Here is a 72089-nt window from a genome sequence, read left to right as displayed (position 1 = left end):
GTACATATTTCATTATGAATTTACATATTTTTTACATATTTCAGACATTTTTATTACATATTTATGTACATATTTTAGGGGTTGATATTACATAAAAATCCGGGCTTTAGTAATAGCATAGTTGAATAATTTTAACTAACATTTTTCTCTACTGAGAACATACTGTACACTGTATTATATATTTTAATAATAATCCTTAACCCTTTTTTTTACTTCCTTTACTTGTGGGCTTATATTCTGGTACCACCCTGCTGGAATTTTCTGTTTCTCAAAGTACTAGGAATAGTTAAAAATGTTCCTCGGGGACAATAAGACAACTGAAATATTGAAAAATGCTAAATTTTTTTAAAGTCAGAAATACAAACTACGAAATTTTGAATATAACATGTTATTTTTAATCAATTTTAGTCTCCTCATTTCAAAATTTGTAGGATGTAAATATTACAAACCATGACATAAAAAGAAAGTGTCGAAGGACATATAAAATATCGGGGCTTGGTAGTGCGCGAGGCGAGGGGGGGGGGGGAGGGCGGTAAACCAAAATATCTAGCCATGGGGTTGACCTACATCTTTGATATATACTGTAGTCAGTAGTCCTCTCTATCAAGGGGTTTGGGGTGGTTGAATTCCGCCTGAAATACCTTCTAAATAATAATAATGATAAAAATAAAGCATAATACACGAAGAATTAGGTTTCATTGTTTTGATTGAATTCGTAAAATTTAAATCGCAGTGTTCTCAATTTCTTGCCTACAGACTGAACGGGATTGTTTTCTAACTACATTGCACTGTCTTTTTTTTTTTTAAAAAAATCTTAAACCAATTCAGTCATTATATTAGATTATAGCTAGGAAAGTCCATCAGCTGTCGTGCAAAGTAAGGGGAAACTTTTTTTATTTTTTAATTCGAGCAAGTCTTATCACACGTTTCAAGTTTTTTACGAATGGATATCCGGATCCCGAAACTTAGGTACCGAGATTGGGGGGGGGGGGGGAATTGTCATTATCCCTATTTCCCAAAATGATTTACCGATTTTCTAAATCCCGAAAATAGTCGTATATGAAGTGCTTAATTCTGGAATTTCTTGGGAATGTGCCCTTTTCATTTCAGAAATTCAGAAATAATTACTGCAGAGAGAAATTGTGTGACGAATCGAGAATTTAATGTATTATATACATGTATTAAGACCCTTTCAAACCCCTCCAGAATATTTTCCTGGGCACGCCCCTGCTCTATATCCATTTAAAATTAAAACTATTTTTATGGGGGCATCACTTGAAAATAGATGTCACCATTCAACCATTTATGACGTTCCCTGTTCGACCACGTCACGAAAAGATCTCTATCGTAAATTCTTTTCGATTTATGAGGCTGATACCAAGTTACAGATATCCTGTATATAGATATAATGTACATTTTTACATTATGCTAACTTACATTCTCAACTGGCCCCCTTGTTTCCCTCTGCGGACCCTTTCCAAAAAATAAAACCCTGTCTACGCCGCGCCGCTGTTATTGTTGATATTTTTGTGAAATTGTTGCTATTCGCCGATTTTTATGAATCTTTAAATATAACCTATATTATTTTTAATTTTTATTTATTTGTTTCCTCATTTCAAAATTTGTTTTCTCTGCTTCCTCTTTTCAAAATTTGTAGAATGTAAACATCATAAACATGGCTTAAGAGGAAAACACCGAAGGACGCACATAAAATGTCGGTGCTTAGTTGTGCGGGGGATAGGGGAGAGGGGCGCCAAACCACAATCCTACATAGGGCGCCAAAATATCTATCTACAGGGATGTCACCAAGCAGCCAAAACTCATGAACCTAAAAACAGATCGGTCTAATTAAACGTTATCAATGTACTTATATATGTAATTAATAGGCAGAAAGTATCGAGTAATGATCTCATACCATTACAAACTCGAGACCGAAAACGAGACAGGCATTTACAACTCAATGCGAGACCGAGACTCGTTTCAATATTTTCACTTGGATTAAGGTGAACCTGTAGGCCTGCTGGTTTTCTTCTAATATATATATATATATTTGATTTATTATGTAGCAGGCAAGGCCCTTCGAGGGCTGTCGCGCCATGGGTTATTATTTATTATTTTATTATGTAGCAGGCGCTTTTCTGTCACTTTTGGTTAATCACGACGATAAGAATGAATGATGATATGATGAAATTAATGAAGGGACACTTACAAAAAATCCTCAGGTCAGGATTCGAACCCAGAACCGCTGTCGAGGACGTTTTTGTGTCGATCTTGATGTAACTCCTCACACACATTTAAAAAACAACAGTTCCTTGAATGTCTCCTTTCAGAAGCGGTCACGCGAAAACATATAATCATTTATTTAAAATACACATTTTAAAATCTCCAAATTGTAACTGTGGTAATTTAAGGGGTGAAGTTCATCATATTATTTTGGAATGTCCAATTCACTCAGAAAAACGAAAGACTTTATACAAAACATTATCAAAGATTAATGTTCCTTTTCCCATCAATTTGACTTCAGTGTTGTATGCACCAGATATTAGAATTGCATATATTATACTTGCTTTTTTGAGACAAGCTGATATAAAATTGAAATTTATTTTTGTTAATGAATGAGTGAATGTAGTTATATAAAAAATATATTTAAGAGCATATTTGAACTTTGTGTGTAAAATTTATATGTATATACTGGAAACCTTCTGTTTCATTCATAGAAACTTGAACATGTTTTCAAAATATCAAGGTATTCATGACCATAACACTACAGGCCAAAATAAAATAATTACATTTCAATTCAGTTCGCACAACAAAAACACAAAATTCCATAGGATACCAAGGTTTAAAGATGTATAATAATGTACCACAAGAAATAAGAAGCTATAATATGAAGAAATTTAAAAAAGCAATAAGTAAAATATTGATCTCAAACTTATTTTATGATGTAAGAGAGTTTCTATTGTTTAAATTTTGATGGAAATTTGAATCATGGATTTTAATATGTAAAGAAAGGATATATTTTATTCAGAGGCGTGGCGTGCATGTAGCCGCTGTTACCGCAGGTAACACCAAAATATAAAGAATTGAAGAACCTGTCTTAAAATATTACTACGTACATAAACTGGTAATATTGTCGTAAAGTAAACATTGCAGACTGACATTTTTTCTGACACCGGCAAAAGCGAAGAGGAGGACTGATCCGGTACCCTCCACAGGCAACATGAGGAAAGGGCCCTGAGCCCACCCAAGGAAGACTTCGCGTTGAGGCAAAGACTGACCGCGGGAGGAGGAGCCGGGTTTTTGGCATGCCTGTTTAGCCGGCGCAGTTGCCGGTGATCCTTACCGGATACAGATCAGTGTTGCCATATTCAATTGACAGAAAAGAGTTAAGGCGAAGAGGGACAATTACGCACCAGGCATGCATTTATTCCAATATCGTCGGAATGAGCAATGCTACTAAAAAGATCTCCGGCAGAAATGAAGAGTATGAATTTCTCCCCATGTGGCAAGTGGAAGCGGTTTCCTAAGTTGATTATTAAGCCTTATACGATTTTTGAAAAATATGATGAATTAGTATTTACCGAATCCCATGTATTCCTTATGGGACATCAACTTCAACTTCAAGTTACGGCTCATCAAATGGGAGTTTCGACTTTTCCTACTGCTATGACATAGTTCTACGTGTCCTTTTTCCGTCCATGTACTTTTCTACGTCATCGGATGTTTGATATTCCCGAGAGAACGAATAAAATAATGGTCCCATAAGCCTAGTGCATTTCTCCTTGCCTCCTACGACCATCCTGGCAGTGTTGCCAAACCTGATGTGCATAATAGAGCTAAATTTCACCATTAATATAGCTAAAGAGGACTTTCAAGGAGCTAGATTAACGAAGGCTGCATAAAGTGCCTACTAGGGTAATTTTAGTTGTCAGAGGGGAAGGGGTGCTGCTATTACCGTTAGCTTTAAAGTGATGGCAATTTATTCTTAGTTTTCACCGCCTAGATTTGGCGGGATCACCCATCTCAATAATCCAATGATGTTAATATAAAATCGAAAATAAAGGGTTCCCGGATAACAAAATTGTCATCTTCATCTTAGCCACAGCGCTATATACAGGGTGATTTCGAACTCCCATTACAAACTTAGGGGGGTGAATCTAGAAGGAAAAACAAGCCGAAAGTGCCATGTGGCAAAATTACGAAAACGGCACCGTGTGGCTGCCAGAGCCGTGAGAAAATCGGTTCACACCTCTTTCAAAGAGCAATAACGTCTGAACCACGAAAGATACGAAGATCGGCTCTGGCGGAAGTGGAGGAAGTCGTATCCAAACAATATCAGGGCGTTGAAATTGCGGCGCTTTTCGTAATGCGCAAGGGGAATCCCCAAAGGAAATGGGGAATCCCCACTGCATGTGAGCGGAAACTCGCGCAAAATGGAGAAAGACGACGAGGGAACATGCTGTCACAGGACGGTCGAAAAGTGACACATGGAGGGAGTCCCCAGAGGAGCGCATGAAGTGCGACAAATGGAACATGCTTGGACAGTGACTGTCGCGCATCCCAGATGGTACGCAAAACGGAGTGATGGATGTACACGTGCATGCTACGTGGAACGCAACGTGCAATTACAATTGCGATATGAACCACTACGTGCCCCCTCCCACCGGGAATTCGTTAAACCCGGGACCTCGGGAGTACAAGGTCAGCCGGAAGTCGGCTCTCTGAGGAGCAGCACCAAATATCCACGTGCCCCACGAATGCAGGGACTCCTCCCTAAAAGGCACAGCCACAAAAAAAAGGTAAGAAATTGGCACGTACGTATGAAGGGTTTCACATTGGAATGTACAGTATCACTTTGGCGGAAGGAAAACAGAGAGTAGCACAAACAGATAAAAATCAGTAACACATTTATTGACCCTTTGTCCTGAAAAATAGGCAACTTGTGCTAAATCTTGAATCATTGCTGCTTGATGTTTCTGTTCATTACCGATGGTATGAAGTAACGACGATGAACTCGGAATGCAGCACGTAAGCACTGCGAAGGACAGTATGAAAACATCCTTTGGTGTGTGCAGAACGGAAACTCACAACAGGGGCTCAATATGACGACCACCAACATCGATGCACACATTGTACCTTCGAAGAATGTTCTCATACAGACGATTGAAGACCAGTGGATTCTCTCGAATGAAGTCCGCTGCTGCCACAATCCTAGCAACCAGGTCATGCTCAGACTCGATGGGGGTTTCATAAATGAGACTCTTCATGCGCGCCCATAGAAAAAAGTCCAGGGGCGTTAAGTCGGGAGATCGTGGGGGCCACGGCACGGGCCCGGCACGCCCTATCCATTGCCTGTCATATCTGTGGATCAGATGGTTCCGTACGTCCCGTGCAAAGTGGGGTGGCGCCCCATCATGCTGGAACCACATGTTTTGCCTAATGGCCAATGGCACATTTTCCAACATCTCGGGCAATGTCTCTTGGAGAAAAATCAGATAAGTACGACCTGTGAGATTGGTGGGAAGTACGTATGGGCCAATTAAACGACCGGCCAGTATTCCTGCCCTGACGTTGATGCCCATTCGCTGCTGGAACCCACGAGCTTTCGTTGCGAATGGGTTCTCTTCATCCCACACATGGCTGTTGCGGGAATTAAAAACACCCTCTCTGGTGAATTTCGCCTCATCCGTGAAGAGCACCAACTGTGGAAACTGAGGCGTATTCACGCAACGACGCACAAACCATGTGCAGAAGCGAACACGTGGTTCAAAATCTGTGGGACCCATGGCGTGCACCTTCTGGGGGTGATATGGGTGCAGTTGTTGATCATGAAGGACATTCCACACTACAGACTGAGATACACCAACATCCCGCGCTACGATTCGGGTACTCGTACCAGGGTCTTCGTGCACAGCATGAAGAATTGCCTCCTCAACCGCAGGCGTGCGCCTCGTCCTTGGCGCACCTGTGTCCACTCTACTCACAACAAATGTTCCAGATTCACGAAGACGACGGTTCACTTTTTCGAATATGGTGTGTGATGGCGTCACACGTTCCGGGAAACGTTCCTGGTACATCGCACGGGCAGCCCTTCCATTGCATCTCGCTTCCCCGTAAATGAGCATCATGTCTGCATACTCCTCGAAACTGTATTGCACCATCGTGGGAGTTTTCACGTCCACACACACCCACAACGTCGTAATGTTCCCAGAAGATACGTCGTGTGTACGTACTCAACCAATGTGTCACGTCCAGCGCTCTCTCCATACAGTCTTGCAATACCCAGAGGGCGCAAGGGTCAACTTCGACCAGGGATAGCAAGTGACTCCTAGTATGACGTCAGCGCACACCTTCATGCATCACAGAGGCTACGAACGGGAAGGAACGTCAGTAAGTACGGGTTGGTCGCTCCCGTTCCATGTCCTTCACGTGAGAACGTTAATGACTAACGTCGGACTCGCATGGGATACCTCTACACGCTCTGCAGTAATGTAGTACAGAACAATACGAACGTGTCCCAGCATTCGTGAGGCACGTGTATACGTATTTGGTGCTGCTCCTCAGAGAGCCGACTTCCGGCTGACCTTGTACTCCCGAGGTCCCGGGTTCAACGAATTCCCGGTGGGAGGGGGCACGTAGTGGTTCATATCGCAATTGTAATTGCACGTTGCGTTCCACGTAGCATGCACGTGTACATCCATCACTCCGTTTTGCGTACCATCTGGGATGCGCGACAGTCACTGTCCAAGCATGTTCCATTTGTCGCACTTCATGCGCTCCTCTGGGGACTCCCTCCATGTGTCACTTTTCGACCGTCCTGTGACAGCATGTTCCCTCGTCGTCTTTCTCCATTTTGCGCGAGTTTCCGCTCACATGCAGTGGGGATTCCCCATTTCCTTTGGGGATTCCCCTTGCGCATTACGAAAAGCGCCGCAATTTCAACGCCCTGATATTGTTTGGATACGACTTCCTCCACTTCCGCCAGAGCCGATCTTCGTATCTTTCGTGGTTCAGACGTTATTGCTCTTTGAAAGAGGTGTGAACCGATTTTCTCACGGCTCTGGCAGCCACACGGTGCCGTTTTCGTAATTTTGCCACATGGCACTTTCGCCTTGTTTTTCCTTCTAGATTCACCCCCCTAAGTTTGTAATGGGAGTTCGAAATCACCCTGTATAAAAATACATGGGGAGGAAAGAAGAGGTGGGTGACGCAGCCTATAGCTGTACGAATATCACGTCACGTGCAAAATGTACACTCATGGCAAAAGTTGGTATTTTTGGGCCGGAGCCAGTGGTGGCATCATAGTGGGGCAGAGGGCGGGTGCGACAGTTCACAGACAAACGAGTGCACGAAAGAGCCAGATCTGGCTTCAAAAGAGCGAAGTTGGCAACAGTGATCAGCAGCTGCTCCAGCGAGAAAGACCAAGGGGAAATTGTCCCTCCTCGCCTTAAGTCGCCTAATCGGGTCTATCTTACTCTGAAGGTGTCCAGTCACACTGGGGAACGATGGCGCAGTGGTAGCGTCGCCGCCTTGTAATAAAGGGATCCCGAGTTCGATACCCGGTGGAGGCTCACAGTGGGTCGGATCCCACTTTAAACTGTCCCGATTAGCATTACTGTGCATGAAGTGAACTTAAATCGCCAAGTGATATTTTGTATTTACTCTAAATATCAGCGATTACAAAAGTCCTGTTTGTCCTTCTTCGACATCATGGGCGAGAAGGAAAGGAGAGGGATGGGTATGGTCAAGGGGTCCGCTGTCCTTCTAAAAATGTCAACCTAAAATTCCATATTTCACACATATAATATTATTTCGGTTACAGGAATTGTGATAATTGTTGAAAGGGCTGATTGAGATTGACATACGTTGTCGCAGGAATGCGATAATTTCGGATTGAAGCATTGTTTTTGAGGTGGTAGAACTGTTTTTGGGTGAAAACATTACTTACAAGCATAATTTCCCGATTGTTATCTTAGCACGCTCTGAAGTGTCAGGTGTCGCAGGTTCGAATCCTCAGCAAGAAATGGTTATTTCAATGTTTGTTGTTATTATTTTACTTACATAATTATAAAAATTAATAATTACATACACAAAGAAATAATAATTTTATTTCAATAATTCACCATGCATTCTCATCGTCACGATTATCCTATAAAGCGAAAGCCTTAAAGGTAGCAAGGGACGTAAAATATACGAAATAGTAGTGGTGTCAAAAATGAGATTTCAGTGGATTTAGCGAAACATGGGAGTGGGAGTAGTTAGGAAACAGATGAAGACTACATACGTCTTATTTGAAACGAAAAGTTTCGCGATTTGGGCAAATCTGGTTTCAAAAGAACTAAGATGGCAACTGTAGTAGAACTGGACTTCTTGCAGGTTCCGAAGGAAATATTGTGTGAAGCGCCGATGCTGAGAGTAAAGGCCTGCACAAGACCTGGAGCAGAACCGTTCGCGAGACATCGCTCCTGAAATGCCATGCAACCTGCGCAACACCCTCGCTTGAGCAGCCACCTGCACAGATCGTTCCTGGCAGGCATTGTAGACCCGCCGGGTACCCGCAGTCTTACGATACCTAGTAGGTCTCAGTTCGTTCTTTCCATCAACTGCAGACCCCTCCCTCTGCATGACGTAGTTGCTTCGAGTAGAAACTGCACCTGGCCCACACCGTTCTGCAGTGTTGCCAACTGCAATAGATTTTCACTACTTAAAAAAGGGAACTCGAAGCTTCGTAAGCCACATCACCAATGAAATGAGATTTACGAATGTTGCTACCCCCCCCCCACACACACACACACATTGAAATAGGTTTTTCGTGGCACAGGATCCATAAGTATATGTCGTAAACAACCTATATACGTATATATAGTGATATAGGACAGGACTGAAACATGTCACGTTCGACGCTGAGGTCGCGAGTCGAACAACACACTGTTCTACTGCGAACACCAGGGCCGTAGCCAGCCAGGGCCATTGCCGTTACCCTCGTTTGGGGGGTAGGGCCAAGTACTTGGATAAACGTGCCAACAAGAACAATCACAATAATAGTAATAAAGTAGCATGAAAGGCATTATAATCCTCATAAATCACGCAAAAAGGGGGTAGAAGTCGGTTCTCACGCGCATTTGTGTTGAAACAGAGGATTAGAAATATTTTTTTTCAACACGTCAATTTCACATTAGCTAATAATGGAAAACAAGCACACAAACTGTTTTTGAAAGAAAGAAAGTGCATGATAAATGCATTCCGAATGTACAGACATATGGCATGTAAAATTTCCATCTACAATATTTTCTTTTCACATGGAGCGACGTATTACATAATCAATTGATCCAACTCGTAACAAACCAACATTAATAGCAAATAATATCACGGGCCGCCATAGCATTCTCTGTTTTAAAACTTTTCTCACTTAGATCGTTCGGCGCTCAGGGCCGACTCCCGCTACCCCTTTGCTGCGGCATTGAACTTGATGAGACTCGATAATATTTTATAATATATTTCTACTTTCATAAAATTTGAAATCAAGGGGTTGCAATTACCCCTCCATTCCCCCTCTGCAGGTGCCCTTGGCCGTCTGGAAGGAAAATGCAAGAAAAATATGAAAATTAATTCCATCTTGAGTACCCTTTAGCCCTGCTACTCTTAAATTCTGCTAGTCTGTTTTTTCTTGTACTTTAATGTTTGACCCCCACCCTGACCCTTCCGCTAGACTTAATTTCCGTCCAAGCTTGTGAGCAATGCACCCTACCCCCTCTGGTTGCGCCACTGCGTGCCTGGTTAAAGCACCATGCAATGAAAAGCAGTTAGTTTTCAGTGAGGAGATTTTTGTTTGCTCGATCATTCATTTAAATAAATGAAGCTGTAATACTGCGTGCATTTCCTGGCAATAAGATAAAAACTGCTTACGCTGAACTGAAATCGCTAAGTATATAAATTCTCCTTGGAGGAGAGAGCTCCTCCTAGGACCTCGTAGGATTTACGAGCTACGTAAGTAGGCAACACTGGCTGAAGCTGTCCACGTGGTGATGAAACACCTGGAGCGACACGCTGCCGGAGGGCTGTTTCCTTCCAGCAGGTTTTGCAGGCGCCCGGGTCTTGTTGAATGCCCAGTTACCTTGTAAGCGCAGAGCGCCTGGAAGACGAAGAACCCGGGTAAAGACGCAAGTCGACTCGTTGCCGTGGGCAGGCTAGCAGGTATACCTGTCCTCACGGGCAAGCGGGCAGTGGGTAGGTAAAATGCAGACTATGCTGGCCTCTACTTGCCATATCACCAAGTTATTTTACGAAGTGCACTATATTTGGCGGAACAAAAATCGTTATTAGGATGCTTGTCAAAGTTTCCAACCGCAATAAATTTACGAACTTTCTTTGTCATCATCATGAATATATTTATTGGACTTACAGCAATGCATATGGCTGTTTATGCCCATTATATATTTTATTTACATAAGATACAATTTACATAAAATCTACAAACAAATTTCAAATACACTTCTATCTATATCATCCTTAGAAATATACATTACCATGTTATATCATTTTGTCTAAAGAAATGCAAGTAAAATATATATTCAATTCGCATGCAAAGAAAGAAGCCAAATTTATGGGAACTGATTACTGGTGCAAAGAGTTAATCATAAAGGTGAAGCAATAAGTACAAAAGAAAGAGCATTGGGTTTATTTTTACGATCGAAATGAATTCCTAAATATTTGCATGTAGATACCACTGGGATGTCAGAAATATGATTAATATTATTAGGAAATACATTTTGGTTACGAGAATTAAAAATCATAATTTGAGTTTTATTAAGGTTGAAAGATAAACCTACTTCATAAAACCATGCTTGAAGTTTATGTATTAAACGTGTCACGTATATTAATCCCTGTGTTGTTTGTGGAGTAATTCTGTAAAAACAGAAATCATCTGCATACTGAATAAGTTCAAAATCCTCCAATTGTTCATTGTGTAGAGACTGTGTATATATATTAAATAGTATTAAACGTGTCATGTCTATTAATCCCTGTGTTGTTTGTGGAGTAATTCTGTAAAAACAGAAATCATCTGCATACTGAATAAGTTCAAAATCCTCCAATTGTTCATTGTGTAGAGACTGTGTATATATATTAAATAGTATAGGACTGAGTGGAGCTCCTTGTGGAATTCCTGTAGTTGTGAATCTAGGCCCCTGGATAGAATTTTGAAACCAGACAAAAAATTTTCGATCAGCATATAAATTCCAAATTAATCTGGGAATCATAGGAGATATATCTATTCTTTCCAGTAATTGACAAAGTTGCATCAGTGGTACAGCATCATAGGCTTTTTCCACATCGATAAATAAACTATAACAATAGGAATTCATAACAATGTTATTTTGAATTACAGCGTTGAGAATTGCAATGGCATCTTGACTACTATGTTGTAATCTGAAACCAGAAACCAGAATCTTTGGGAAAGAATCGTTGTTTTTCTAAAGTCCACATAAGACGTTTTTGTAGCGTGCGTTCGAATAATTTTTCCAATACTGAAATTAGAACTATTGGTCTGTAGGAACGGGCATTTGATGGTGGTTTATTCGACTTTAATATAGGAATTACTACATGTGTTTTCCATTCTGAAGGTATACTACCCCCGGTATATGTTTTATTGTATATAGCGACTAAAATATCAAATCCCCTTTTAGGTAAGCTCTTTATAGCTTGGTATGGAATTCCATCCATTCCTGGTGCTGAATTTTTAACTCTATGTAGTATATTATGTAATTCTATGACAGTCACAGCTGGAAACTCTCTTGTAAAAATTTGTTGTGGAACCAGAGGAGGTTGATATTCTATATTTACTGAAGGAGGCGCAATCATGGAGAGAAATTCATTTTGCCAGGTTACATCAATTGTCTGTTTCCTGGTTAGTTTCGGGTGTCTTAAAGAATTAAATTTTTTCCAGACGAGTTTTATAGGTTCAGCATTTCCTAGAGAGTTACAATAATTTATCCAGGCTATTTTTTGGCTTTTTTGAAAGCTTTTTTAGCAAGAGCCTGACTTCTCTTCCAGGCAATCTTGTGCGTAATTGTGGGTCTGCTAGCAAATGTTTTCTCATCACGTTTACGATTCTGTTTAGCAGTCTCGCATTCTGGTGTCCACCAATATAATTGTGGGAATCTATGTGTATCTTGCCCTTTTGAACGTATACCTACAATATCCAGAGTTTTTGTAATTAGTTGTATAAATTGAGAATACGAGATATCAGTATTAGATCGTAAATTTTCTGATAATATCAAGGAGTCAATTGTTGTGGAATACAGTGACCAATCAATAAGGTTAGTTTTCCAGCGTCTAAGGAGAGGTGCATTTCGCGGGATCTGTACATTATACATAAATCTTCCTTGAACATGTATGGGTAAGTGATCACTTCCACGCATATCCTCATCCACTAACCAGGTAAGTTGGGGGAAAATTTCTTCAGACACTATGGTTAGATCTATCACAGAAGGATTATTTCCGGATCGAGGAATATGTGTTATCGAACCATCATTAAGTATGATAAAATTATTATGTTCTATCCAGTCCACTAAAATGTGGCCTAAATGATCTGATCGTGAACCGCCCCACATTGGATGATGCCCGTTAAAATCTCCTACACAAATATAAGGGCCTGGAATATTGTCCAGAATACCTTGAAAATCTTGTAGTTGTATTTTTTGAGATAACGAATTCGAAGGTATGTAAACATTAATAATACTGAAATAAAATTTTTGTATTTTTATGCGCATTGCTATGATTTCTACATGATATCTGTTTACTATATTAATTTTTGGGTATAAAAAAAGAGTTTGGTGGGCCACACTCTCATGAATGTGTATGCTCACACCTCTTTCATTGTGTTGAAATGGCGGACCTATAGTATTATAATATTTTAGATTGTAATTCTCGTATTGCTTTCCTTTAGTCTCTTGTAAACAGAGAATTAAAGGATGGGATTCCTCAATTAGTTTATTTAATTCGATTTTACGTGCGGAAAAACTATTTATATTCCACTGAATTAAAAATTCCATTCCGTACAATATACTATTATTTTTTTCCCCTTTGATTCCTGGATTTATGAAATTAAGTTTTGTAAAACAGTCAAGAGATTCCCTGTTAGCTCATGAATATGTTTAAGTAGTGGTTGTTGTCTTCTAAGTTCTGATATATTTATTAGTGCCGACCACAGCTCTGGCAAAGTTTGCATTAACGATTTATACAGTGCCTGAAGATTTTCCGCCGGAGGATTTGAAATGATCTGTCTATTTGATGATCTATGCTCATGTGGATGTTGCTCAATGTGATTGGATCCAGACTGGGGTTGCGCATTTCGTCCAATTGGGGGTGATGGCGTATTCTCCTCGTCTTCGGATAAACTGTCAAGTGATGAAGATTCATAAAATAGCTCTTTAGGTGGTTTTGGAGTTTCTCGTGTCCGCATATTACTTCTACGTGAGTGCAGCCCATCTTTGCTTCTGTTTTCGCATTGAGGGTTGCGAGGATGTAACTATTTTAGGAGTTATTGACTCTATAGTTGTCACAGATATTAATGGACGTGCCATTGTACTTTGGATGACCTCAGCGTGAGAGGGGAGCGGTGGAAATTGTTTAGCAGTTAATGGAGGTGCCAAAATGTCTCTTCTGGTTAGAGGTGGTTTATATGTCCCCAATATTTTTGCCTTAGCTTCAAAATAAGATAAGTTTTCCTCCGCCATCCGCGTCTGTATTTGCTATTCTATTTGTCGTTGAGGGCAATCTGGGGATGTAGCTCTATGATTACCTCGACATATGACACAAATAGGAACTTCTGTGCAGGAATCTCCATGTTTTTCTTTTCCACAGTTGATGCAGATTGCTTTTGAACGGCAGTTCTTACTTTGGTGCGCATAACGGAAACAGTTTTGACATTGTAAGACAGATCTCGTTCTAGGCCGGACCTCGAAAATTTCGCTGTTTACTAGTATTCTTTCTGGTAAGACATTACCCTGAAAGGTTAGGCATATTAATTTTGTGTCTCTCAGATTGAAAGAACCCGTAATATTCCATACTTTCTTCTGCATACGCCTCGCACTGATGACTGGGATCGCCGATTGCACTCCATCCATAATGTCTTGTACACTGATATCTATGCCAACTCCGAAAATAAGACCGTCTCGCTGTACAAGAGCTTGAGGAATTCTAGCTCGAACCTGTAAATCCTTATGATACATTTCGTTTTGTGTGAAAGCATTTGCAGCTTTTGCATTTGGAAAAGTCACACGGACTCTATTTTTACCACACTGTTCGATCAATTCTATGTCTAGTCCTGCCTTTCGAAATTTATTCCCTAAACTGCCACCGGACAGTTTTCCTATATTTTTTCCTGTTCCCTCTAACAGTACTATATATGGACCTGATTGTGCATTGTCATATGTGTACTGTCGTGATGGAGAATTTTCATTCTCGTTCGATCGGATGATTTTATCTGGTTGGGCAGATGATTCTGAATCCGCCGATCTCTTTTGTGCACTATGTTTTTCTTCCACCCCTTTCATGGTAGCATCCTCGTCATTCACTCTTGATATGTTAGTCTGTAGAAAGACGGGAGTTTCACTACCGCTTAATGCTAATAGGGTATCAGCAGCACATAGGGTTGCTTCTTCCCCCATTACATTGATTAATAGCGTTCAGGTGAGTCAGTTTATCGTTACCACTACTATACTCTTATTTACACAAATACACACACTAAGTTAACAAATCCAAATTAATTTTCACTTCGAATACCTCACAAGAGGTATTTTATAGTCAAACACGTAATAACTACGAAATAAAAACCGGATAACACAATCACGATCCGAAAAACCTCGTAGCCGAACACAAGCTCAACGCCATTTTCAACACTCTCCATAGGCTATATCAGAACTTGAATAAACAAATGGTTTTACGTGAAACCTCACATGGCAACTTCCACCTTTGTTACTTGAATTGCGATGTTGGATTGTTATTGTCAACAAAAGTTGTTGGTCATTGTTATTTTTTTATGAAATCGACTTCTTTATATGTATATAGCTTTGGAGGGGAGGAATGTTCACTCAGTGGCGTAGATGCTACTTCATTTCGGGAGGTAATTGAAAGCGGGGTATACGAATTAGGCTACTATATATTGTATAATAATAATAACATAACCCGTGGCTCTACAGCCCTAGAAGAGCCTTGGCCGATCTCCCGACTGCCAGTCTCCCCCCCACAATCCTACCTAGAGGTGTGGAGATCTTCAACCGGTAATGGGGCAGGCCCGTAGCCAGGGGGGGGGCTCAGCCCCCTGGAACTGCCATCAGCCCCCCTTTACATTAGGTAAACTATTTTGCATAATTTGTTTGCAGTGAAGAGTGAAAATGTAGACAACTCACAACTTTAAGGATAAATCCACAGAATATGAACAGTATCTATTGCATTCGCTCATTTTGTTTATGAGCAGAAGTAGCTGCAAGTATTTAGAATATTCTCTAGACTACAGAAAGTTCTGTCATAGGGGAGATTCTTTATCTGTACCTTCACTGTCCCTGTAGCAACTTCCCGTTTAGACAGAAATCTATGACCTTGATGTCATCGTGCAAGTTCCCTCCGCATCTGCGTCAAAGGTCAACAACAGCTCCCAAGTTTTGGGAAAGAAGGGGAGTTTAATTGCTTCGGCCGGGGGTGGAATATACTGTAGGCATTGTGCGTTTTGTGTGTGTGATATACATATCTGTATCATCTAAAATAGTATGGGGTGTGTAAGGGATAATTTCAGTATCAGTCTAACACTTCAAGAGATGTTTTAAAAGATGTAGAAAATGTAGAATTTGTGTAGTATCAGTGGCGTATGCTGGTTTTAACTAGTGGGTAATCTCACACACTTGATTCATCCACCCACTCCTGAAGTCTCCCTGCAAATTTACCTCAACATTCATACAGGATTTACGAATGTATGTGTGAAAAATGTTACCTTATTGTTGCGACCACTGTCGAATAATTGTTGTGATTGCACTTGCAGTTAATCTACGTTTAGAATTTCAAACAATAAAACAAGATAATATAATAACTCTATAAGAAAAAACCTGTAACAAAGAATATGAAAGGAATTCGGTAGTGAAATAAAAACCTGGCTCAGGCGGTAACGCGTCTGACTACCATGCTAAAAAGGTCGCGGGTTCGATCCCCGGCCGGTTCAAATACGGGAACTTTTCTAACGGTGGAAGCGGCCCCGGCGCCCACCCAGCGTCGAATAACATGGGTACCTGGGGAAAACCCTGGGGGGTAAAGGCGGTCAGGGGCGTGATGCTGATCACATCACCCCCACTCACGACCGGATCAAGAAAGTGTGGGGCGTTACCCCCACACCCCCTATACGCCTTCATGGCGTGGTGCTATGCACAGGGGAACACTTTACCTTTTTTTTACCAATATTAATTGAAGTGTAAAATTCAAGTTACCCCAGTACCCAGTTACTCGTGCATTCCTGATTTTTGTTTTTATACACGGAAGTTTGAGTTCAAGACCTGTGGTACAAGAGATTCTACTGGCCTACCTACATTAACTATTTGCAATTTCTCCGGAAAAGATCCCGTTCCAAATATTTTCGCACGAAAACATTATATTATATCCATTGCCTTTAGCTTTAAACACAACACTAGCACGAATACTAAACCACTAACAGCTAAACAAATATTAAATTCTCGAATCGCTACAACACGCATTCAATTCCCTGCGCCAATCTTCTATTGTGGTTCCTTACTGCTTGACACAGACTTCATATTCCCTGCGATGCGCGAGGTTCTATAAGTTGGAATCATTGCGTTTTTTGTTTATATATTTTACATTCAAACATCTTTTATCATTATGATCATTATTAATCTAGAGAGGGGGGGAGAAGCAACTTATATTACCTAATATGTGTGTACGTATATATATAATTTATTTCTGATAGCTTTCCCTTTTAAAAATTATTCATTCTGGTTTTGAAGGCTACAAGGAAAGTAATCACGCATTTTAAAATACAAAAATGAATAAAAGTAAGCATATAAATAGTTTAATTACTTCATTAATCGATTTATTAAATTGTTATTTGACGTCGCTTTTCTGCCACTTTTGGCTAATCACTACGAGTGATGATATGACATTGATGAAAGAACACCCATGCCCCGACCGGTATTCGAACCCTGGAGCTCTGGCGTCGAAGGGAGCTGTGCTAACACTCCGCAACGGAGGTCGGTGTAATTTCTTGAATTTCTAGTTAAAATTTTAATTTATTTAATTACCGTCATCTTCAATATTACAGCTTTTTTTTCCTATGACAATATCTGTTGAAATAGCAGAGATCAGGAAGACAGAAGCAAATGTAAAATGAGAATTAACATAGAATTGGTTCGCAAATGTTGTTCACATTTCCCTGTTTCTCGCGCACTTTCAGATGTATTTTCTCTACTTTCCTTTTCAGTACGTAATTTGCGAACCCAAAATTCTGTTTCCTGAGAAATTTCCCTGTCGTAAACAACACAGCTCCTACGATACAAAGGCCACCGGGTAAGAATGGCAGAAGAGGGTGCCAGCCGAGGGAACGGCAAAGGCTCTGGGGTGGAGAGTGCGACCGATGGATTCTCTCCAGAAGGAGCTTACCCTTGCCATGGAATAACCGCGCCTGAGAAGCAGTGTTTCCTTCCCCTCCCGTCAAGGGATTTAAAGGGAGCCGGTGGAATCTCACCCTGACGTCACCAGATTCCACCAGCTGGAGAAAGTGGCTGAAAGCCTCTCGGACATTCAGCGGCAAACGTTTGAAAAACATTCGCGCGCTGGAAGTAAAGAAATATGCGAATCAAAGATTGATTGGGAAGAATATTGCAAAGAAATAAAAAACAACTTTTTTAAAAAATTATAGTCGGGTCATCTCCGATTACCTAGGTGACCCAGAGTATACGCCGCTGTGTAGTATATGATATTTATAAATGAATGAGCGCCCCCCACACACATAATTACCTTCATTTAATATTTTTTTAAAAATGGACTTGGTATACAAAGCCCCCCTGGAGATCAATTCTAGATACGGGCCTGTAATGGGGTGACGTGGGGTGACGTGGGGTCAGCACGTCGAACCCTAAGCCGTTATAGAAGATCTCCGAGACCGGGTTACGCTACTCACTCGTAGCTTCTCAATTTCCTCACGATGTTGGGTTGCCACCGGTCCTATACACAGGCCGAGGGACTCGAACCCATGCCGTGCCGCAGTCGGAGTCCAAAGCACAGCGCCTTTTTAGACTGCACGGCCACGGAGGAGGACCGTATATACTATACTACCAGTCAGTAAATTTCAATTTTCTTTGAGTGGAATAAAAACATCCATTTTCTGGGGATAAAATGTTTTGTGTGTGGGGGGGGCGGGGGGCTCCCCGGCATTCTCCCGTTAATTCGCACACTGGTTACGTTGTATATAGGCCTACATACAGGGGCGGATCCAGGATTCAGTTTTGTGGGCGCACCAATTTCCAAAAGTGTACACATAAATACTAATGAAGATTACAGTACTACTTTAAATTAAAGTTTACCATGGTGAAACAAGTCTTTTATACTTTAATATTTCTTTAAGTACCAATTCCAGTCATCTGTGCATGCGGCCAAGTTATTAAGAACAAATATATTTAAAAATTACATTGTAAAAAAACACAATATATTAAAAATAGCGTATTCCTCGCGAACACAGAAAAGTATAATCCACGGGAGTAATCCAAGGATATTGTACTTTTTCTCCTCGAGTACTTCCAAGAATATCCACACTCACCTAAACTTTGTTCCTCTTTTTCATCACTTGAAGTACTGCTACATCTATTCTCTTCATTGTTTTCACTCACTGTAGCTACATTTGCACAAATTGAACTTTCAGTCTTATTTAGACAAAACTATATTTGTGTTATTTTATTCACTGGAACTACTTTTCACTTCCTGCTTTTCACCTAACACTTCTGTGTCTTCTTCCGAATTGGGTTTTACATTCATAAAGAAATGTAAAATACTAATTTGCTTAGATCTTTTTTGTGACATTCTTCTCAGCAGTTAGCAATTGCAAATACGGGCAACGACTGTCAACAAGCAACAGTTTAAAATGTTCCGCACCACAGCCCTGCTGACCTTGCTTTGCTTCAACACTCGACAATTCACCAGCTGGACGAAACAGACAGGTAGTACAAAAAAACTGACTTCTCACTCACAAAAATGAACGTCAGTTAGTAGTGTTGCCCACGAGACGAGACTTTGGTCTGTCTCGTCTCGTGAAGTCTCGTCGAAATGCTGTCTCGTCTCGAAAATATTCGTTTGTCTTATGACACATGGTCAATCTCGTCTCGTCTCGAATTTTTAAAAGCCTGTCCCGTCTCGTCCCTTGGGCAACACTATCAGTTAGGAAAGATTTTCAAATACGTGCAAAGAAATGTAACACATAATGCACAGGAGTACTCGTACTTACGTAAGACATTGTCTTAAAAAGCTGTCAAGAACTTTTCTTCTACATTTAGCTGTTTCTTAAAAATAAATAAACAACGTAGACCGTTGCATTGTTTGAGAACATTGTTGAATAAGTGGAGAAACTTTACAAACTATTTATGAAAGAAACATAGTCGATGTTAGAGAGGCACCAACTTTCAACAATGCACAGGGGGCACCAACTTCAAATGATGTTCGGCACTCAGCATTTTTAACGATATACGGGGTGCACCACTTTTCAAAAGTGTACACATAATTAATAAGATTTTTTAAATTAATTTTGTAAATTACATAGGCCTATTACGAGTATAATTTGCTCGAGCATTGGGGGGAGGGGGCACGTGCCCTCCTCTGGATCCGCCACTGTCTACATATATGTAACCTATGGCTAGGTTATGGAGAAAGCGAGAAGACTTCTAAGAAATGTGGTTCCTAGCACCAGAAACACCATCATCTTCTTCACAATCATCAATTTTATTCACAATTTGCAATCAATTTTACTTCTGTATTGTAGTTTCTACGCTTCAGGCTTCGCAGATATGTGTGTGTGTCCCGGGTTCAAATCTCGGCCTGAGCATGGATGTTCTTTCATCATCAATCATGCTAATCTTCACGATTAGCCCAAAGTGGCAGATATGGAAAGTAAAATAAATCAATCAGTATGTGCGTGTGTGTTTTCTATTTTTTCCTCCAGCTTTTTACCACTTCCTCTTCAATTTTTTTTCTATCTCTGTCTCATTTCCTTTATTCTTTCCTTCTTAGTACTGTGTTTTTGAAACAAAAGCAATAAAGTGTCCTAAACCTACTATAACGGCTGGGGATACGTCGGGCTGACCCCCAGACTATTCCAATACTGGTTGAAGATCTCCACGCTTAGAGGTGAAGAAGGAAAGCGTGGGAGGGAGACCGGCAGTCGGTAGGTATGCCTAGGCCCTTCATTGGCTGTTGCGCGACGGATTATTATTATTATTATATTTTATTCCAGTCTAGCCTACTTATTTCGGTCTTCTTTTCCAGTGCATCAAATCCAAATGTCATCGATAACTGGGCATTTTTTTGGTCATGCAATTGTAAGCCTTAAGTTTATTATCCTTATAAAATTTATGAATAAATTAAAAATGCCAATAAAAAAGCAGTCCTTGATAATTTGAGGCGATTTATTATGCGACATCGTGTAACAAGACGACCGAAACTTGCGATTGTAGCACCATCTAGTAGCGTTTGTACGAAGTACTTGAAAAAGCGGAAGTAACAAGATGTTTAGGCTGAGTGACGGTGAGTAACCCATAACATTGATAAGCGAAATAGATTATGACAAGAACGGTTGAACAGGGTAGCTAAATGCAAATGCAGCAAAGCAACATGAAGAATGTGAAGTTTTTAGATTAGTTCAGGAAGTAAAATATATGGAAGAAGATAAGTGAAAACAAAAGGTTAGTAAGAAGATGTAATTGTGATTGGATGATATAAGCGATTATTTATGTATTACGTTTTGATGTTACTAGTCATGTGAGGAAGGTAGAATCACAAGACTGTATTGTGAACTACCTTGTTGAACTTTGGCTTGTTCTTTGACAGTCGCATTGGAAGTGGTATCAGCATGCGGTTATACCAGTATGTCGTTGTTTATTTTTGAAATTTAAACATTTGAGATTTGTACACCGTGACCAAATGCAAACAACGGCGATCTAAGGTCACTCACTGACGTTTGTTTCATCTGACGATAATGTCTGTTTTGTTACCATCTTAGATAATAAAATCATGTGCCGATAAGGAAACCGACCCTAGAGACTTGCGGAGTGTAATAACCTTGTGTGATATGTGCTGAGTTAATTCTTTGTCTTTTGTTAAATGTGCTGCTTTGTTTTAGTTTTAATTGCACATGTACATTTGTACATTACATGGCTACTTGCACAAGGTGAATGAATTTCTACTCATTGAGTTTTTCTGTGATAAAAATTTTGTTTTTGATGTTGGTTGGGTAACGGTTCCGATTGTTTTATGATTTCTCCTAGCACAAAGACTAATTATCATAGAATTTTGGAAATCATTGTCACACTAAATTTGAACCTTCCTTAAAGTAAGGAGCACTGTTTGGACTCGAAAAAAAGTTATTTATGTTGAAATAAAACTGTAAAAATTTACTATCCGTCGGACACCTATAACTTGTTCTTTTCGTCAATTTTTGACATCCGTACTTACCTATCTGCTTCGCGGAACATTCCTTAAGGTGTATTGACTTTTTTTTATCAAAGTAATTGCAATTTTTCACATTACGAGTACTTCTTTCGGTTTAATTTAGCAATACAGGGAATTTATCCAATTTGTTTGAAATTTGGGATACTTACTCATTTGGGCCTCGTAATCACGAGCTACACTTAAAATTTGGCGCTCACGTATAAATTTGGCGCTTATTTGGGGGCAGGTGAATCCGGCCAATTTCTAACATGCCTTTAACAGGGACTCTATAGAGAAAGCTGGGGAGCTGGAGCGGAGGCGGGGCCGTGTTAGCGGTAGATCAATTACCCCAGGGGCGGAGCCCGGAATCGGTGGGAAATTTTAACTGCAGATTCATGATTAGGGGGCCAAAATTAGTGAGTATGCCGAATTTCAAACAAAATGGAGAAATTCCCGGTATTGTAAAATCGCTCCCTTCTTTCTCGTAGTCTTTTCGCTTGCCTGAGACACAATATGGCGCGTACACCTTCCTACATAATTGCACGTTGTTCTTGTGTTTTGTTGGTTTTCATTCGTTATGCAGTGTTTCAACCTTCGGAACCCAAGAAATACCCGTGAACAAAGCTCATCTGATCTAATTTTTTTTAAAAACTTTTTCGCATTGTTTTATGAAGAAAATTGTAATGTTTCATGGTGCTATCCATGAATGGCTTTTGGCGCTATCCGTCCCGGAATCGGTGGGAAATTTAAATTAAAAAATGATTTTGTTTGAAATTTTTGAGTCCAAATTTCCCACCGATTCCGGGCTCTGCCCCTGGTGTATTTAACGTACTGCCCCACCTCTGCTCCGGTGGCTTTCTCTAGAGAGTCCCTGTTAAAGGCATGTTAGAAATTGGCCAGAGTCACCTGCCCCCAAATGAGCCCCAAACTTTTAAATTTGAAGAAATCTGTTTCCAGGATACGGAAAACTTACCTGAATTTCACCACGCATCCACGGCACGTCATATTAGGCATATACCCACAGCCAATTCCTTCTAACGAGTAGCTTATTCACTGCCACATTTTTGACATTGCTTTCCTTTCTTCATGATCCCGTGTTCAATTAAATTAAAAAATCCACTGCATCTTCCACACCCGGTACGAATTTCACCACACATCCACGATACATCATGTTTCTAACTTTCATTGCAAACACAGACAGTTCGAAACACTGGATACCCAATGAACATGAACAAAACACAATCACGACGTGTGATGATGTACGAAGGTGTACGCGCCAAAGGCTATTGTTCGTCGGAGAATTAATTTCCACTATGAAACATTCCCACGTCACACAAAACACCTTCCAGATGTTAGACAATGCTACAGGAAGTTATTACCGTAAGTAGTTTCTTGTGTAAAAATGAAGAAATCTATCCGATGTAGGCTATAGTAAATTAGTACCAATAAAAAACAACTTGAAAATTACCTTAAGCACTTCTCATGGACAAGATATTCTCCGTCGACAAGGGACAGTAAATATCTTAGAAGCGTGGGAATGAATGTAGAAGTAAATCGGAACCTTAGTAGAATGCATTTAGGGACTTTATTTTAATGCTAAGTGAACCAAACCTAACCAGCCTAACCTAACCACGAAAGCATATTTTGAACAAAACCTTAAGTAATCACTAAAATTCCGCAGTATGTGTTAACAGACATACATCGAAATCGGACCATGTAAAAATTGCATTTGTAGCATGATGGAATTGCAATAAAAGAAAACGAACTTGGGCTGTTGGTTGTTTCTCTTGTGGGTATAGGTTGACTGAATGCAGAACTTAGTATAGTTTTTGCATTAAATAATTGTATACGATTTCATCGTCCTACACCATACCAGTTGTTTTTAAGTGTTCTATTAATTGTCACTTTACCATTAGATTAACAATTTGGAAAATTATAATGTTTGAGATATTCATCATGCACATTGTCCGCAATGGAAATTGTGTGTGTGTGTGTGGGGGGGGGGGGTGGAGTGATGGTTCGACATTCAACAAGGTGGGCGTATCCTTACACAAATTTTCTTAACTGTAGGATAACGTCCCTCACTTCGAGCACAGGTATATAATTATACATGTACAAGGCAAACATATCTGCAATACTAAATGAAGATCAGAGGAATGGCGCAAATATCGCAATTTATGTAAAAATCTGGGAGCGAATTTACAATACTGGAAGTATCTCCAATTTGTTTGAAATTCGGCATACTCACTAATTTTGGCCACGTAATCACGAATCTGCAGTTGAAATTTGGTGGTCACATCTAGTAAATTTGTCAATTTATACCAAAATCTGTAACAGTGTAAAAGTGTGTAACATAATACCTACAGTGTAATTCACCATGTAGCTAGGCTGCATATAATGCAAAATATGTAATTGCATAAAGAACCATTTCCTAGTCATACTTTTTATATATTTATTTTATCTTGCAAAGTTGGCAAATTTGGTTTCTCAAAATGATCTGAAACCCTATATTGTTAACTATTTGTGTGCATCAAGGTAAATTTCAAGGGGTAAATAGATACAATCAGAATTTGTGTGTGCATTTTGTGCCTCGTGTTTCTTTTTGCACCAACCTGTAACATTTTTTTTTCTTACAGGTTGTTCGAGATTGGATATGCCAGATTGACAGTCCGGAAGGCACCATTCATCAGAATGGAGTCAGAATCCACACCTCTTCTTCTTCGTCCCCACCACTTTGGACCCCTTCCATGGGATCCAAGAAGAAGCAGAATAGCAGGTGGGATCATTCTGCTTACCCTCACATTGGAGAGACTTGCGTTCTACGCTGTCGTCACCAACATGTTCCTCTTTTTAAACAGAGGGAAGCCTTACGTTGAATCTTGGAGCTCAGACGAAGCAATGGTGGCTGTGTTAGTGCTCGTCGGAGTGTCATACTTCTCAGCATTGATAGCCGGTTGGCTGTCAGATTCTCTCATTGGACGCTATTGGGCAATAGTGCTTGGTTTTGTATTGTACATTGTTGGTTACAGCATGCTGACAGCCTTGTCGATAAATGGATTGACATTTCTTGGATGTAATAGATCTGCAAATGTGCCATTGCCTGCTGAGAAAAGCAGTGCTCCTTGTCAGCCCCATGTATATGCTATAATAGTGTTGATCGGACTAGCAGTGGGCACAGTAAAGGCAAACATTCCACCCTTTGGAGCAGAACAGGTATGTGGTAGTAAGTCTTATCCTAGTCTGCAACTCCACTAGACTGTACTTTTGTGAAGATTTGTTTTCTTTATATCATTCGACGAGAATAAGTGCTCAAGTTTGCAACAATTTGAAGTGCATGCAAATATGCTGAAGAAGTGAAATTTGACATGGAGAGAAATGTTAACAGTAAGAATTTTTCTGTGCATATCACAAATCTTTGTTCTTCACTATAATATAATTGAATGCTAATTTAAAAAGACATGATGTTCATTTCATTTAAGTTATTACACATGAAGTTAATTGAACATTGTTTTTGTGACTTTGTATGAAACTTCAATGGAGAACCTTGATTGGAAGTTACTGCTCATTTTTAAGATCTTTGCAGGTAAACCAAACTAAAGGAAACTTTAGCACACAACAACGTTAATTGGATATTATCTATTAACTGATGCTTAGCTATATCCTAACCCTTAGACACTGGAGCCTTTTTAAGCGGAAAATTTGATATTCGCCAAGAGTTGAATATTTTTATCTTGGAAACTAGGAAAGCTAGAATTACAAATACCTCCTCCTTTCATTCTGTAAATATTAGGCTACAACTGTATAGTACAAAAACCCTAATATCCTTTACCAAAAGAAAATTAAAGTATAGTTATTTTTTGTTTTACTAAATTTGAATTTCATTGCACCTCTACGTAGGCAATGTTAGGACGTGAGGGTTCAAAACTACACTGTGTATTGCCCTATGTGTGTTTCATTCTCGTGGCAACTATTGCTCACTTGGTGCTGATAGTTTCAGAGAAAAATAACTGTTGTAAAAGCCATGCTTTTTTGTTTTGCGGGAAATTCAAAATTCCAATTTATCAGAATATTTCGGATTCTATGAATGCTATAGTTAAAAATTACATCTCCTTTTCTTCAGTATAAACTAGGATATAAGTCTATGCTCAAAGATTTTTTTTTTTTTACACAATTTTCGAACCACTTGTGCAATGCCAGGATGTGATTGTTCCAAAGGGTACCCGCATATTGCCTGATACGTGTTCTATTCTTGTAGCAAGAATTGTGCACTTGCTGCCGATACTTTTGGTGGGAAATTGCCCCTCTCCCCCCCCCCCAAATACAATGAGAATGAAACTAAACTTTACTAATTGCTAATGACATATGTCAAATCTCATATGACACTTGAACATGCATCTCCGAACATTATCCGATACACAAGGTCTTCCAAAGTCACACAACACTCCTTGTAATCCGGGTGTTACAGTGTCTAGTGGTTAACTGCTTATTCTAACAATATGCTTCAAGAGAGCACCTCTTCTCGAGTCTTCAGGTAGGAAAATTTGTTTTTGCTGGTGGGGGGGGGGTCGATCATACAACAGCAATTTGATTTTACTTCAAATTCAGTACGATAACTAAGTACTCCGTGGCACCCCCCTGGAATTCCATATTAATTTCACTTACCCTAACTAACTAACTCTCTAGCCTTCCATCTGTCCCTATCCTGAACAAGATCTATGTACTCTTTTCCATCCCTACTGATTTCCGTTAGGTCCATCTCAACGTTATCCCTCCATCTTCATCTTTTCCTTCCTACTGGTCTCTTACCATTAGGTTTCCCAACAAGAATCCTGTAAGCTCTTCTTTCCTCTCCCATTCGTGCCACATGGCCTGACCCCCTAAGTCTTCTTGATTTAATCTTTCTAATAATATCTGAACATTAATACAAATTATGTACTTACCTACTTTTTCTATTTTCTGAGGAAAGAGGTAATCTTTTGCTTGAACTGTACACTGGGATGACTTATAGTGTTGTGGCCCATTGCTACGAAGGCTGCTTATAATAATAACGTGAGCTATACAAAGTTCATGACACTTTGGTGGTTGAGATTTTAAATATATAAAAATAAACGTGTGTGTGTGTGCTCACAGCGTGTTATCGTACTATACTGACAAACTATTGAAGCATGTTCACTTCGAAATAATTCTCTGTTCCGCAACACTCCACCCTTACCGGGCCACTTCTGGCAGGAAAAACCCAAATAAACAACTACATAGGCTCGTTAGTCCTGGGTTCCCATCCCGTTCCTCACCAGAGTGCTCGGAACCAAAGAATCAATTACAGGCAAGAACTTACTGAATTAATGTTGCAGGGTGATTGCTGAAACTCGCAGAAATGGGCTTTATACATTTATTTACAATTCAACAAAACAAGGCTTGGATTCTAACTTGAGACCCACGGCAGAACTGCAGTGTGGAAGCTGGCTAGCATCGGTGGAACCACCTCGGGATGCTCTTTCTCATGGGAGGCCACTGGGGACCGAAGATCACTCTCCCTTCTGCTATCCGGTTCATAAACACAGAGTCCTATTCTCTGTCAGAGGCCATATTTATACTTCCTCCCTCGTCGCATGGGGGAGGGCTGAAAGTTCAAATCTTATTGGCTCTTTTAAACTACACTGAACCATGGAAGAAACCCAAGCATACAGAATCATACACAAACACAAAAAAGAAACAAAAAACAAATACTGTTTGTAACAATACTGACAAACTATTGAAGCATGTCCACTTAGAAGTTTGCTGCGCCAATCACCAAATAATATGTTCATTCCAGCTCTACCAATTAATATATTTGTATTGTCAGTATAGTACGATGACACCCTGTGAGCGCACACACACAGGGTGTTGTTGTACTATACTGACAAACTATTGAAGCATGTAGAAGAGGACAACATTTTACTTGTTTCCATACTACAAGCACTTGATTGACTGCCATTTTTCTAGGTTTTGATCAGGACAGTCCTGTTTGAGAGGCATGTCCCAGTCGTTCTGTTGGTTATTAAAAGATCCTATATGTCCTATTTTATAGAAGTCTAGAATTAGCAGAAAATCAGTCTAAATTTGGGACATTTCATCCCCCACAAAAAAATGTGATTTTTAAACTAGTATCATGGTGAAGAATGCTGTTCTCAAGAACAATGGTGATTCTGATAAATACTTGAGTGTAGGATTAACATCAAACGTTATCAGCAAAAATCATGTTTATTTGCTTGTAAGAACGGTGTACTGCAAGAGGAATAAATGACTGGTGATTGACATGAAATAAATTTTAGTGATTTCGAAGTGCAGTACATATAAATGTTGCTATTTTCTTTTCAGTTAACTATTAACCATCTTTGAAAATCTTAATTTTAAACTTCCAAGATCTTATACACTAACCTTGTTCCAATTATGTCCTCTTAAAATATGATACTAGAGAACATTGAGATGTTCAATGTTATGCAGAAAATCACACCTGTTTACTTTTTGCATATGCAAATTACCTAGCTAAGGGATATGATTTGCCCAACGGTTAGGAGGATTCTTATATGGATCATCATGGAGAAAATGCAGTGGGTGTGTGTAGGGGGGGAGAGGGGTTACTTTTTTTAACTGGGTGATAGCATCCCCCACATTCCACTCACTTTGAATAACATCCAGAAACTTAAGTTATTACCAATGTATTCAATCTTGCAATGAAAGCCTACTCCTAAAAAGGCACATATTGTTTGTGCAAGTTTGTGAAAAGCAGTGAATACGGTTGGCAAATTTATTCCATAATTTCATTGGCTCCTAAATGGAGGAAATGTTAGAAGATATTCTCTTGGATGTAGGTGTCCCTTTCTGCTAAAGATTCACTTTTATAAAAATTTGAGACCGTTAAACCAATGTCTCGTTTATTGCCAAATGGTTAGTATTCTTGCCTTTGGTGTGAATGGTTTAAGGTTTGAGGCGTGATGCGAGTCCCTAAAATTTTGCTATTGGCCCAGTTTGCAGGAACAACTGGGGAGCCACTTGAACTTGAACAGATATAGTGGCTCTGGTCTCGAGAGCCAGAAAACAGCGGCAATGAGAGACTGTGCACTGACCACTCATCACCCAATACCCAATAAATAAGCTGCTTAATTGACCTTGGCACTCAATGTACTGTTTGCACTACAAAGTTTATTATTATTATTAGCTAAACAAATAACTACGCTTGACTTTTACAAATTACAATTTGATTTGTTACAGGTTAAATATGGTGGAGCTGATTCAATGCGAGTGTTCTTCAACTGGTACTACTGGTGTATAAACATTGGAAGCCTCATAGGCATTGGTGTTCTGAGCTACGTAGAGCAAGACATTCCTCACAGCGGCTTCTTCCGTGCATTCCTTGGTGCTACACTGTGCCTAATTGTGGGACTGGTGGTGTTCTTGTGCGGCCGACGATATTATCTCATCCACAGACCAACTGGCAGCCTACTTATTAACATTCTCAAGATATTTAAGGAGGGAATCGTGGGCAAATGCAAATTGAGGAGGAGTTTGCAGAGGTAAATGTTGAGGTAATTTAACTTTATAAGCTCAAAGTATGCAAGTGCGTTACAGATTGAAGACATTAGAAATTTTTTTCAAGGTGTCTACCAGTCGTGAAGGTTGAGAAAGAGTAAAGAAATCAACAAGTAGGCCAAGAAGTCAATAAAAAGTCAAGAAATTATACTTGTGGTCAAGAAATTTTGCTAACAGAATGACTGACTGATTGATTTTGTTTATTTTACTTCACTTTTCTGCCCCTGTGCCTTGCCGGTGGCATAGTGGTAACATCGTCACCTTGTAATCAAGGTGTCCCAGGTTCGATACCCGGTGGAGGCACATAGTGGTTCAGATCCCATTTTAAACTTTATGTCCGTGCCTCCCAGATGGCGCAGTGGTACATTGCCTTGTAATCAAGGGGTTCCGGGTTCGAACCCGGTGGAGGCACATATTGGTTCGGATCCGACTTTAAACTGTAGGTCCAGTCCCGATTAGCCTTACTGTGCATAAAGTGGACTTAAAACACCAAATCAATCAATCATAAACTGTATGTCCAGTCCCGATTAGCCTATCTGTGCACAAAGTGGGCTTAAAATACCAACTTTTCTGCCCCTTTGGCTAATAGCGAAGGTGAGGATGAATGGTGGTAAGATAAGATGGATGAATGGCCAATCCAATTTCTGGAATAACAGCACAACCCCCCCCCCCTCCCATTAGATTATATTGTCTGTCTGTCCAAACTACAGAGCCTCGATAGTCTGACCAATGCAGTCCAGGGTGCATTCATCTATAAAGCAAGTATAATTTTCTTGTTAAATACAGCTTCAGTTTTCATCTTAACTGGCCTGTTTCATTAAATATATATTTTCTTAATTCCTAATTTCCAACTGTACCGAAGTAGGGATCGAATAAATAAAGGTTAAGAAAAACGAAAAAAGTCAAGAATTTTGGATTTGTTGTTTTGATAGGCTCCTTTTTTTTATGTCATAAAGATACATGTATAAAAGGTAAAGTGCTCCCATGTGCATAGCACCATGCCATGAAGGCGTATAGGGGGTGTGGGGGTAATGCCCCACATTTTCTTGATCCGGTCGTGAGTGGGGGTGATGTGATCAGCATCACTCCCCTGACTGCCTTTACCCCCCATGTACCCATGTTATTCGACGCTGGGTGAGCACCGGGGCCACTTCCATCGTTAGAAAAGTTCCCGGATTTGAACAAGTCGGGGATCGGATACATGTATAGCCTACTTTTTTATTTCATATGTTTTATGTTGTTGGAATTATTTACAATAGTAGTTAATTGTTGTCTTTTTTTTAAAAAAAATTGTATGATAACAGGAACACTTTGAATTGGTAAGATAGTGTTTCTCACTGTATTAATATTAAAATGTCATTAGTTTTAATCTAAAATGCAAAATTATATTTTAGTATTTTATATTCAAAACTTAGTCTCTGATGAAGAGAAATTTCCCTTGGATATCATTTGTTCGTATTTCCTTCTCATTTCAATACTTGTACTTAGGTCAGTGCACAAGAAAGAAATAGGTTTGCAAATAAAGATAAGAGAGAAGTGAATATATTTCACCTAACATTATATGTATATATGTGAGATATAGTGGTGTAGCAACATATCTCGAGGCCCTGGGCGTGATTAGTATGTGAGGCTCCCATCCGTTCTTTAAATTTGAAATCTCAGTGTGAATCGATGCAAAATCTTCACGGATATGTCAGCAAATCATAATATTTAAATAATAATAAATTACGAAAATGATATATTTAATAATATGCAACAGAGAAATTTACACAGAGGTATATCCTTGTAACACACTGCTGGAATTTTCTTTAACCAAGGTGGTAGTAATAATATGTTTTTAAAGATGTTCTTCACACACTAAGACATCACTGAAATATCCTTAAATATGCTAAACTGTTTTAAAATCAGAAATCCAAACTACTATTCTTTAAATATAGCCTATATAATTTGTAATGAGTTTTTCTTTGTTTCGTCTTATCAAAATTTGTAAGATGTTAACATCACAAACCAGAGTATAAATGTAAATATCACAAACCATAACATAAGAAGAACATATCGAAGGACACATACAAAATATCGGTAAAGCAGGTGTGCCTGACCACAATCCTGCCTAGGGTGCTAAAATATCTAGCTATGAGGCTGGCTCTTCCACACAATCGGTTTCAACATCAACAAATCTTAAAACTATATTAATTTGTTCCATGTGTGTGGAATCTTTTGTACAATCAGTTGGTACATCAAATTTGACATTTTTTTTTTAAGCATATAGTCATTTTAATTTTGTTGCACATTAATTGTACCAGTTAAGTTTGAATTTCAGGACTTAGATGATAATTGTGAATCTCATTTTGTTGTATACGTCTGAAATGTTCTTGCAGTAATAAATATTTGACTCAGTGGCATAACAAATTTGTCAAGTACGTGCCCATAAGAAACAAATTTGGGTCCTCCAAAGATGAAAAGACAAATGCATACTTACTTACTTATCCCCTACCCCACCCCTCTTAACAGAAAGCTGACTTCTGACCTGCGAATGACACTATTACTTCACAACGTCAATAGATCTTGCTCTTTCACATACAGTGAGAATACTGAGTCCGAAGTCGGCTAAATTTGGCACACTAGCTGTCAGGAGTTCTTTGTAAGTTTATATTTTGAGAAAGATGGCTCTTGTGTTGTGACTGTTACTAAAAGACTAAGCAACAAACAAAAGCCAGTACAGGATGCAGAGAACACTGGAAGCTAGTGTAGAGTTATTAAGGAAAATAAACTTTCCGAAGCACTTGTGGAGTTGTTGAGGTGATTTCAGAGTTAAACACATTCCTGAAACTTGATCAGAAGTTTTGGAGGATAAATCATCTTCGTACTCATTACAGATCGCAATCGCTGCATTTGAAGCTGTAGGAAGGAAAATAACAGCTAATATTATCCATGCCCTTCTTGGCAAGCATTCAAATGCCTCCTCACACCTTGCTCCATGGTTTTTTGTTAACATATTAAAATCGGGAGTCCAAGATCAAGACAAATTGCTCTTTATTCAAGAAAAATTGATAATAATGTCCAAACAAGTTATAGGGAACTTTTGCGTAAATGTTTCACATGGAAAATGCCACAGTAATTTTTACTTCAGGGAGAGGGGGGGCCTAGGCTTAGGGCCTGCCCACCTGTATGCTACGCCTCTGATTTGAGGTATTGATTCAAATTATAACGTTAAACTATAATTTAAAGCCATATAAAAACAATGTTTTATTTTATTGCCCACAAAAATTAGCTTTTTCAGTCTATTTTTCTCACTTGTATTTATTACATTTTTGGTATTAACCCAATGGGAGGTGAGGCCCTAGGTGGTCGCCTACTTTGCCCACCCCTTGCTACACCACTGGAGATTGATATTTTACAAAAGATGTACCTGCAAATTTGTAGATATAGATTTGTTTTCAAATTAATTGTGGGAATGCCTAGAGCAGGGATGGCCAACGCGTCGACCGGCAAGCCACAAGAGGTAACCTGCGGTGCTCTCTCATATCATACGGATTTTATTATGCATAGTCACAAAACATTTTATTGCTTACCCCTCTGTATTTTTAACTGTTGTATCAGGTAAAGAGCTTTGTTGTAACAGTTAATTTCTTTCTTTGTTGAATCACATAATAATTAACCATATAAAATGTAAATGTTCTTTGCCTTCTCCGTTCGGAGTAACGAACAATTCGTTATTGAACGACTGAACAATGGGCGATCGAAAGCTTTTTTCTCCTACACTACATTGTTGTTAGGGACAAGGCCAGTTTGATTACATTCATGGACGTCCGCAGGATTTTTTCCAGGGAGGGGCAAGGAAGATATTTTTTCCAGGGGGGGCAAACCAAAGCAAATTTTCCCCCAAAATAGTGTTGTTCCCTAAAAAACATTGCTTAAATTTGAATTTATGCAATAATTAACACATATTAGTGTGGATAAAATGAAATTATGTGTGTCAAATACATATTTTTTGGTTGACTTTCATTTTCCAGGGGGGGCATGGCCCCCCTTGCCCCCCCTTCTGGACGCCCATGATTACATTGTTAGATGCAACATTGTTTGCACAAACTAGTAGGCAGTTATTTGCAACCTTGTGGAACGCTGTGACATTTGTCAAAAGGTCGTGATCGTAAGACTGTAAACTTGCTGTGAGGCTGCTGTTGGCAGTTTATTAGTCGTGCTACAAGCTGCCAAGTCATGAGTGAACCAGGTAAGAAGCCAAAATTATTTAATAAACAAATACATAAAATAATCAGTCAATTTTATGGTATTGCCCCTTTGGTGGTTCCTTTTTTAGGCTCTCGTTGTTAGGTCTAATAAACTATTTTTTTTTTTTTAACTTTTAAAAAACACTAAAAATGCCTACTTACGTTTAGCGAGTAGTTCTTTGTTGGTTGAGCAACGTTTCGGGGTTCCTACTTTCACCTTCTTCCGGCTTCACGTGGCAATAGTATCCTACATGCCACGTTACTTATTTTTAAAACTAGTATTAGGTTAAAATGTAAATTTGGACATTAAAAAAAATGATTTGTAAATCTTGTCTAAGCATTGATAAAAACTTCCAATGTCGGTAACCCCGAAGATGCAATAAAATGTCTATTTCCTTAACTGTTAAAACGTCTCACCTCTAGTCGTCCATAATGGTATCTGGTTCTCTTCGGAATGCAGGAATGCATATTCCACTTCCGCTTCCCTCCCCCTCCTTTCCTTCGAAGCCTTCGTCATATCCAACATGAAGTCTCGTGTTCCCTGAGTAGCCCAGAAAACCTCTGGCGTAACATGGAAACCAATTCTGTTTCTGTTTTTACATTCTTCCCATCTTTTGATCAATCTAACCCAGATTTCGTCAACATTCCCATCTTCCCTGTTCAATTTCTTGTGTCTTTCCTTACAAATGTAGGCGGCCTCGTAAACATTTCTATTTATAGGTTTGTGATCTCTCCTAATAACCTCCCTCTTTCTAATTTTACGGGATTTTTCTAAAATATGTTCCGAGAGGCCTGAACAATACTATTAACAGGATCTTGTTTTTAAAAGAATGCAGGAGGATGGACGTGATTCTCAATTTTCTAAAAAGGGGGTATAAACCGTTATCTAGTAAAGGGTTGGAACAAGAGAGGAATCTTCAAAAGGGAATGGTGGGGAAATGCATCAGGCAGGCCTATGGAATGGTGAATAAACTCAACAAAGAATGTTTGAAATTGCACTTGCAGCTAAGTGGAACCTTAGATGAGATAAAATGGAATAGGATAGAGAAAAGGCACTCAAAATATGTTGAAACCGCAAAAAGAAATAACAGGAAGGTAATAAATGGAAAATTAACAAAAATCGGAGAAGAAGAACAAGGGGAAAAGAAGGGAATAAGCAATGAGTATGAGGAGGGAAGGAAAGGTAACCTATTAAATTTAACTAATTTTGAACTCCCAAAGGATTTAATAGAAGTAATGGAAAAGGAGCAAAAGTTTGCAATAGGTAACGAACGGGTTACTAAGGAAGATATTATTATTGCAGTGGAAGAAATAGGGTTAATGATAGATGACAGGGACGATAAGCTGAAGCCAAACAGAGAATTCATGACTCAATAGAAGAACAGATTAGAGGAGAAAATATGAGGGGAAAAAAGAGGGAGGGAATAAGATTGATGAAGGGAAACATAGAATGTATAAGAATAAATTAGAAAATGCCAAATAAAGGATAAAAGGGAATAATGTATTTGTGATACGTTCAGATAAGGAAAATAAAATGGTTGTTCTTGATAAAGAAGAGTACAAAAAGAAAATGGAAGAGTGCTTTTGTAGTAAGGATTTTGAAGAAGTAAAACAGAAAAAGGGATTGAAACCAGTTTAACTATTTCGAGATCAATAAAAAAGGAAATATTCCAACAGCTTTCGGGATACCTATGACACAAAGAGGGAATTCCTTTGAGGCCCATTATCCCAATGCTTTCGCATCCTGGATACAAATTGGCAAAAATGTTGGTAAAGAAAATTAAGGAAGTACGAGAAACAACCGAGTACAGTAACATAAATTCATGGAAAGTAAGAAAAGAGATTGAAAACCTCAAAATCAGTAATAACGATGAAATTGTAAGTTTTGATGTCGTAAATTTGTACCTAAGTGTTCCTAGGGAAGGTGCGGCCGAATGTTTACAACGGTGGTTGAAGGAACAGGAGTTAGATGTTGTGACCACCTGGGATTCCGCCTTGTCACCAAATATAATTGTTTTTGTTTCCATGGAAAGATTTACGTACAGAAAGAGGGATTCCCCGGGTTCTGGGATAACGTCAAGCATATTTTTACACTAAGGGTCATTCAAGGTTGACCGGGATTTTCATACGTAAAAAATCGATGAATAGCCGGATCATGATGAAACGTGCGGGTGACGTAATGTATTCCTTCGCGAGTAACTAGCACCCGGCATGACGTATTTCGCGCATGCGCAGCAGTTGCAGCGAACATGGCGGCAAGCAGTGTGTCTGTGGCTGTGGAGCAGCGGTGTGTAATCAAATTTCTCGTGAAGGAGAAAGTGAAACCAGCTGAGATTTTCAGACGATTGCAAGCACAGTATGGTGAACAAACGATCGCGGACAAGAGTGTACGAATGGTGTGAGCAGTTTCGCGAAGGACGGGAGCTGGTGACAAATGAAGCGCATGGACACATTCGCCCGACTGCAGTCACACCAGTGAATATCGCACGTGTTGAGCAAATGATTCTTGAGAACCGGCGAGTAACAGTGCGGGATATTGCTGCCGAGGTGAATATCAGTGTCGGGAGTGTTGAGACAATCATTCACAACCACTTACGCTTCCGCAAAATCTGTGCAAGGTGGGTTCCCCGCCAGCTGACATTCGATCAGAAGTGGACACGCAGGACGGTCTGTGAACAGCTTCTGAATCGGTTTCGAGCAGAAGGTGATGAATTGTTGCAATCCATCATCACGTGTGATGAAACATGGTTGCACAATTCAACCCCAGAGACCAAAAGACGCAGTGTGGAGTGGCGGCATAAAGGTTCCCCGCCCCCCAAGAAAAGCAAAACGCAGCCGTCCGCTGGAAAGATCATGGCAAGTGTCTTCTGGGACATGAAGGGCGTTATCCATGTGGATTTTTTGGACAAAGGGAGCACGATTAATGCCCAGTATTACTCCACATTGTTGAGTGGTGCTGTACGAAAGTCCATTCGCAAGAAAAGACCTGGGATGTTGTCTGGAAATGTCATTCTTCTCCATGACAATGCCCACCCTCACACGGCCAATGTGACAACAACAACTCTGGCCGACATGCGCTGGGAAGTTCTGCCCCATCCCCCCTACAGTCCAGATTTAGCCCCCAGTGATTATCATTTGTTTGCACCCCTTAAAGACCATCTGGGAGGGAAGAAATTCACGACAGACAAAGCACTGCGGATCGATGTCCTCCAGTGGCTACGACAACAACCAAGTTCTTTCTATGCCAAAGGAATTCGGGAGCTGCCAGAACGATGGCAACGGTGCCTCGGCACGCACGGAGAATACTTTGAAAAACTGACATAGTTTGGTGTTTCTTCTGCTACCTATTTCCTCTGCAGAAATAAAAGTCCCGGTCAACCTTGAACGACCCTTGTATATTGAGAAAACCACCATCGAACAGGTGAAAGGGGAATAAAATATTGTTGGAGGTATGTCGATGATACGCTAGTAATTGGGAAAAGGCTAAATAATATGTTCCAGGCTTTGGGTGAGCAAGAAGATCGAATTAGGTTCACTAGGGAGAATATGGTAGAAAACTAAATTCATTTTTTAGATCTCAAAATTACAAAGACAAAAGAAGGACTCAGGACAGGTGTCTTTCATTAGGTCCTAGCAGGGGATCTGTATATAAATAATCACAACATGCAAAATTAACAAAAATTAATGTCTTCCTAAACTTTTACATTAGAGCAAAAAGACTTTGTAATCACAAAGAAGAGCTAATAAAAGAGGAACAATGGGTTATGAGGATAGGAGAAAGAAACTGGTATGGTGAGAACTAAATGAAGAAGATACAAAAGAGAGCGTATAAAATTTGTGATAATGAGGAAAGAGGAAGGAAAAAGAAGTATGTAAGAAAGGAGGGAAAAGGGAAAAATGATAGGAAATACAGGTATGCGGGAATTTCGTATCACAAAGGAATCTCCGAAAGAATTGAGAAGATATCTAAAGAGTATGGTAAAAAATGTGGGATGAGAGCTCCCCGTAGTATAGAGAAACATTTCACCGAGTATAAGAGGGAAGGTACAGAGAAGAAAAAAGATAAGGAAGACAAAGGCATTTATAGAATAGGATTTAGTTGTAACAAAGAATACATCGGACAAACCGGTAGGAATATGGGTATAAGGTGGAAAGAACATGACAAAGATATTGAAGAGGGTGTCCCCAGAACAGGCCTCTCTGAACATATTTTAGAAAAATCCCGTAAAATTAGAAAGAGGGAGGTTATTAGGAGAGATCACAAACCTATAAGTAGAAATGTTTACGAGGCTGCCTACATTTGTACGGAAAGACACAAGAAATTGAACAGGGAAGATGGGAATGTTTACGAAATCTGGGTTCGAATGTTTAAAAGATGGGAAGAATGTAAAAAGAAAAACAGAATTGGTTTCCATGTTACGCCAGAGGTTTTCCGGGCCGCTCAGGAAACACGAGACTTCAAAGGAAAGGAGGGGGAGGGAAGCGGAAGTGGAATACGTCGACAACTTCCTGCATTCCGAAGAGAACCAGATACCATTATGGACGACTAGAGGAGAGACGTTTTAACAGTTTAGGAAAGGCATTTTTTTGCATCTTCGGGGTTGCTTAATGGGAGGGATACCGACATTGGAAGTTTTTATCAACGCTTAGACAAGATTTACAAATATTTTTTTTTTATGTCCAAATGTACCTTTTAACCTAATACTTGTTTGAAAAATAAGTGACGCAGCATGTAGGATACTATTGCCAAGTGAAACCTGAAGATGGGGAAAGTAGGAACTCTGAAACTTTCCATAGAAGTACTTGCTAAACATAAGTAAGCATTTTTAGTGTTTTTCTAATTATTTTTTTTTTTAAAAAAAAACATTATTTAGTTTACCACAAGTGAGTAATACGCACACGTGCTATTATGTATGTTAGGTCTAAAAAGATAAGTAGACCCCCAGTGATTCTTGAAATGTAAATTAACCCTCAAAGCAAAAAATGTTGAACACCGCTGACCTAGAGTGTACAAATAAATGTGTAATAAAAGCCAAGCCAAGGGTTCAGAAGATAAATTCAGTTTTAGTAACATGAAGACTGGTATCAGCGAAAACAACTTCAAATATACGGGTCAGGCAGTTTGGTGACAAGTTTCAGCTTAGGTTTTTGTTGGATTATGATGTTACAAGGTACTTTTATGCTAAAAAAAAATCTTTAGTTTCATGAATAAGATCATCTAAGCACATCAGTGTTTATGGAATTAGTAACATAAAATGTAATTGGGCTACCATTTTTTGCAACTATGCAATTCTTACCCACATGGACATGTTGAATCGTCCCTGATGGCATAGTGGTAACATCGCCACCTTGTAATCAAAGGGTCCCTGGTTTTAAACCCGGTGGGGGCACAAAGTGTTTAAGATTTCCACTGTAAGTCCAATCCCAAAAAGCCTATCTGTGCATAAAGTGGATTTAACTCATTCGTTGCCGGATTTTGGCACACTATTTATTCGGCCTACGTATAGGGCCAGTGGCAACCCACCATCGTGAGGAAATTGGGAAGCTCCGAATGAGTGAGCGGTAACCCGGTCGAGAAGACCTACAACGGTTGGGGGTTCGTCAGGCTGACCACCCGTCACCCCAATACTGGTCTAAGATCTCCATGCTACAACAGGTGACGGAGGAACAGTGTGGGAGGGAGACCAGCAGTCGGTAGGTAAGCCAAGGCCCTCACGGCTGTAGAGCTATGGGTTATTATGGGTTATGATATAGCTTTCACTGCATAATTTTTGGGGGAAACTTTCAAAATTTGCATAAATATCTAAAAAGGTATTCTAAAGTACTTGCGTGAATTCTACCACTATTATTTGAACAAAGGACCATAGCCGTGAGTCCCCCTTGGTGTTAGATTTTCATTGTTATTAAAGTGGATACAGTGGCATGCCAGGGGGGGGGGGGGTTGGTAGGGGTCATAACCCTTCCTTTTGGTCCAGTATCCCACCCCTCCCCCAAAAGGGACCTGAAATGCAGGAAGAGATGGCAAAATGAGGGCTGACTACTAAAAAAGTAGTTTCCCTTCCTTTTGAAAATCCTGGGCATGCCACTGAGTGGATAAATGATAATTGTTGTACACAGCGGTACACATTTTTTATTTGTTCAGAACCAAAGTGAGTAATTTCTTTGGAAAACAGTTAAAATGCCAGACACTAGTTTGCAACATGTTCTGATAATGCTTTTTCATACGGACCGACTTTGCTCAACATCAGCAACAACAAGGGTATTTGAAATTTACTGCTGTCGCTTTCCGTAAGTTACCCATATTGAAAAAAAATTGACTGAAGTCACTTGCAGCATTGAAAGACTTAAGGCTGAATCTCGCTCTGTAGTAAATAAAAAGACTTTTCAATTCAATTCAAAAACAATAGCTAACATTTCTCTGGCCAATCAGTTTTATACTCCTCTATCTTAATTGCAACTGAGAGTAAATGGATAGCTGAGAAAACAAAAGAGCACCCACACCCCCAAAAAGGCCTTAGCTTAGAAATCCAAAGTCTCTTAATCTTGCAACGCTAAGCATTTTGTGTTCCTCACATACCCAACATTGAAGTGGTACATTGACAGGTTTTTGAAGCATTATGCTGACCAAGAAAGTTACATATTAGATAATGCATTTTAAAAGAATATTTAGAATTTAGATTAAATTAATTTTATTCCTTTTGTGGTCTTAGGGATCTTTCAGACCAAACTGACAGACAGCAAGTGGCATTTTTCACTTAGAAATGAATCTTTGGAAATAAATGTGATCTTTCATGCTGAAATGACATACAAACTGCATATGTTGCTTGTGTGTCACTCGAACTGGATGGTTCTCTCAACAGTTTGGATCATGTTATCTCGGTGTGTTCTACAGACCAGAGCTCTTTTGCATGTCGTCTGTCTTTTGTCACTTGTTGCTTCATTTTGAAAGCTTCTTCAAAAGTACCCAAGTGGTGCCTATGTTACTAAAATTTATTTTCATGATGTTAACACTACATCTTAACCCTATGTGACAAGACTGTGTATTTTCAGTTCACCAATCGTTCAGCGTAGAAGCAGACGGAGAGCGAAGTCACCATCCTGGTTAGATTATGCCAAGATAAGATATGGCGGAAGTCATCACGATTCTGCTGTGGAAGATGTGAAGCGATTGGGAAGCATTCTTCTTTTGTTCGTGTGCTTGTTGCCATACTGGTTGGTCTTCTTCCAGGTGTGCTTTTCTCATTATTTTGTGTTAGTGCATGTTTATCACAGTAGCATGCTTTTTCTTAGTCAGAATCACCATGTGCATTGTACACGATGTCGCCAACAGTACCTGAATGATTTGAACTCTTGATAAAATAAAAATGAAGTGAAGTTTGGATTTAAATTCTTTCGGTTAGTATGCAGAGATTATTGTAAGCCTCTGGCCGCAGTGGCGGAGTGGTTAGCACATCGTGCTACAATGCCAGGGGTCCCAGGTTCGAATCCTGGCCTGGGCATGGATGTTTGGGAGTGTCCATCAATGTCATCACTCATCCCCATCTTCGCAAATTAGTCAAAAGTGGCACAAAAAGCGAAGTAAAATAAAGCAAATGAATGAATCAATCAATCAATCGATCATTATTGTAAACCTGCACCTCTCCGATGGCACAGTGGTAGCGTCGTCACCTTGTGATCAAGGGGTCCCAGGTTCGATACCCAATGGAGGCACAGTGGTTCGGATCCCACTTTAAACTGTAGGTCCAGTCCTGATTAGCCTTACTGTGCATAAATTGAACTTGAAAGAACAACTCAATCAATCATTATTGTAAGCCTGGTCAATTTGCTTTTTTTGTACAAGGGTATTCCTGTATATGCATGTGAGCTGCAGAGCAATCTACTGTATAGTAATGTTTTAAGAGGATTGGAAAGGAGGCCGTGAGCAATGCAAGAGGGTTTGTCAGTTTCATTCATGCAGTGGGAAACCTCTCGTCATCTGTGCAGAGTGGTGTTGTAATCGTGACAGAAGATTTGTTTTGTGAATAGGAGGGTGCCTTCCCCCTCAGTATTTCGTAATGTTCCCCCTGTGGAACTGGGGATCGAACCAATGAAGTTGTAGCTCACCCTTAAATTACAACACTTGCTGGCTGTGATGGCCCTAAAAGGGCCAGATGTGAGGTAACTAAACTAATAAGCAAGTAAAGGAGATGACAGATGTGTAAGTCCCAAACCTTCTGACTGAGAATGGCAGATTACCCCGTTCGGTATGAATAGACTCTCTCCTAGCAGTGTTACTTCTCTCAGGGATGACAGTCAAAAGCCCCCTCGCTTCCTAGATTACCTGGTTTTGTTCATATTGCCCTGACCTTCATTCACCTCCCCCAAAGTGAGCCACGGCCGCTTCCTGTGTAAAAACCTCTTTCTCAACAAAATCTAGAAGCAGGTTCTGACAAGTCTGGACAAGATTCTACTCGCACTGCTGGGGTATGTTACGATTTTAATCTCTCAACACAGGCTGCTCACCCACTCCTGCTCAGCTGTTTGCTGACCTTGAGGTGCAGTGGTGCCAACAAGGAAGCAGAACCTGATCCTCACGACTAGCTCGTCCTATCCATTGATTTGGTCCTCTTCCAGCTCCGGGAAAAGCCATAACTACAACATGTGAAGGTAGGAAAGTCCGTTTACAGTGTCCTCGAAGAGCATAGAGCCATACACCTTGTTACAGGTAACCTCACAAAACACGTTCACCTTGTGGGGAATCACGGACGTGTTCTTCGTAAACATGGGGATTTTCCAAAGCCCAGATCCTCACATTTTGTTCGTTTACTTTTTCCGAAAGGTGGAAAGTAGCTTCATCACTGAAGACAACCGACTCAATGAAACCATCTCTTTCCATAAGGTTTTGCATAGCAACGCAGAACTCAAGTCTCTTATCCTTGTCTGTAGGTTTAAGCACCTGCAACAATTTCAATCGGTAAGGTTGAAATTTCAAACTTTTTCACAGAATCTTCCACACTGTTGTCTGCTTCAAGTTCAATTCTCTGCTTGCACGAACCGTTGATTTTTTGGGGCTTCTGACGAAAGTCGCACACACCCGATCAACTGTTTCATCACTAACTCCTTGCTGGCCTGTTGATTTCCTCTTGCAGGTACACCCACTTTCTTTAAATTGTCTATACCACTTCCGAATTGAGTGCCCGCTTGGTGGATCTAACCCGAACTTCATCCTAAAACTTTGTTGGAAACAAATAACTGACTGTTGTACATGAAATTCCAGGACACAAAATGCTCTCCTGTATTCGTTTCCAGCCATCTTGATTTACTGTCACCCTAGTGGCAGAATGCGTAACTAAACATCAGCTTTGCCAGACACTAAAACTTTTTGAGTTTTTGTTTCATTTAACGTAAGTTGCATGTCATTGTGAATAAATAAACGTGAGTTATTTAACTTTGAAATCGGGAAGATCATTTACAATAGCCCTGTATATTATTTTAAAACATGTGTTGTGTGGCTTATAGACCTTTTACAGTTGTACAGTAGATTCAGCATACATCATCATTACCCTCTTATCCACTTCATCGTAGCAAACTTAAATGGGTTAGGTGTTTGCTTGCTACAACATTTTAGTGAGCTTGCTTGTGTAATATTTGAAATTAATATAGGCCAATCAAACTAAGTGACCTCAACACTTTCCCGTTTACATTTTTAAAAATATTTTTACTCTCGCTTGCATTTTCAGGTAAAGACATTGAAAATTTGAACATTTGACTGATAAAATGTCCACCCACAGCCAGGGTCGTTGTTGAACAAACTTGGTTAATGAAGGACATGGGAAGGTTTGATCTTCGCGAGGGATCAGACTGGTTCATCCTGATCTTCACAATTGGCCAAAAGTGAAGCATAATAATCAATCTATCAAGATGACAGTTACAAAACTCTACCAATTAATGAATTAAATGCTATTTTAGGGTTTAAAGTTTATGTATGAAGCTCATTGTGTAGTAGATTTTTCTTTGTGATTGGAGAAAAATTGACATTTACGTGGGTAAATGTAAAGCTACTGTGGAAGTAAGGAAAAATATTTAATTGAAATGCTGTTAACACAATGATATTTTCTTTCTTTAGATTGAGACTGGTTTCCAAGCTCAGGGGGTTCATATGAAAGTTGGCTTTGATGAAAGTAGCAGTACTTCGGAGTTTATGGTAAGTATATGTATAGTGCTGCATAAGACCACTTTCGCTTGCTGAAACTTGTTTGAGTCTCTTACGCTCAAGCGTACCGCACTTGTAGTGGAACGATTGGCAACGCCCAATATTTCAGATCCTAATAAGCAGCGCTGTCAACCTAAAACCCATACATGCAAGCAGTGGGGGCGAGGGGGGCAGTTGCCCCCCAATTTTCACCACTTTCTACAAAGGGAAATATACTGTCCTTGTCCCCCTAGTTTTGGCACCTTGCCTCCCAGTTTTGGGACCGAAACGCCGCCACTGCATGGAAGGAAACCATTCTATGCAATTACAATTCTAAATAATAGTTCCATATATTATTATGTAAGACTCAAATACAATACACATGAAAGTATGCAATATCTACAAACCGAAACGTAAAATGGATACACATGCTGACAGACCTGCCTAAGCAATTACAAATATCGTATCACAGTGCAACAAGTATGTACATCATTGTTCATTTACCAAAAATGATAATTATATTCTGCGAAATAATAAAACACAGTTATAACATTCAATCGCACATCATTTTAATGTGACAATAATCGTAGAAACATAAAATGTCAGCCTTGGTAGTTTCATTTTCACATATCTCTGTAAGATATACGAAACTGCATTTTAACATGGAGATGATGTCTATGTTCACTTGTTTTTCAGTTTCACTTCGTCTTTTAGTTGATGATATATATTTGAGGGCCCACTACCATAGAAAATGACGGAAATATGTGTAATAATGGAGTTGAGTGTATTCCGCTCATGTGAGCATTTTTAGCTCGAGTGGTAGAACTATCAATTCTGTATGCCATGTAGCGTTGCCCGTGTGAACTATTTTTTGCTTGAGTGAAAAATGCTCATTGTTGCACTCTTTATGTGTAGCATATTTCATATTTATGTATGGTGGGCAGTGCTCCCCCTCCCTTGCTGTGGTGGCAGAGGAGGGGAAGGTTTTCAATCTCTTCCTAAGTCAGTTCGCTGTGGTGACATAGTTCATTATAACAAGTACTAAAATGTACTGCACAATCACATGTTCATATATATTGCTTTTGTTCACACCATTGATCATTAGTTTCTATTCTCATCTTTGATATAGTGTCAGAATGGGGCATCATTACCACCACTAAAAAATGCTATGTCAGAATACGATTTGATTTTCAGGGTTCAAAGTTTGGTTCAAGTATTTAGTCCACTTTATGCTCAGATAGGCTAATTGGAACTCAGCCTGCAGTTTGAAAGTGGAATCCGAACCATTGTGCAATGTGTCTCCACTGGGAATCGAATCTGGGACCTCTTGATTACAAGCTGACAGCATTACCATAACATTCATTAGAGAGGCGTGATCTGTTTGCTGGCGAGGATAGATGAGAAAGAAATCTCCCTCTGATTGCAAATGTTTATCTTGAATAATAGACAAGTGTTGGGGAAGGGAACAAAAGGTATTCCTCAAAGGTACTGGTGAAGTAGATAACTTTACCCTGATCATTTTTTAAGCTATTATCCTAGTGTAATAAAAAAATAGTCGTGGCTACCTCAATCTAGCTAGGGTGGGTTACAAATTGAAAGTAGGTAATTCGTGCCCTACATAATATTAAAAGATGTGGCATATTTTTAATGTTACCTTGTAATCAATGGGCTTAGTGAGTGCTCATTTCAGTCAATTTCAATTAGCTAATCTGTTAATTCAGGAAAAATTTTAATCTACGAGAATTCTCTGTAACTGCAATAAAACATGCAACTGTAAAATCTTTGAACATGGGTTTTGTTTTACATATATATTTCCCTATTTTCCAGATGCCTACTGCATGGCTGACACTTTTTGATCAAGTCTTCATTCTGGCTCTGATTCCTATTATGAATAGCTTCGTGTACCCAGCATTAGACAGAATAGGATTCCGTGTTACACTGCTCATCAGAATAGGTACGTGTTGATTTTTTAAAAATATTTTTGTCTAGTATGTTTTGGTTATTTTATATTGTGAACTACAGGCCACATTTGCTCCAATGTGCTCTTTTTTTATGTGACCTATCTTAGTAATGAAACCTCTTAAGTTTATTTTATTTTGAGGCATTATTTCTTGTGTAAGTACACGGTAATATGGCCCGCAACCAGTCGCTCAAGCAGTTATTGACTCTTTGTGTGAAACCAAGTTTGAAACATTCTGAACTTAGTTCCACTTCATACATTAACAGGACTTCTTTTTCGAAGTTCTGCATGCATTATTTTTCTTGTAAGGTGAAGGCAAAGCCACACCTTGCATATTGCAACCTACCGTGAAGGCATATGTAGGTAGGATGCTACACACATTCAAAAGTTCAGCCGTTTGAAGAGGTGATGCAATCAGCACTATGCTCTGGCCACCTTTACACCTCTTTCCCCCCTCCCCAGGTACCTATTTATTAGAGACTGGGTTTAACTCAGAACTACTCCATGCTGAGATATTGTAAAAATCATCCACCCTGGGAATCGAACTCTGGTCCCCTGATAGCAGTCGAATGCCATATTGATTGCACCAGCATGGCTAAATTTTTTTTATTGTACTGTAATAAAAGTGAAATGATTGACTGTTCAGTTTTGGAGCTTGTGTATTCCGTATTCAAAAATATCTGATGATAGTGTAGTGGAAAGTTAGATAAACTGAAAATAATTGTAAACGTGTTGAGCAGATATGTGAAACTAGCCGTCCTTATCAGATTTGATGTGGCCTGCTTTAGTAACCGATGGCGCGACATCCCTAGAAGGACCTTGGCCTATCTCCCGACTGCCAGTCTCCCTCCCATAATCCCATAGAGGTGTTGAGATCTTCAACCGGTAATGGGGTGACATGGGGTCAGCACGTCAAACCCTCGGTCGTTATAGAAGATATCCAAGACAGAGTTACATTACTCACTTGTAGCTCTCCAATCTCCTCACGATGGTAGGTTGCCACTGCTCCTATACACAGGCCGAAAACCCAGAGACTGAACTCAGGCGGACTCGAACCCATGCCGTCCCGCAGTCGGAGTCCAAAGCACAGTACCTTAGATCTCACGGCCATGGAGGAGGACTGTGGCCGGCTTTGGTCCTATATATTTGTTATTTTGCATCTCTGTTCTGCCATCGTTGGCTAATCGTGACGATGAAGATGCATGATTACATGATATAAGAATAGATGAAAGGACATCTCAAATGCACATGGACAACATCACACAAGCTCCACAGAGGATTATATTGACTGTGTATCCAGGTGCCAGAAATTCGTTGGCCTGGAAGAATGTTGCCTGTCCATTGTGTCCTGCATGGAAGAGAGGTTGAGTTGTCAGTGCCTTACTAAAAGGACAGCAGTTATTCCCTTACATATTTTACATATGGTGTCCATCAGAACATTGAGTGTAACTGGCCAATGTAAACCATCTTGGAAATGTATGAGGGGAGGTCATTAAATAGGAGGAATTTTATTCTAAACTTCATGGAGATTTATCCACAATGAAAATTTTGTATTTCGGGACTCAAAATTGTTCCTTAGCAACACGTCATAAAGGTGTGACGATCGAGCAGTATGCGCCTACGCAGTAGCTCGTCCAACATGGCAGCTGCACTGTTGACTTGCACTGTAGAAGAGCAACGAAGTGTTATTCATTTTTAGTGGTCAGAGGGAGTGAATCCTTCTGAAATCTACAGCAGAATGAAGGTTCAGCACGGAGACAATTGTTTAAGTCTGGGGAGAGTGTATGAATGGGTGGAAAGATTTAAAAACTGAAGATGGTGATGAACACCTGAGTGGGAGGCCAGTTTGCGTGGCAACCGAGGCAGTGAACCAGCAGATTGACCAGTGAATCCGTTACAATAGGTGAGTCATTGTTGATGAAGTTACATCAGAATTCAACATGAGTCATGGATCTGCATACAATATCATCCATGATGACCTTGGCTATAGGAAAGTGTCAGAGGTTGCAGATGACAATGAGGTAATGGAGGGAGTGTGGAGTTGGTTACAGGCCAGACCAAAAAGCTTTGTTCTTGAGGGCTTCCACAAGCTTGTGGACAGGTGGACAAAGTGTTGCAAAGCAGGGTGACTGTGTCGAAAAATAAGGCGAACACTTTTTCTGTATGTACCCCTGTAAAATAGTTATAATCAAAATTTATGTTATTTAATTTTTACACACCGGACCTCTCGCTTGCCTGTCTTTTAAAGGAAGCCGGAGCTGTTTCAAGCACGTGCTTTTCAAACTTGCCGCTAAGTACCCAAAAAAAAAACTTAACTGGAGAACTAATTGATGTGGACAGATAATATTGGTTTTGTTTTCTTTATTAAAGACAGGGCTTTTAGGCGAGGCAAAATTTGTACATGTGTCTCCCAATAATTAGTGTTAATGGAGGAGGAAGAAGAAGAAAATTGAATTTTTTAAAAAAATATGGCATGCCCCTGTGCCCCCCTCAATAGACCGAAGTGAATGAGAAAAAAATATATGTAGTGGTGGTATATTTCTACAACCGTGCAAAGTTTCGTTGAAATCAGAGTGATATTTCTTGAGTAAAATATAATAGCATTATATAAAGCGGAAGTGTTGCCAGCTTCGTGACTATGTCCTGAATTTTGCTTCTAGCGTCAGCCCTATGAATGCTGAATGGGCCAAATTTGGAGGGAAGCATGACAAAAGGCCACTCTATGAGGATATGTAATGCACGTGCCGCAACTTTGAGAAAAAAACGGAAATTTTGGGGTTCGAAAATTTTGCTTACTTACGGAAAATTTACAATGTTAGGTCTTTGCCCCCCACTTCCCCACTAGATCCTTAATTGTCGGATATTACTTAAAATGTAAATGTTGCTTTTTACTCATTCTTACATTTAGAATTAAAAGTGCTAAAAAAGATTCAGTGGTTGAGATATTTAATTTATCCCATAGTAACAAAAGGGAAACAAGGGGCTTTTTCCAATGACACTTGCTAATTATAGTAACAATGGATGAATTATTTAGTAATTCAAGTATATAATAACTGTAGGTGTAAACCAATGAACAAAAAAACAAAAATGAAATATAGTATATAGTTTTCAAGAATTCGCATGCAAATTGTTGCCGTGTGCTAACACGTGGTCCAGGCAAATTTTGACGATCTGCCCCTTTCCTCCGGGTCTTCCCCTAAATCCTTAATTGTCGGACGTTGCTTAAAATGTTCCTTTTTTACTCATTGTTGCTTGTAGAATTTCAATTTTTCAAAAAAGATGCAGTAGTTTTGAACTTATAGCCACTTTTAGAAATCTATCCCATAATAATATGGTGGTAACGAAGTGAAACAGGACTTTTTCAAACTCTGCTTGTTAATAGTAGCAACAATGGATGTATTGTTTTGTAATTCGAATATATCATACCTTCATATGTATACTATAGATCAAAAAAGACAGAACTGAAATATAGTGTATTGTTTTCAAGAAATGGCACGTTAATTGCTGCCGCGCGTTGCTGGCTGAAATATGGACCATCCGGCTTTAAAGGGTTTACATGTGATGGTCGAAATTTCGACTATCCGGCAGCTAAAGTTTAATGACTTACTCTCATATGTACTTTTATTTATTTTATATGTACTTTTATTTATTCTATATAAATGTTTTCTTTCTTTTTCAGCCATAGGCATGGCTTTCAGCCTATTAGCAGTTGTGACAGCAGGCATTCTGGAATTCTTCTCTTTGCAGCTTTGGAGTGAAGGGTAGGTATACATGGTTGTCTCTCGGAGTGTTATTTGGCATTAGTGTCTTCTTTTGCATGTTATGTTATTTGAAGACAATTTATGAATCAATGTAGAATTTTCAGGTTCGACCAGGATTTGAACCGGGTCTCTGGCATACCGTGCCATTGCTCTACCAATGAGCTACCAAGCCAGCCTGATTTTTCATTCTTGCTGTTTTACCTGTGTGGATTCATCACTGCTGGTACTACCGCACTGGAATCTGTTGCCTTCGAAACACTGTAGATGTCGATGTTGCCTGGTTCCTCCCAACGTAGAGCTGTTATTTCATGAAGATTAGGCACACGCAGGAGATGTACTACGTAGAACTTTCTCTGTCGAGCCTGCGTTTTTCGCTGAAAATTCTACGTAGTATATCTGCTGTGTGTGTGTGTAGCTTAATGAATTTCTGAGTCCTATTCTGTATCTGCAGCCAGTAGATATGCTGTTATAATTCTCAAAACGAATGTAAATCTATTATGCGTATACTGTCAAATGGTCTCTGGTTTGATTCCAACTGAAGACACGGTAAGGATGCCGAATCGACCCTTCCTAATACAAATATGTATGATACAGCGTTGGAAAGGGTATGAACCAAGGATTCCAGAAATGTAGGATTTATGGTGAGGAAACTATTGGAAGTGAAAAAAATACATAATTTTAAGTTTGAGGAACCTCCATTAAAAATGAAACATATGAGCCTCATTTGTGTGAAGATGTAAGTTAAATGCCTAATTTGTTATGTTAGGCTTGTTGGGTTCAGTTATCTTAGGATAAATAATACATTTACAGTGTATTTATGCTAAGAGAACCTAACCTAACAATGTAGGCATTCCTTGAGAAACGTCACAAGGCAAGGCTGTCCTCACATTGTGTGATACAGAAGACAAGTGAAGTCAGTCTCTCCCTTATCACACAACACTCAGACAACCTTGAACAATAAAATAACCAAGAAACATATATTTCCCAAACAAATTGAAGAAAAACAATTTTAAAAATTGAAAATAATTTACAGCTATTAAAAAATAGAAACTTCAATATCCAAAAATAAAATTAAAATCATTAATATGGATGAAAACACGAAATAAAGAAAGTTGAATCCTAGTGGAAATTCCACTGTAAAACCAAAGTTCGATCTGGCAATACTGTGTGTTTACAATATGAATGTGGATACAGGAAAGAAGCTATAATAAGTAATGTAAGAAAGTTTGTATTATTTCACAGAACAGGAACATCTAATTGAAAAATGCACAGTGCCAAATCGAAGCTCGAATTAAGTACCAAGAGTGAACATATATTTTTTTACGCCGAAATGGTAAAACTCATGGGTCGATTGTGCAGTATAGCCGAAGACGCATTATAGTGATTCAGATACTATTTTAAACTGTAGATACAGTCCTGATTAGCACAATGTGAACTATACAGCCATTGCAGAACACATGCTAATGTGATCACACAGCATAGTGCAAAATTAAATTCAGTATTCGTAGAGTGATGAGTGAATGAAAGCATTTGTCATTTTCCGAGAAACCATACATGCAATGAAATGTACATCACATATTTGCTTTTTGTGATGCGTGGTTAAGAGCTTCGAGTCCCATTCTTCACTGTTCTAGTGCTCTCGAGTAGCAGCTCCCAGTTGACCTCATGTGTCGGCAGAAATTCCAGAGGGTCCACCAGGAATTACGTGGGAACATTTTCGCAAAATGTGAGAGTGCTAAATATTTGGGGTTGCAGGAGTTCGTACCTTTAAATACCATATCAAAATGCATAATTAATAATGCTTGGATTTTTATCTAGGCAAAACATACGAAATATGTAAGTATATTAAGATGTCTAATATGCATATTTTTCCTAATTTTATGTGCTGTTTTAAGGTTCCAGCCAGTAAAAAAATTCAATTAGGACATTAATCTATGAATACTGACACTGTGCCTCATTTACCTCATTGCCTCCTTCACACATACTTACTTAATGGTTATTTCTTGTATTTTTCAATTATATAGGTACACTTGTAATTTTCTATATTTTGTACATTTATAAACATTTAGCTTAATTGTATAGGTTAACAAATTAATTCTTGTAGGGCAAAAAGCTGTTTTTATAGTAAGATAATCTGTAAAATACTCTAAGCTTAAGTGGAACCCTACTTCATATAATAAATAATAATAATAAGTATACTAAATTAATTTCTGAATATTACATAATATTTTTTAAAAAATTCTTGAAATAATAAAATTGTAATGTACTAAATTACATGGAAAATTCATAATCATAAACAGTTTTGAATACAGTGTGGCCAGACGTTTTTCACCGCATGAGATGCATTCAAATTTCTGCAATGTTGAAGAATATTCTCAGTGAATGAACAAAATGGTTTGTCAAGCCAAAAATAAAATGGACGCCCAATGCAACAATACATTCTTCTTTTAAAGAAATGCAAAGTGCATTTGTTGCAGTACATACGAGAGATTTTTTTTTAAAAAATATTTTTGGTTTTTAATTTTTGGAGAAATCTAAAATTGAATATTTACCCCACAATCATAACTCCTTACTCAATTAACAGAAAGATAACAGAGTACCACATTTTATGTAAAAATATGTCAATGGGAAATAATGTAATATACCTCAAAACGTAAAAATGTGCAACATGAAAGGTTCCTAACATCATAATTATCCGATATTTGTAATTTTTACTTGCTACATACAAAGGATAAAATATGTAATCACATAAAATTAAAGATAAATGATGCAACATCACATCTGAAGGAAGCCCCAAAGTACTCAATCTCAACAGTAAACATGAAGAAGATATCGTAATTTGTTTGGTGAATTCTGCCACTGCTAATGAGGGTTATGAAGCAGTAATGAGAGGCTCGGATGACACAGATGTGTGTTTGAGATTCCATGAAAGAGTCTTGGTTAAATTCTTTCTGAAATATAGTACTAAAATACCCATGTGGGTTCTTGACATTAAGAAAATAGCTTCAATTCTTATTCAAAATGTTTGTCGAGATATGATAAGTCTCCATATGCATTTACAGGAAAAGGAAAAATAAGTGCATCCTTCCTACTGGAGTTCTCGTGTTTCACTGTATGCTTCAAAATCTTCCGTACATTGTGTGAATGACATGGCATGTCGTCTATTCTGCGCAAAGAAGGGTGAGATAGACATTTATCAACTTGCACCTTGGAGGAACTGTCTCAAGAAACATGCTTCACGTGCGATTATCAATACGCTTTAAGCAAGAGATGTCTTCTGAATGATCCACGTACACCTAGACCAAGTGGGAGAAGGTGGCCATTGAAAACACACAATGGAGAAGAAGAGCTGGCAATGGATTGGATGGAATGGCAGCCAGCATCTTAAAACTCCGTTAGAACTACTAGCTTGCAACTCCATTAGAAACTGCCTCACCAATGGTGCAGTGGTATCGTCACCGTCTTGTAAACAAGGGGTCCCAGGTTCGATACCTGGTGGAGGCATATAGTGGTTTGGATCCCACTTTAAACTGTAGGTCCAGTTCCAATTAGTCTTATGTGGACTTAAAACACCAATCCAAACAACCAACCAATCCATTAGAAACTACAAACTGCGTCTTCTGTCTAAATAACATCAGATGCACTGACAAGTGCCGACTACCCACATGTGAAAATCAATTAGTGATGACACCTACTCAGAAGATGATGAATGTAAATAATAAAATTTTGTTTATGTTAAATTATAACATACATGCATATTTAAGATTTAGCCACTATTATTATTGAAAATTGTAAGTAAAACTTATGCATTTAATCTGTCAGTATATAAGCAATATAATAAAGTTTTATTATTATTATAAGGATTATATTAATATTATTACACTTAATAGTTATAATTATTATAAAATAATATTGAATTTAAGAAGTCTGATGAATTTATTTATTTATTCAAATATTTATAAAAAATATGAAAGAACATTATTTTTCAGCTATGGTTACTAATTCAATAATATTGTATAAAAAGCAAAGAGTTATGAGATGCTATCACACATTTTCCAGTTCCAGGCATCCACTCTTGAAAAAAAAATCATATGAGAACCCATCCCCTTGAGTGGTACTGATCGCCTAAATTTGAGGTCCTGGCTCATGGACTATAACTCTCAGGATAATTCTGACTTCAGAAAGTGTCGCGTCGGTAAATAAACTCTAAATTTCGTGTTTAAGAGTCTATTTATTATTTCGTGACAAAAGAAGGTGGGATAATGCTCCCCACACCTTTCAGAAACATGAAAAATGAACATTACAATGTGTTATTTCACATTTCGTGTTTACGTGAAAAACTAAATATGCATGCATCTAGGTATAGTATTTGAAAGATCTATATAGTTTCTTCTTTTGTAGCTAAATCCCAGTAGAATCTAAATTGTGGATTTTTGAGGGGACCAAGCAAACTTAAAATGTGGGAAAATGTGAATTCTGGGTTTCTCTGTATATGCTTTTTTAAGTTGTTATATATATTAGGTCAACTGGTGTTGAGGTAAATTTGACTAGTTTGTTTATTAAATTTATGTTTTTCTTTTTTTTTTTCTTTCAGACATAGAGTTACACAAACTATCAGCAATACAACTTACAATGCAAGTGACCTATCCATCCTATGGCAGGTGCCCCAATATTGCCTCGTTGGAACAGCAGAAGTGTTTGCTGGTGTAGCAGGTATGTACTTTTTTTTTAAATAAGAGATTTACTGCAGGTGCCGTAAAAGTGTAAATATTTCATTATTTCCAGTTGTTGCTTTAAGATGATATTGTTCAACCTCTAGTCAACAGACCGTCGCTCACGTTGTCTTTGAATTTTTATGTGGTCCTTTTCAAGCATGTGCTTTTCAAACTTTCCGCAGTGTGAAAATTGTAACTCGAGAACTAATTGTCGTAGAGAGACAAGATTGGTTTTGTTTTCTTTCTTAAAGACAGGGCTTTTAGCGGAGGTAAAGTTTATACATTGTGCATCCCAATAATTAGTGTTAAAGGAAGAAGAAGAAAGTTGAATTTTTTTTAAAAAAAATTGACATTTGTCATTTTACATAATTACGGAAAATTTTGAACTTTGGGCCTATGCCCCCACTTCTGCCCCAAATCCTTAATTGTTGGATGGTACTTAAAATGTTGCTTTTTACTCATTCTTACATTTAGAATTTAAATTGTTCAAAAAGATGCAGTAGTTGAGATTTACAGCTTGTTATCATAATAACAAAAAAGGAAACAAAGGGATTTTTCAAATGGCCCTTGTTAATAATAGTAACAATAAATGAATAGATGAATTGTTTTGTAATTTGACGTAAACTAATGAACAAAAAGGACAGAACTGAGATATAGTGTAGTTTTCAAGAATGGCATGTTAATTGCTGCCGTGTGCTAACACTTGGTCTGGAAAATTTCGACAATCTGGCCTTTGGCCCTGCATCCCCCCTGAATCCTTAATTGTCCGACATTGCTTAAAATGTTGCTTTTTACTCATTCTTGCTTGTAGAATTTAATATTTTCAAAAAGATGCAGTAGTTTAGAAGTTTTAGGCACTATCCCATAATAATATGGTGGTAACAAAGGGGAAATAAGGATTTTTCAAATTTCGCTTGTTAATAGTAGTAAAAATGGATATATTATTTTGTAATTTGGGCATTAATTGCAGCTGCATGCTCCTGGTCAAAATATCGACCGTCCGGCCGATAGAGGTTAAAAATTATTTACATACGTATTACTTATTATCTTAATAGGGTTAGATTAAAGCTGTACAATATTTCATTTAGTGTATTAATACAAATAATGGCCTGATGCCCTATAACTATTGATGTTTCGTATAATCCTTGCCAAATTGTAGAACACGTCATCTAGTAATTCAGAGAAATATTATTTTTGTGCTATCTGCTGGAATCACCACTCCACCCACCCACTTTTCAAATACCACACTGTTAATATAACTGTCTTAATTTATTTCTCAATATGTCTGGTACGGGCTGATATACTTAAAGGCAATTGGCATTTTCTTTCTATCAGTCATTATTAAGCAATTAAACAAGGGTAATTTCTCACAGATTACAAGTTTAGCAAAAAGGATTTTAAATTTAGTTACAGGCAAAAGTAAAAAATTAAATATAGTACTTCCCTGTGCTTTGCACCATGCCATGAAAGCATACAGGGGGTGTGACGTTAGGGCCCCACACTTTCTTGATCATTGCCGAAGGTGGGGGTGATATGGTCAGTACCATGCCCCTGGCTGCCTTTACCCCCCAGAGTTTTCTCCAGGTACTCACTTTATATGATGCTGAGTGGGCGCTGGAGCTGCTTGAACAGGTAGAAAAAAATTCAGTTCTCCCCCACCAGGGATCGAACACAGGCCTCTCGCATGGTGGTCAGACACCCAAATGACTGAGCTACCATGGCTATTTTTTATTCACAGGCAAAAGCTTGATTTTTCTTCTTTTTGAAGCATTTATTTCTTCATTAGATTTTCTAAGGTTATAATTGTAGTTAGTATTTAAATATATTCGTTTTAATAAATTTTATTAAGTTTTGCCTATTTCAGGAAATAGTGTTATACATATTTAACCCATAACTAGAGCCTGCATATTGCCCTGAATGACTATTTTCTTCCTGCAGTCAGCTTTGTGTTCTTTCAGTACCGAAGTAGGTTTCAGGGTAATAAAACCATTATACATAATTTCTATAGTGCATATATTTGCCTATCTTGGTTATTAGTGTCTGTAAGTGCCCGAAACATTTCGAAAGAGGGGCAAAATAATATTTCAACTGCAAAAAATTGTGTTTTTGTACCTTTTCAGTGTAGGTTTCCCCAGAGGCAGATCGGAGAGCACAGAAAGGTCCTTTTCACCACTAGAACTTAGCAATTAAATATTCAATGAACATTAGAATAAAGACATATCACCTTTCGATGTCATCTTCAGTGTGCATAGTAGGTGGCAATTAGATACATGTTCATCTTCGTGGGTCTTGGGAGGAAGCCTGGATGTCACTGCATTTTGCCTTATAGCCACTCTCTGTGACCAAGCATGTTGAATGGTCATCCAATAATCTCAATCCTGAGCTGGGCATGGCTGGTCCTTCATAGATGCCCAGTCGTCATGAATGCAGAGCAACTATTAAACACTGCAAAACTTTTCTAGTGTTGAATCCTATTTTATAATGTATTAATATAAATATACAATACAATTTCCACTAAATCAAAGAAATGTGCAATTTACAATCTGTATGCATTATGAAATTACAGCTGTTAATGTAATTAAGTAAGTAACCAATCTCTCTCTAAGTACGGTAGTTCTGTTTAAACAATTGACATTTTTGCAAAAGTTCAAGGCCTCCTGATGGTGCTGCCCTAAGTTCAATCCCTGGTAGTGTGTTTCAGATCCCAGTAAGTGTCAGATTTGCTTATCTGAGCATAAAATGAATGTAAACAGCAACCACAAAATCAATTTCTTATATTGTACCAGTTTGCGTATCCTATAAAATGTAGCAAGTGGAAAGGGTGTGTTGTTAATTAACCTTTTTCTCACAGGTCTGGAATTCTCATACTCCGCAGCACCCCGTTCCCTTCAAGGCATCGTCATGGGAGTTCTGTCAGCAATGGAAGGCCTCGGCTCTTTCCTTGGAACTGGATTGGTGTACGTCCTTAGTCCTGTTTGGATCCGAGACGAGGTGCACCACTTCCAGGGCCACCTCGACTACTACTTTTTCCTCTTGGGTGGAGTTCAGGGCGTCACCTTCATCTTATTCTCAACGTGGTTAGGCATACATCACTATCGCTCTGTGAGGGGGAGTTCACGAATGCGGCGTGACAGTGTAGACAGTTCCCGAGGCAGTACAAGTACAGTGGAGAGTGCTGCTGCAAATGGTTGAAGATGTACTGAGAAAACAAACAGGTAGTTTATAGAGGATTCTATTACACTTTGAATCAGAGTTCTACATGTGCTTTGTGAGAGCACAGCCATAATTATTTATAGATATATATGTAATATAATATTTGCAATGTATATATAGACATGTAAGAAGAACATGTATATAACACAGCTTTGGCTTCAAAGCAAACTGTAGTGTACAGATATGTAACATTCATCTACCTTATCGTTTGCGACTTGAATATGTCAATCTCATGTAGAACCATGCATTATTACTTTTTTTTTTTTGGCTGATCATTTTTTTTAGACTTGTCATTATTTTTGCAAAGGTTCTTGATGAGCAAAAAAAAAGGTTTTTTCATTAGTTTTATCTGACCACACTTTTTGTATTTGCAAGCTCTCTATTATTTATTGTCATTTTCTTCAAATGTTGTCACTTTATCTTTTATATTTTTTTAAATATAGCCAATATTTTAAATCATTATTGTGCATTAATAATGATTGTTTTCATGTAATTATTTAAGAGTTGGAAGAGAATGGCAATATAATAGGAGCTAAAGAAATTAGGGAATGTTACATATACAATAGTTTAACTTTAAAATATGTCATGGCCTAATAGAAGTTTACCTGAAAAAGTATGTGATATGAATATACCATGTGGCATGATGGCTCAAAGAGTATTCTTGCATATGTGACATTTGGATCCGTTGAAAAGAATAAAGAACAAGAAATACATGATCCATTTTGATAGTAATGTGATATACAGGGTGTATCATAAGTAATAGTGCAAACTGACACAGTTGAAAGTACACAATAATAGAAGCAAAAAAGTCTCAGTAAAGATGAGTCTGCAAACGAGCCGTTTTCGAGACAATTGCTAATGTGTGGTTACAAGCCGCCACTGACTTCATTTTTTGTAAATGTCGTCCTGGTTGGTAAAATGCTAATAATACAGTAAGAAAAGTCATTGGAGATATCATTGTTTTTCTTGAACATTCTACTTACTTCAACAAGGAATACAGTACTACATTAGTATGGTACATGTTAGAATTACTGTACACTCGTACCTGTTAAAGAAGGGGTTCAAAGTGTCGTCCTTGCATCTGGTACAAAATGCAATCAGTGATGGCTTCTAACCACGGATTCGCACACATCATTAGCATTTTACCAACTAGGACGACGTTTACAAACAATGAAGTCAGTGGCAGCTTGTAACCACACATTCTCGGTTATCTTGAAACTGGCTTGTTTGCAGACCCATGTTTGCGCTACTACTTATGATACACCCTGTATAGAAAAGCCCATTGTTTCAATGTCCCGTGGATTAAGTTCCAACATTTACAAAGATAGAAAATAAAGACTTTTATTGTTGTCAACTATTAAAAATTAAAAACCTGAATTAGAGAGCAGAGTTGTCATTTGTTTTTCACACCACCAGAGAGATTGTGTGTTGCATCTCCAATTTCCCAAACTAAGAATAATCTGTGTATATACAACTAACTAGCTAGAAGATGCCTTGCAGAAGTCAAGTGCCATAGTGTCAGACCCCTTGTTCGGGACCGGAGTACCCCTCCCTTACTTAAAGATACATATGCTGGTTTCGCTGATGAAAGTAGTTTCTTTTTTACGTCACGTGCCGGCAACATTCTTGTTTAATACCCCACAAAGCAAACAAGATAAAATATATTTCAAGTCTGTTCAAGCTTTTGATTCCATCCCAGAGTCATCATCAGGGCTTGTCGAGAGATGGAGAGGAAGAAGTTAAAGTTCAGATGTCGCTACTTCCTGTGTCTGTCAGAAGATGTCCTTGCAGTCACACAGTGTTGGCAAGTACTGATTGTTCCGGTTGATGTTTGAAGAGAATGAGTTTTCCACTTTGTGTTGTACAGCCAACGACGAGGCAAATTGTTTGCTAATTTCATTCTTTTTTTATTATACATTCTGTGTTGTTTAAAGAAACAAAATTCTGTTTATTCAAAGCAGATATGTTCTCTGCTTATTGACATTTTTACTTCATATTGTGAAAAACTGACAATGAAAATGACTATGGTCAATTCACCTACCATTTCTTTTGCAGCTTGGTGTACCATGATGATTAGATTTCCACATAAGTTGTCCCAAGATTATTTCAGTTTTTTATCATGTGTATTTTAACGTTGGCATGCACTAAAAAGGAAACATGTTCTGGTGGCAATTGTTAGTTTGTTTCAATGACTTGTTTCGACAAACCACAACAATTTTCTTTTCTTCAGATTGTGTTGATGTGAATTCTCAGTGTCGGTTATCACCTGTTGCTTCGGTCTTAAATATCCTTAGATTTCTGAGTTCACTGTTGTTTTCAGGCATGTCCGACCAGGATATATGAATGAAGGACAGTTCATTTCACGACTTGGAAATTCTACAATTAGTTTCTTGTATTCCAAGCAAGCAACAAGCCAGTCATGTTCCAATGTTGGTTTTTAGGAACGCACAGTTTTCATCTAATGCAAGGCTCGTAACAGATTCATTGAATGTATAATGCTACAGAGAATTAATTTGTAACAGACTCTTTGAAGTGAAGCTTCAGTCTCATTGTTGGACATTGCAAAATTTTCCTTACAATTAATTAATGTGCCATTTTCTCAATAATAGTGTACCATTTAAATGTCACCACACATATACCTGCGCGAGAAGAATCTTTTCCCTTTACAGTTGTCCAACGGAAATGCATTTTAGTGATTGTTATGCAGGAATGCTAGTTCAAAACTTTACAGAATATGACTATGAATGATGGTAAAATGGCGACTTAGTGTTGTTGAATTTCTTGAATCCAATGTTTTTAATTTGCTATTAGTATTGTCTTCCTTTGGATACATAGTATGTTAGCTGGCATAGTCTAAAGTCTGTTTAAAAAATCACGTACATATAAAGTTGTTATAAGAGGTTAATTTAAGTTGATATGAAATTAATGCAAATGTTTCCCTTACATAGTGTAACATTTTTCAATTTTGTCATTTTAAAATTTAATTGGGAATGGATAGAACTTGAGTTTTAAAATTTTTCAAGGCCCTGTTGAATATGAACTCTCAACGTTGCCTTTACAAGAGATAAGATGAAATCTCCATTGAGCAGTTAATTTTCAATTAAAAACTTATCTCCATGTGGTTAATATCCCTATTTTATATCTCAGAAGTATAATTTTGTGTTATTACTTACCTACAATTCTGATACATGTACGTCATTGTACTATGTGCTCTTTATGTGCACTTGATAAATTGAAAATTGTAAATCATGTGTTAATCTTGATAATATCCAGAACAATAAAATCTCTGAAAGTTGTTATAAAAAGTTTCTGAGAGCAGTTACATTGCTGCTATCAAATTACATATATTAAAAGAAAAAGTGATTGCCTGAGAAGGGATAGTAAATATATTCGCTTAAGAAGGAAATGGGGAAAAAAATACTTGCAAAATGAAGATGTTATGTTCCAGGGTGTTTGTGCATTTTCAGTTATTGCCATAGATTCCATCATAGTGGAAAATGAAATGTGGTAGTCTTCAGTTGGTGGGTGTATTGCTTTCAGTGGGAGGTGGTTGGAAATTTCTCCCTCAGAAGAAGGCATGTGTTGAGAAAGCAGTTTTAAAGGAGTGCTTTTGAGAATAGGAGGTTGCCAGTATGGAGTTATAAAAAGAAAAATAATGGTAATATTGATGAAATGTATTCACCGTAATTTATATGCTCTGATATGTAAGTTGAGACATACATATCTTCATTCTTCAGACACAAATACTGAAACTGGTTAAAAACTGAGAAAGTCCAGAAGGGGCTAATGTCTCTGATCATGGCTGATATTGTAATGTGGGCGTTTTGCTGCTGCATTGTGTTAACCTGTATTCCTGCAAATTGATTGTCACATTAGTCTCCTGAAATATCTTTTTCCTTCACAAAACTTCTTTCCAGGTTAAATATTTAATTTGCAACATTAGAAAGTTCATCTGTATGATATTGTCATTTATGTTTTACATATTTATGAATAAATTCGCTATTTTTTCCACTGCTTTTCTCAGGTTTCACATGAACACCACATATGAAACCTGTGATCTGCCATCAGTAGTAAAAAGTTTCACCTCGGAATATAGGTTACTGTGCAAAGCTAGAAATTTAGTCAAGATTTGTTCTATGTTAATTCCACAAGTGTCGCTCTGAATTTCAATCCTTTTATTTGAGTATTTCATCCTTTTGTGTTGCCATAGTAAATTGAAAGCTTGTCCAAGTTTTGCCACTGAAGGTTTTTCATTTCATTTATACTCATTATCATGATAAATTTGAGATTGAAAAAAGTGATAACAAAAATATAAATTTCTCCTTTGTAGTTGGTAGACTTCATTACAACTTCATTAAACATGCATGTCTGATCTCTACATATATATTTTTTTTAACCTCATCTTCATCTTTGTTGTAAACCGTTTCTTCGTGCATTCTTTTCAGAGACTTTTGTTGATAGTAGTAGTGCAGGCAGATATTTAAAACAAGTGTAAATTAGGAGGGGGGTAGAAGTGGACAAAATGTGTGTAAAGGATCAGAGTGGGAAATTTGAACACTGTATTTTGCAATTTCCCAAAAGTTGTCTGAACTAAACAGAAAAATGCCTAGGGCCTGGAAGTTGGGGAAATGTCTTTTCTTTGTAAATGTAATAGACGTACCCAAGGAAGGTATTTATCCATTTCACACAAAAGGGAGTGAGAATCCGTAACTTTTATTTTGCCTTTTTTTGTCCTTTTCCCCAGTTTTTGCCTTTCGTCATCTTTTTTTAAAAAATATTTTGCATCTTTTTGGTCCTTTTTAAGCTTTCTTTCAAGTTTTTGTAATATTTTCATACAAAATTAACAATTGATCAACTGCCAGCAAAAGCACATAGGAGGCAGGATTACTGAAACAATAGCCAACGTCTTTCTGTGGCAAAAATTAACTACCACTTGTTGGCAATATTAGGCACGGAGCAGACAGCGGAGAGTGCCAACCGTAAGTGTTTTATTCCTTGCTCTTTGGCAGCAATGTTAGTGGGAGAGTTAGCAGAGAGACAATTCTACGAGGCCACTTGTTTCAGTACTCTTTAAGATGCCTAAGGTTAAACCATCGAAGTCATGTATCTTACGACAACTTGTGTCCGATTTCGGAGACAATGTGTTTTTAACTGATGGAACAATTTTATTCTGTAAACTGTGTGAAACAAGTTTCTGCAGGAAAACAATTCCATGTGCAGCAGCACATAGGGCGTGATAAACATTTGAGAGCCATTGCACGGGCGAATGAGAGGAAAACAGCATCCCAGCTTCTTTTTCAACAAAGTTTGTCGGGTTCCTCAAAATGTTCTCCTTTCAACCAAGGTTTCTGCAAAGTCTTTGTAAGTGCCAATATTCCATTATGGAAAGTAAATAATCCTTCACTTCGACAGTTTCTAGAAAAATACACTGATCAAAGTATTCCCAACGAATCTACACTCTGCAAGGGATATTTGGAACGCTGCTACACAGACACAGTAGAAAGAATTTGTCTACAGACGAAACAACTGATGAGGAGGGCTGCTGTGTTGGAAATTGGAAATGCCATTGTGGGCACATTGGAAGAAGATAATCCGGGTAAAGTGTTTCTCCTTACATGTGAAATGTTGGAGAAAGTGAATCACCAAGGAATATGCAAAGCACCTGATGATCTTGGTGGTATACTGTAATGTGGAGTAAGGTACGTAATTTCCTTTAAAATTAAAACAGTGTGTTTTCGAAAACTATTGTGTTCAACGCCCTCCGTGGAACACCGTGGGAGTCAGTGTTACCAACTATCTAGAGAAGTTATCAGACGGGAAAGAAATTGTGTCAGAGTAAATTGTGTGTATATACTCGTACATCAAACATAGTATTTTTTCGAATAAATATACGTATGAGTGTGTGCATTTAATTTGTACGAAATTTAAGACATATACACGAGTGTTCATGTGCTCATGCGAACATTATCAGACGACGCGCCTGTAGGTGGAAATCATTGTGATGTTTATTTGGCATCTGCCAAAACAGCTGATCTAAATTTATGATGATCCGCAGGCAGTTTCAACTCCTCAATTTCTTCTCATGTGGGTGGGTTGCGTAAAGACAAAACAGCCATTTTCTTAAAAATTGAATCTTCAAAATTATACCACTTTGAAATGTACATTAGCGCTTTTTCAAAAAAAAAAAAAAAACATTTGCACTTGTTTCGAACTTCCTTTTGTCTTCATTTTTCATATTATTTAGCATTCTTTTTGCTTCACTGCCATAAAATTTATCATTTTGTTTGCATTGAAGCTCAGATTTCACTTTACTCATTAACACTTTCTCTGCCACCTAAAAAATTGCATACCTTTGTCAGGAGCCGGTTTGTGCTGTTATGCAATTTTGCTCATATTAAGCATATACCATTTTGAGTTTTAGAAGCTACAAAAAGTACACTAAAACATTTGGCTATCTTAATATTCAGGGTATTTCTTCTTCTTGATTGGCCTTGTACATAATTTTGTCTCCAGTACTTCCGCGATACTTCCTAACCTTTACTTTACACTTCTACTATTAATAATTGCTGTCTAATTTGTTTGTGTTTGTCTTGTGTAGTAGTTGTGGTGTGTAGTTTGTTTGTGTTTATATTGTGTAGTAGTTGTGGTGTGTTTGTGTTTATATTGTGTTATAGTTGTGATATGTTTGTATGAGTCTTGTGTAGTACTTGTGCTGTCTAATGTGCTTGTGTTCGTCTTGTGTAGTAGTTCCTCCATTCATATTGGGGGTTACACGTACAGCTGACAACTCTGCACTGTAAAAAAAATGTCAAGAAACAGCAATATAAGGCCATGGATGTTCCCAAGGTAAAATATTCCGGAGGTAAAATAGTCCCCCGTTCGAATCTCCGGGTGGGGACTACTTTGGGAGGTCCCTGGACTAAGGATAAGATCTACATTAGGAATAAGGATATTAAATTAGGCACCTGGAATGTTCTGAGCCTTTACCGGCCTGGGGCATTTCAGTGTACAGTTAATGAGATAGTTAAGTATAAATTAGATGTAGTAGCTGTCCCAGTAGCGTACGCAGGATTTCATCAAGGGGGGTGTTATTTCTAAAACTTTTTCCAAATTCACATTACCGTTGTTTTATTATACTTTAATTAAATAATAATAATCACAATTAATTAATAATACTTATAATTAATTAGCTAAATTAATACCAATAATACTACTAATACCACTACTACTACTAATACCACTACTACTACTAATACCACTACTACTACTATTAAGTAGTAGAGATCTACTTAAATATAGTATTTATGAAAACATTAGAACGAAATTACTTTCTAGTCATTCGATTTTTATCAAATCCTGGGAGCATTTTTTGCTTTCTTTGTAACGAAATAATTGTCTGGTCAACGAGGTGAGACATTTCAAGGGTGAAGAAGATCCATAAATACAAGAAAATATATTAAAATAAATTGAAATAATCTAAGTATGGAACTCATCCAAGGATCTGCGGTGATCTGGTCGGTAGAGCGTCTGACAAGTGACAATCACGCGGGAGATCCGGATTCGATTCCCGAAATTGGTTGGAATTTTTCCTGCTTCTTCCCGGCATAAATGTCCCCGATAATTCACATCTGGATTGTCTCCCTGTTCTTACCAATAAAACATTTTACAATAGTTAAGCTTATTGTTGTTTGAATAATTGTCTAGTCAACAAGGTGACACATTTTAAAGAGAGACATTCAAACGTGCTGCGGTAAACAATACAATGGGAAGGCGAATTGGTGACTGTATTCTTGTCCGCCTAGCCTTTGTCTATACATTAGCCTCTTACAACGAACCAAGAACTTTCTATAGTTAATTCTCATTGTTCACACACACAAAAAAAATACATGTTCGTTGAACACTGGCGTACGTGCAGGGGTGGCCGATGGTGTTCCAGCCCCTACCGAAATTTTGAGAAAATCAGAATTTTCAAATAAAAATCCGTTAAGAACTTTAAAAAATCAAAATGTGTAAATGCGAAACCTCTTTTAAAGTGAATCCCGATTACCATTTTTGTCTTTGAATACAATTTTAATAGACTGAAAAGCTACAAAAATACGAAATATTTTATTATGCATCCTGCCCTCCAAAACGAAGCCATGTGCTATCCACATTTAATATTCCAGCCCCTCCCGAAAAAAAATCCTGCGTACGGCAGTGTATTGAACATTGTTGCAACTGAGATACAAAACAACTTTTTTTCTCTTTTAAATCATAGTTACCCTAACCTAATCTCATAAACTCGTGTTTATTTTCAAGGCATCACTCTGAAAGACGCGTGTGTTTGGAATGCTGTGCTTTTCTCCATGCTGCATGGAAATAATAATTCAAATTATTATTATTATTATTATTATTATTAGTAGTAGTAGTAGTAGTAGTAGAAGTAATAGTAATATTATTGTCCCAGATCTTTGACTGTGAAAAATTGGGCATTTTTTTTTCCACAGCATTTTTCATAATATTTCACAAGCTCAAGGGGGGGGTTTAAACCCCGTAACCCCCCCCCCCCCTTGCGTACGCCACTGAGCTGTCCAGGAAGTTAGGTGGCCAGGAGAAGGAAATTGTAAAACTAAAAATTATACTTTTTTCTATGGTGGTACTGAAAATCATAATTTTGGAACAGGATTTTTCATAAATAATAGAATTATCTCGGCTCTTAAAACAGTAGAATTTATTAATGATAGGATATCATATGCAGTTTTACAGGGTAGGTGGTGTAAAATTATTTTAATAAACATACATGCACCAACGGAAGATAAAGATGATAATACTAAAGATGATTTTTATACAGTTAGAACAGGTCTTTGATAAATTTTCTCAGTATGATATGAAAATTCTGTTAGGTGACTGTAATGCACAGATTGGCAAAGAAGAGACATTTAAACCCACGATTGGTAAAGAAAGTCTTCATGAATTAAGTAATGACAATGGTATAAGATTGATTACTTTTGCAACCTCAAAGAATTTAATTGTGAAAAGTACCACTTTTAAACATAAAGATATCCATAAATATACCTGGTCTTCTCCAGATGGTAAAACTCATAATCAGATAGATCATATTCTCATTGATAAGAGAAGGCATACTAGTATAATTGACGTTCGTACACATAGAGGTGCTGACTGTGCCAGTGACCATTATTTAGTAATTGCTAAATTAAGAGAAAGACTCTCAGCGATAAATCATAAGCAACAAAATCTAAAAGTTATAAAATTTGATACAGGAAAGTTTACTGATGAAAGAATTAAGAAAGATTACCAAATTAAACTGTCAAATAGATTTGATGTTTTGCAGGATTTAAATGATGATGAAAATATAAATGAAACAGACGTAAATAAGAATTGGGAGCACATACGTAATGCAATAGAATCAGCAGCTAAAGAAAGTATAGGATACCATAAACCAAGAAAAAGTAAGCCATGGTTTGATAATGAATGTCATAATCTAATAGAAATAAGAAATCAGGCTAGACTTAGGTGGTTAAATAACTCTGATGATACAAATCTAAACAATTATAATAGAATAAAGTGAGAAGTTAACCGCACGTTTAGAAGTAAAAAAAGAGATTACTTGAAAAGCAAAATTAACGAAATTGAAACAAACAGCAAAAATAAAAATATCAGAGATTTATATAAAGGTGTAAATGAGTTTAGAAAGGGGTGGCAACCTAAAGTAAACTTGATAAAAGATAAAGACTGTGATTTTCTAGCTGACCCAAGCGATATTCTAAATAGATGGAAGAACTACTTTAATGACCTTTTAAATGTCCATGTAGGAGATAAATCAGAAGTAGATGAAGTGCACACAGCAGAACCTTTAGTTCCAGAACCTAACTTGACTGAAGTTAAAGATGCTATTAAAAGGCTAAAGAATAACAAAGCACCTGGAATTGATTTAATACCAGCTGAGTTAATTAAATATGGTGGAAATTCATTAATATGTCAAATTCATAAATTAATTTGTTTAATATGGAATAAAGAAGAAATCCCTCAACAGTGGAAAGAATCCATAATTGTTCCTGTGTTTAAAAAAGGTGATAAAATGAACTGCAATAATTACCGTGGAATTTCTCTACTCTCAACAACATACAAAATATTGTCTAACATTCTTTTAACAAGACTAACACCATATGCTAATGAAATTATAGGTGATTATTAGGGGCATGCATATTTCGTTTTTGATGAAAAAACGAAATGTGAAAAAACACATTGTAGTGTTAATTTTTCATGTTTTTGAAAGGTTTGAGATGCATTTTGTGACCATGTTTTGTCACGAAATAATGCGAAATGAACTGCAAAAAGCGAAATTAACTCTTAAACACGAAATTTACCGTTTATATAACGACGCGACACTTTCTGAAGTCTGAAGTATCCTGTGAGTTATGCAATTCACGGAAAATTGATTAATTCTGCTGTAAATATTTGATAAGAAAATAAACCCCTTTACACAGGAATAAACTTAATACTCTGGTAACTTCATAAATGTGCTATTAGAAGGGATAAGTTTATTTTGTGTAATAAGTGCAGTTTTTAAATCAAACTTAGGATTATATTCACAATTTTAAAACCAAAATGTCATTTTATATAGCACTTTTCATGTAATTATTCACTGCTATAACACCGAAATTTCATTTTATTTACCGCTTTTGAACCCGAAATCGACTCTGTTTTTGTACCGAAATTTTGCTTTTTTAATTACCAAAAATATGTGCCTCTAGTGATTATCAATGTGGATTTAAACGTAACAGATCAACTACAGATCAAATTTTTCACATCAGACAGACACTTGAAAAAAGTGGGAATATAATCAAAATGTCCATCAGCTATTCATTGATTTCAAAAAAGCATATGATTCGGTCAAAAGAGATAAATTATATAATATATTAGTAGAGTTTGGAATACCTAAGAAGCTTGTTAGTATGATAAAAATATGCACCAGTGAAACAGAAAGTAAAATTCGTGTGGGTATTAATATGTCTGACAAATTTACAATTCATGATGGGTTAAAACAAGGAGATGCATTATCTCCATTGCTCTTTAATTTTGCCTTAGAATATGCTGTTAGGAAGGTAAAAGAAACTAAAGAAGGACTAAAATTAAATGGTGTGACTCAGTTGTTAGCATATGCAGATGTTGTAGACTTACTGGGGATGATGTGAATACAATTAAGAATAATGCTAAAATATTTTTCAAAACTGCTAAAGAGATAGGTTAAGAAAGAGAAAACTAAATATATGCTTACAGGCCGAAACCAAGTGTTAGGTAATAATCAAAATCTAATTATTGATAACAACTCGTTTGAACCAGTTTCCAAATTCAAATACTTAGGAGTAATATTAACAAATGACAATTGTATTAAAGAGGAAATAAAAAGTAGGCTTAATTCAGGAAATGCATGTTACTTCTCTCTTCATAAACTTTTGTCTTCTCGTTTAATATCTAAGAAACTAAAAGTTAAAATATACAAAACAGTAATTTTGCCTGTAGTATTATATGGATGTGAAACTTGGTCCCTTACATTGAAAGAGGAACATAAATTGAGAGTATTTGAAAATAAGATCCTTAGGAAAATCTTTGGACCTAAAAGGGATGAGGAGACAGGTGAGTGGAGAAGGTTACATAATTTGTATTCATGTCCAGATATTATTAGAATAATTAAATCAAGAAGACTTAGGTGGGCAGGCCATGTGGCACGAATGGGAGAGGAAAGAGGAGTTTACAGGATTCTTGTTGGGAAACCTGATGGTAAGAGACCTGTAGGAAGGCCAAGACGAAGATGTAGGGACAACGTTGAGATGGACCTAAGGGAAATTCAAGGGTCTGTTTCTCATATTTTTTTCGGTCCTCAAGTTCTGGACCCTGCTAATGAGTAAGGGGTTGTGTTGCCATCTATTAGCAAAGGTATGAACTAACATTACCAGAAACTGCAAGAGCATCCCTGGTACTTCGTCAGTAAGTTTACCACTCCCAAGCCCTAAGTTGCAGGCCGATCCCTCAAAGGAATCAATCGTAGCTTTTAAATGATGGGAGACATACATGAAGGTAGTTGTGGGCTCCTGCGAGCCCCGAAGGGGTGCCTTGAAAAGTGCAGGTAGGGGCCCAAGGTTATTAGAAGTATAGAGGTTGGGTCAATCCCTTGTTTACCTCCTGTTGACGACACAGTGGCAAGAAGTGAATTTATCCATGAAACTAATTTCAAATCTATGCACTAGTGTTGCACAATAACTAACTAACTAACTCTCTAGCCTTCTTAAACCCGAAGGTTCATGGCTGCAGCAACACAGGCCTTCCATCTTTTCCTATCTTGAGCAAGTTCTATACTCTCTTTTCCATCCCTACCAATTTCCCTTAGGTCCATCTCAACGTTGTCCCTCCATCTTCGTCTTGGCCTTCCTACAGGTCTCTTACCATCAGGTCTCCCAACGAGAATCCTGTAAACTCCTCTTTCCTCTCCCATTCGTGCCACATGGCCTGCCCACCTAAGTCTTCTCGATTTAATTATTCTAATAATATCTGGACATGAATACAAATTATGTAACCTTCTCCACTCACCTGTCTCCTCATCCCTTTTAGGTCCAAAGATTTTCCTAAGGATCTTATTTTCAAATACTCTCAATTTATGTTCCTCTTTCAATGTAAGGGACCAAGTTTCACATCCATATAATACTACAGGCAAAATTACTGTTTTGTATATTTTAACTTTTAGTTTCTTAGATATTAAACGAGAAGACAAAAGTTTATGAAGAGAGAAGTAACATGCATTTCCTGAATTAAGCCTACTTTTTATTTCCTCTTTAATACAATTGTCATTTGTTAATATTACTCCTAAGTATTTGAATTTGGAAACTGGTTCAAACGAGTTGTTATCAATAATTAGATTTTCATTATTACCTAACACTTGCTTTCGGCCTGTAAGCATATATTTAGTTTTCTCTTTGTTAACTTCCAAACCTATCTCTTTAGCAGTTTTGAAGAATATTTTAGCATTATTCTTAATTGTATTCACATCATCCCCCAGTAAGTCTACATCATCTGCATATGCTAACAACTGAGTCACACCATTTAATTTTAGTCCTTCTTTAGTTTCTTTTACCTTCCTAACAGCATATTCTAAGGCAAAATTAAAGAGCAATGGAGATAATGCATCTCCTTGTTTTAACCCATCATGAATTGTAAATTTGTCAGACATATTAATACCCACACGAATTTTACTTTCTGTTTCACTGGTGCATATTTTTATCATACTAACAAGCTTCTTAGGTATTCCAAACTCTACTAATATATTATATAATTTATCTCTTTTGACCGAATCATATGCTTTTTTGAAATCAATGAATAGCTGATGGACATTTTGATTATATTCCCACTTTTTTCAAGTGTCTGTCTGATGTGAGTGTTGCACAATGCAGATAGGAAACCATACCAGACACTGAACAGATGAAATCGAGTACACGAATGTGCATTTCCTGATGTAAGATGCTTTCTTCTTTATAAGCAATAAACCAGGGCCTTCGAGATCCTGGGTGGCAATTTAAAAAAAACAAAAACATTTCAAACAAGAACCGAAAGAAACCCATTTTAAACAAAACTTTTAACACAATGCTAGGGGTGTGCAGGACAGAATTTTTTAAAATCCTGACATTTGGGACAGGAAAAATTTGATTTTTCTTGACCTTCGAAATGGGCCTGGTCAAAGGAAACCATTGTAGGTGGTAGCACCCCTGTTGTGTCCCCACACTTTTGATGGGCAATTGTTCTCCCATTTAAATGCATGTGGAATTTGAAGGTGAACGTGCTGCTATCAGATGAAATTACAAGTTTAATTTCATCTTAACCTCAGAAATTATGTGTGAACATGACAGATAAATAATCAGTGCTGTGAAACAAGTTTTAATAAGACAATTGTCAACAGAAAACATATCGGAACTCAAAAAAGCCTTAAAAATTTGCACAGCAGTTGTTTTTGTCACTTGCAATTTTCACAATTTAAGTGCTTTATTCTTGTGAATCTAGTAAAGAATAATACATAATATTTCCACCGGACTATTTTTTTACTTGATGGCTAGTAAATATGGTTCTCTATTTTTTCCAACAACTTGTAGCATTCTCGTCATTACGCTTTTCAGGCTGTTGTGAAGGTCAAGATTCTGTAGAGACACGTTAAATGTAAGTGGCCTCGTGGCGAGGTGGTCAGTATTCCAGAGGTCCAAGGATCGATCCCAGCAGGGAGTGGAAGAAATTTTCAAGGACATGGGAGAATACTATCATTTTCATTTCCATGCTGACGGTTGGATTCAAAAAAAATTGACATCACATCGTGGTGCAGTGGTTGCCCACTTGCTCCATGTACGAGAGGTCTAAAGATCGATCCCCGATGCAACCACAATAAATTTTTTCCAACCCATTCTCAACTTCTTATTTCAATTTCTAGATTACCGCCATACTTTCATTTGCTTCTCCAGGGACTTGACGATCACAGTAGTCTGATCATTGAAGCAGTCTAATCTCGAGGATGATGGACGGTTACTGAAAAATTTCTCGCAGCTTTGTGGATTCGATCCTTGGACCTCTGGAACATGGAGCACATGCGCTAACCACTGCGACATGCTGCCACTTAATTTCAAGTTGCTTTTCTTGTTCTTTGAGGAAGATAGTAGTCGGCATGTAGCAATAATAGAGTTCAGCGGCTTCATTTAGGCTACTTGCAGGGACAATTCATGCATTACAGCACGTGAAGGTAATAAC

At 38.1% G+C, this 72089-nt stretch overlaps 2 protein-coding genes across 5 annotated transcripts; one reads left to right on the top strand and one right to left on the bottom strand.

The window, feature by feature from the left end:
* Window positions 1-5084: 5084 nt before the first annotated feature.
* On the bottom strand, window positions 5085-6161 carry LOC146002155 (uncharacterized). Its single transcript, XM_083139874.1, has one exon. It carries the CDS (start codon window positions 6159-6161, stop codon window positions 5085-5087), a length of 1077 nt encoding a protein of 358 aa, XP_082996000.1.
* A 14606-nt stretch (window positions 6162-20767) lies between these two features.
* On the top strand, window positions 20768-58750 carry LOC146002457 (solute carrier family 15 member 4-like). Of its 4 annotated transcripts, none has more exons than XM_083140309.1 (9): window positions 20768-20787; window positions 24327-24903; window positions 28942-29243; window positions 40539-40716; window positions 43594-43671; window positions 45487-45613; window positions 49299-49380; window positions 53975-54093; window positions 56947-58750. In XM_083140309.1, the coding sequence occupies exons 2-9, from the start codon at window positions 24382-24384 to the stop codon at window positions 57285-57287; spliced, it is 1749 nt and encodes a 582-aa protein (XP_082996435.1). In that variant the 5' UTR covers window positions 20768-20787; window positions 24327-24381; the 3' UTR covers window positions 57288-58750. The 4 variants fall into 4 exon arrangements, with proteins under 4 accessions (XP_082996435.1, XP_082996434.1, XP_082996433.1 ...); XM_083140308.1 differs by lacking the exon at window positions 20768-20787 and adding an exon at window positions 20794-20945 and having other exon boundaries at window positions 56947-58749; XM_083140307.1 differs by lacking the exon at window positions 20768-20787 and adding an exon at window positions 21048-21126.
* Window positions 58751-72089: the final 13339 nt, after the last annotated feature.

This window comes from Lepisma saccharinum, chromosome 18 (genome assembly GCF_977018435.1).
Source record: "Lepisma saccharinum chromosome 18, izLepSacc3.1, whole genome shotgun sequence".
Taxonomy (NCBI): Eukaryota; Metazoa; Arthropoda; class Insecta; order Zygentoma; family Lepismatidae; genus Lepisma; species Lepisma saccharinum.
Note: the sequence above shows the minus strand (reverse complement) of the source record. Positions and strands in the feature narration are given on the sequence as shown.

What these genes read in the sequence shown, in the direction of transcription:
- LOC146002457 (XM_083140306.1), top strand. An exon ending in GCAGTACTTCGGAGTTTATG is followed by an intron (nt 43,672 to 45,486) that starts GTAAGTATATGT and finishes CCTATTTTCCAG; the next exon opens with ATGCCTACTGCATGGCTGAC. An exon ending in TTGCAGCTTTGGAGTGAAGG is followed by an intron (nt 49,381 to 53,974) that starts GTAGGTATACAT and finishes TTTTTCTTTCAG; the next exon opens with ACATAGAGTTACACAAACTA.
- LOC146002155 (XM_083139874.1), bottom strand. Translation starts at nt 6,161, where the DNA reads ATGGTGCAATACAGTTTCGAGGAGTATGCAGACATGATGCTCATTTAC.